Source organism: Neoarius graeffei, chromosome 10, assembly GCF_027579695.1.
Source record: "Neoarius graeffei isolate fNeoGra1 chromosome 10, fNeoGra1.pri, whole genome shotgun sequence".
NCBI classification, from domain to species: Eukaryota; Metazoa; Chordata; class Actinopteri; order Siluriformes; family Ariidae; genus Neoarius; species Neoarius graeffei.
The window spans coordinates 37,982,124-38,054,212 of NC_083578.1; the positions used below are offsets into that span (position 1 = coordinate 37,982,124).

At 43.2% G+C, this 72,089-nt stretch overlaps 1 protein-coding gene across 2 annotated transcripts; it reads left to right on the forward strand.

Annotated features, from left to right (window-relative positions):
- Window positions 1-9,007: 9,007 nt before the first annotated feature.
- cdc45 (CDC45 cell division cycle 45 homolog (S. cerevisiae)) lies at window positions 9,008-57,351 on the forward strand. 2 transcript variants are annotated; one of them, XM_060931766.1, is made up of 18 exons: window positions 9,008-9,159; window positions 9,351-9,410; window positions 9,501-9,593; window positions 18,553-18,690; window positions 21,913-22,068; window positions 22,796-22,854; window positions 22,937-22,985; window positions 23,104-23,165; window positions 23,250-23,300; window positions 23,386-23,505; window positions 24,375-24,506; window positions 42,027-42,125; window positions 42,232-42,393; window positions 44,169-44,307; window positions 45,622-45,705; window positions 50,311-50,429; window positions 56,003-56,083; window positions 56,860-57,351. In XM_060931766.1, exons 1-18 carry the CDS (start codon window positions 9,109-9,111, stop codon window positions 56,897-56,899), a joined length of 1,695 nt encoding a protein of 564 aa, XP_060787749.1. In that variant the 5' UTR covers window positions 9,008-9,108; the 3' UTR covers window positions 56,900-57,351. The 2 variants fall into 2 exon arrangements, with proteins under 2 accessions (XP_060787749.1, XP_060787748.1); XM_060931765.1 differs by having other exon boundaries at window positions 9,009-9,159; window positions 56,003-56,079.
- The last annotated feature ends 14,738 nt before the right edge of the window (window positions 57,352-72,089 follow it).

Consider the following 72,089-nt stretch of genomic DNA (forward strand, 5'->3'; position numbering starts at 1 on the left):
CAAATCTGGAGTAGGTAGCAGCTGGCGAGTAGCCTACATCAACATGCCGATTTGTATAGCGTGGTTGGCAGAATATTTCTGTACCAATAAGAAATGCATCCCTCGTGGGGATAACCATTACAGATCAGGGCATGTAGTCAACTGCCGCTATTCACAGGGAGAGCTGTCAGCACTCGTAAGGGCGAGTATGAAGAACAAAACTTATCAAGCCTACTGCTGACGTAATATGAGCGACTCTGACTAGACAGTTTGGTTGTAGTCCGTTTCTGACAGGTTAGGCGCAATTTCGATCTTTTAAAAGACAGCGAAATTTCACCTGATACTTTCACAGTTAGTCAGACCCTCCAGGACTTCACGATGTTGCGATTTGCAACTTCAACGCAAGTTCAGCCAATCCCCGCAAATTCAGGACGGTGTTGCAATTATATCCAATCACCGCAACTTTCCCGCAAATTTGACCAATTGTTGGCGTTGTCTTGAGGTGACGTCGACAAACTACCTTCCGCCTTACTTCCGTGTATACGTTCAAGAGAAGCAGCATGTGCCGCAGTGTTGCCAGATTGGGCGGTTTCCCGCCTACTTGGGCGGTTTTTGAACATATTTTGGGCTGGAAAACGTCAGCAGTATCTGGCAACATTGCATGATGTGCGAGTCAGTGTTTATATAGGCTTAAATTCTGTTACTGAAAGTGTGTTATGTTTACAGTGAAGGACTGTGTGCACTTTATTTTTTTACTTAATACAAGAAATTAATGGATGCCAACATTTTTGCCAAAATTGTATTTTATTTTCCATTGTTTAGGCAGCTTCAGCATCATACTGTGAGATTCTGTTCAAATTGTTTTTTTTCTTCTATCAAGCCTGAGCCATTTATTTTATTAGTTTATAATTATTGTTTAATTTAGTCTTCAGGAGAGACTGCCTGCACACAGTACTAGTATTAATAGTTTTTTTTTCTTGCATGAAAGCTGAGGCATTTATATTATATTTTAAGGTAACTTCATGTTGTGCTGTGAGTTTCTATGCACTTTAACTTTTGAACCAACAGGTGCATTTGGATAAGTAAAGCCTATTTTTCTGCATTTTTGTAGTCCTGGTAATCTTTTATATTGGTAAAGTTGTTTATAGGACCATTTCTCAGTGTCTTTGTTTTTTAATCAATAGTTTTTCAGTAATAACTTAAAATTGAGTGATATGTTAAATATTAATCACAAAAAGAGAAAATCGCAACAATTTCTCGCAACTTTCACTTTCCTCCCGCAATGTAATCGCAACACAAACCTAAAAAATACCGCAACTTTCATCGCAATTTTTTGGAAACCCCCCACAACATCAGACGTTTTAGCCCGCAACAATCACAAAAAAAAGGCCCACGAAATCCTGGGGGGACTGATTAGTAGATAATCCCAACAATAGTTTTCACTGACGTCACGGCATTCCGGGGAATGCCCTCCAGCTGCCATCTTATATGCCATCAATATAAAAGATTACCAGGACTACAAAAATGCAGAAAAATAGGCTTTACTTATCCAAATGCACCTGTTGGTTCAAAAGTTAAAGTGCATAGAACCTCACAGCACAACATGAAGTTACCTTAAAATATAATATAAATGCCTCAGCTTTCATCTCATCTCATCTCATTATCTCTAGCCGCTTTATCCTTCTACAGGGTCGCAGGCAAGCTGGAGCCTATCCCAGCTGACTACGGGCGAAAGGCGGGGTACACCCTGGACAAGTCGCCAGGTCATCACAGGGCTGACACATAGACACAGACAACCATTCACACTCACATTCACACCTACGGTCAATTTAGAGTCACCAGTTAACCTAACCTGCATGTCTTTGGACTGTGGGGGAAACCGGAGCACCCGGAGGAAACCCACGCGGACACGGGGAGAACATGCAAACTCCGCACAGAAAGGCCCTCGCCGGCCCCGGGGCTCGAACCCAGGACCTTCTTGCTGTGAGGCGACAGCGCTAACCACTACACCACCGTGCCGCCCCCCTCAGCTTTCATGTAAGAAAAAAAAAAACTATTAATACTACAACCCCTGGCAAAAAGTATGGAATCACCAGTCTTGGATGAGCACTCATTCAGACGTTTTATTCTGTAGAACAAACTGAGATCACAAACATGATACAATAATAAAGTCATTCCAAAGTGCAACTTCTTGGCCTTCAGAAACACTAAAATAAACGAAGAAAATACATTGTGATAGTCAGCAAATGTTACTTTTACAGACCAAGCACAGGGAAAAAAATATGGAATCACTCAATTCTGAGGAAAAAAATATGGAATCACTCAATTTTCAGGTAGAAAATAAGGACTCACCCAGTCAATTTCCTTTCCCTAAATTGACACCTGCCTCAGATTAGATCTGCTCGTTAGTCTGCAGTTAGAAACGGCGCAGTTATCTCACCTTGGAGGGTTGCTGGACCAAATGGATTGGCAAGAATCATGGCTCCAACAAGAGAGATGTCTCTTGAAACAAAAGAGAGGATTGTCAAACTTCTTAAAGAAGGTAACTCTTCACGCATGGTTGCCAAAGATGTGGGCTGTTCACAGTCAGCTGTATCTAAGATATGGACCAAGTACAAACAGCATGGGAAGGTTTTTAAAGCCAAGCGTACTGGTAGACCAAGGAAGACATCAAAGCGTCAAGACAAAAAAACTTAAGGCCATATGTCTTGAAAACCGAAAAAGTACAACAAAACAAATGAAGCATAAATGGGAGGAAGCTGGAGTCAATGTACAAGTATGTGACCGAACCGTGAGAAATCGCCTAAAGGAAATGGGATTTTCATATAGGAAAGCTAAAAGAAAACCATCATTGACACCTAAACAGAAAAGAACAAGACTACAATGGGCTAAGGAGAAGCAATCATGGACTGTGGATGACTGGATGAAAGTTATCTTCAGTGATGAATCACGAATCTCCATTGGACAAGGTGATGATGCTGGAACTTTTGTTTGGTGCCGTTCCAGTGAGATTTATGAAGAGGACTGCCTGAAGAAAACATCCAAATTTCCACAATCCTTGATGATATGGGGCTGCATGTCAGGCAAAGGCACTGGGGAGATGGCTGTGGTTACTTCAATAAATGCACAGGTTTGCATTGACATTTTGGACAGTTTTCTTATCCCTTCAATTGAAAAGATGTTTGGGGATGATGAAATAATTTTCCAAGATGACAATGCATCGTGCCATAGAGCAAAAACTGTGAAAGCATTCCTTGGTGAAAGACACATCCAGTCAATGTCATGGCCTGCAAATAGTCCAGATCTCAACCCAATAGAAAACTTGTGGTGGAAATTGAAAAAAAATGGTCCACGACAAGGCTCCGGCCTGCAAAGCTGATCTGGCAACTGCAATCAAAGAGAGTTGGCACCAGATTGATGAAGAATACTGTTTGTCACTCATCAAGTCCATGCCTAAGAGACTGCAAGCCGTTATAAAAGCCAGAGGTGGTGCAACTAAGTACTAGTGATGTGTTTTGAATGTTCTTTTGTTTGTCTGTTTTTCATGATTCCATATTTTTTTCCTCAGAATTGGGTGATTCCAAATTTTTTTTCCCTGTGCTTGGTCTATAAAAGTAACATTTACTGACTTCCACAATGCTCTTTCTTCATTTCTTTTAGTGTTTCTGAAGGCCAAGAAGGTGCACTTTGGAATGACTTTATTATTGTATCATGTTTGTGATCTCAGTTTGTTCTACAGAATAAAACGTGTGAATGAGTGCTCATTCAAGACTGGTGATTCCATACTTTTTGCCAGGGGTTGTAGTACTGTGTGCAGGCAGTCTCTCCTGAAGACTAAATTAAACAATTATAAACTAATAAAATAAATGGCTCAGGCTTCATAGAAGAAAAAAAAAAACAATTTGAACAGAATCTCACAGTATGATGCTGAAGCTGCCTAAACAATGGAAAATAAAATACCATTTTGGCAAAAATGTTGGCATCCATTAATTTCTTGTATTAAGTAAAAAAATAATGTAAAGTGCACATAGTCCTTCACTGTAAACATAACACACTTTCAGTAACAGAATTTAAGCCTATAAACACTGACTCGCACATCATGCAATGTTGCCAGATACTGCTGACGTTTTCCAAAATATGTTCAAAACCCGCCAAAATGCACTTAGGCATTTTGCACAAGTAGGCGGGAAACCGCCCAATCTGGCAACACTGCCACATGCTGCTTCTCTTGAACGTATACACAGAAGTAAGGCGGAAGGTAGTTTGTCAACGTCATAGTCCGCCATATTGGATGTGGCAAATCTTCCCCGTAAACCAATGTAAGTAAATGGACTGAACTTCATAAAGCCCCTTTCTACAATAATATTTAACTCGATGCCTTTTATTCATCCATTAAGACACACACGTATATATTTGGGAAACAAACAGGCATCAAAACAACATAACTTTTAATGTGATGATTATAAATAGTGTGCGAAATACCCTGTACACTGCAAACTAGCGACAGATACGCGATAGATAGCTCAGGTAAGCTAATCAGTCAGCATACCGTAGCAAGCTACCAAAACCTGAGGCCAAAATAACCAACCTACAAGACTGAATATGATAAATGATGGAAATAGTGGAAAAACTGGAAATAGTGAATGAAAATAAAAATTTACTGTTTTATTTATTGAGTCACCACACAGACCTACTCTCGTTGAATAAAGTGAGCTGAATGACTGCCTGTGAAAGGTAATCCCATGTGATCTCGTTTGGATGGTAAACCTGTTGGTACAGTTAAATGTTACATGAAGTTACATGAATGAGGCATCTTTATTCTCGGCTACTGTCTAGACGCTATAGACCCCTTTCACTGACGTCACCCGAAACCGGAAGTAAACAGACCCTGCGCCATTTTGGAAGACCAACAAACTCGTGATTAGGGGGAAATAACGGCAGCGGTATGTGAACCCACGAGAATAAAGTGGAGTGGCAAACAACTTAAACAAACAAATCTGAGCTGTTTTATTTATGATTTATTGGCCCAACAGTAGACTTGAAAGAAACCTGTGTGAGACTTGGCAAAAAACTGTGGATATAATGGATGTCTGTGCATGATCTGCGGACACTTTGAGGTAAGCAAACGCAAGAAATTCAGATTTAAAACATGCTAAATTGGCCCCAAGTTGATAACTGGATGAGGAGCAAGCCTCCCAGACTTCTACAATTTAATAATAATAATAATAATAATAATAATTTAGGATGGTTTGGGGCTTGCTCTCCCTACTATTATATAAATAAAGCATAGTTGTTGTGTAGGCATATATCATAAATACATATGTATAATTTGGATAAATTAACCTAAATTATGGATACCTTAATAGTAACAAAAAGTATTAATTTTTCAACTGAAAAGATATATTATTAAAAGATAAATATCAACAAGATTACCTTGGCCATAACTATGTGTAGGTTATTCTTAACAACAGCTGTAATATCACGACCCAAGCCACTAACAACATAATTGTAAGCCTGTAGCCCTTTGTAGGCCTTCATGTCATCAGCAGTGTAGGCACTGGGTGTAAACAACAAATAGTTTACAATGTCTGGGTAGCAAACAGATGGCAGAATTGGTGTCCGGTCCTCCTTATGTTTCCATTCTCCCTTGCCGCGAGTCTTATCATATGGGTCAAACCCATCAATCACAGCCAGTTTCTCCACATACCGTGCCCTTTCTGCAGCTGGTAATGTACTCACATAACCCGAATTATCATCCATCGTGTCACTTTACTCTCGCTCGTACTTTGTTTTATATTGTGAGTGCATGTACTTGGTCTTCCAATATGGCGCCTAACAAAATCTCGCGGCGCGGTGACGTCATGCGGTAGCCCTCTACATAGATATACATAGAAGACTAGATGCCTCGTCCCCGTTGCCCGTCAACGAAGTCGAACGTCCACACATGGCGGCCATCTTACCTCAGACAGCTGGCTTACCCATTACATTGTGTTGGTAGCGATATGTACTTTTCAGATGACCGTAACTTCCTCAAATTTCAATCGATATTCAAACGGTTTGGTTTGTTATATAAAAAAAAAAAACGGAAGTATGTATTTATGATGAATAATCATTTTATGTTTTAAAAAAAAATACATGCTGAAATTCCTATGCTGTGAGAAGCCTAACACTGCATACTTATGGATAACTGCGGCCTTAGGACAAATAACCATACAATTTATTTCCAATTTTTAATTAAAATATTTTTACGTGATAGGGCCATAGGGGAAGCTAAAGTTAAATAAACAGCTTACTCACTTCTGAAACTTCAGAAATACTTCATCCACCTCAAAAACCTAATGCACTCACAGCATAGCATAATAACAAATGCACTGCCCGAGTAAGTAATAGTATAAAACACTTACTCGGGCACAGGGGCGCAGATAGGATTTTTGAACTGGGGGGGACTGAGTTGTCAGCAAATGATTCCATTTTGTGTATATGTGTGTGTGTGTATATATATATATATATATATATATATATATATATATACGGGGCGGCACGGTGGTGTAGTGGTTAGCGCTGTCGCCTCACAGCAAGAAGGTCCGGGTTCGAGCCCCGTGGCCGGCGAGGGCCTTTCTGTGCGGAGTTTGCATGTTCTCCCCGTGTCCGCGTGGGTTTCCTCCGGGTGCTCCGGTTTCCCCCACAGTCCAAAGACATGCAGGTTAGGTTAACTGGTGACTCTAAATTGACCATAGGTGTGAATGTGAGTGTGAATGGTTGTCTGTGTCTATGTGTCAGCCCTGTGATGACCTGGCGACTTGTCCAGGGTGTACCCTGCCTTTCGCCCGTAGTCAGCTGGGATAGGCTCCAGCTTGCCTGCGACCCTGTAGAACAGGATAAAGCGGCTAGAGATAATGAGATGAGATGATATATATATACACTACTGTTCAAAAGTTTGGGGTCACTGTGAAATGTCCTTATTTTTGAAAGAAAAGCACTGTTCTTTTCAATGAAGATCACTTTAAACTAATCAGAAATCCACTCTATACATTGCTAATGTGGTAAATGACTATTCTAGCTGCAAATGTCTGGTTTTTGGTGCAATATCTCCATAGGTGTATAGAGGCCCATTTCCAGCAACTCTCACTCCAGTGTTCTAATGGTACAATGTGTTTGCTCATTGCCTCAGAAGGCTAATGGATGATTAGAAAACCCTTGTACAATCATGTTAGCACAGCTGAAAACAGTTTAGCTCTTTAGAGAAGCTATAAAACTGACCTTCCTTTGAGCAGATTGAGTTTCTGGAGCATCACATTTGTGGGGTCGATTAAATGCTCAAAATGGCCAGAAAAATGCCTTGACTATATTTTCTATTCGTTTTACAACTTATGGTGGTAAATAAAAGTGTGACTTTTGATGGAAAACACAAAATTGTCTGGGTGACCCCAAACTTTTGAACGGTAGAGTCTATACATGTTATTTCACCTCCCTCACTGCCATCACCAGGAACTACCTGCAGGCCAGGACAATGATAACATTTTAACATAGCCTATGGAAATCCAAAGTTTACACATTATCATCACGCACAGAAATTGCAAAACTAGTTTTAAAACCGCTAAGTTCCAACTGTTAAACATAGCGAGAGGCTGGGCTACGTGTGTGTGTGTAAAGTGTAAACCAGTGCATCCTGACTTTCTAACTATGCCTGTGTGTTGCGTGAGCGGCAGTCAGTCAACAACTCTTCGCAAAGTCTCCTTATGAAACAATATGCTCGCTGAAATTATGGCAGGGAACGCCAGATTAAACATTAAAACTGCCTTCTGAGCACTGTATCTACAGGCTGCCACCGAAAGAAGGAGGCTACCAGAAAGGCTTCTCTACTCCGTACGATTTTACTTTCACTACGACATTACTTTGAACAGACTATCAAAAAATTGCAAGGTGATATGATAAAGTAAGGCACAGTTTACTTACAGTCGTTGGGTTTTTTTTTTTTTTTGAAAAAACGATGCAATCGTTTTCTGCCTCTTGGCACCCTTCATCATGCCGTGTTGGGGTCCTGAACTAGGAGGCGCTGTCCCCGATATGCCTGTCAAACTTGTAACCATAGCAACCAAGCTCGAGCTCGCAACCTGTGCAATCTGCGCAGGTGCAGCTATGTCTGTACTGCTGTGCACCTCAATAAACCGAATGGTAATTATTAGTCTTTTGATTTTTCCGTGAGGTTTGCCTTATGCAAAGAAATAAGACAGCATAGACGTTTTTTCCTCCCTATAAGTGGGGGGGACCGAACGAGGTGAATTTAAATCTGGGTGGGACGAATCCCCCCCGTCCCCCCCTCTATCTGCGCCCGTGCTCGGGCAGTGCATTTGTTATTATGCTATGATGTGAGTTTACATTTATTATGCTATGCTGTGAGTGCATTAAGTTTTTGAGGTGGATGAAGTATTTCTGAAGTTTCAGAAGTGAGTAAGCTGTTTATTTAACTTTAGCTTCCCCTACGGCCCTATCACATGTAAAAATATTTTAACTAAAAATTGGAAATAAATTGTATGGTTATTTGTCCTAAGGCCGCAGTTATCCATAAGTATGCAGTGTTGGGCTTCTCACAGCATAGGAATTTCAGCATGTATTTTTTTTAACATAAAATGATTATTCATCATAAATACATACTTCCGTTTGGTTTTTTTTATATAACAAACCAAACCGTTTGAATATCGATTGAAATTTGAGGAAGTTACGGTCATCTGAAAAGTACATATCGCTACCAACACAATGTAATGGGTAAGCCAGCTGTCTGAGGTAAGATGGCCGCCATGTGCGGACGTTCGACTTCGTTGACGGGCAACGGGGACGAGGCATCTAGTCTTCTATGTAAATCTATGGGTCTGATGCATTAAGAGCCGATTCTTCTTTGAGAGCCGCGCCACAAGAGCCGACTCTCTGAAAAGAGCCGGCTCCGAACTTCCCGTCACTATTTTCTCTTCTATGATACAGAGCGCAGTATCTCGGGCTCTGTCACTTTAATTCTATTGGACGTTGCCGGGAGCTCCGCCCACTCCCTGACAAACGAATTTGGCGCCAGAGTTTCAATACTGTGCTAAACAAGATAGCTTTGAGTTGAGGAGTTCATGTCGGTTATTTAAGATGTTTGTAACAGACATTCGAAAAGAATTTTATGATGTTGTGGTTAATAAGGTGAGTGTATTGATTAGCTAGTCGTTAAAGTTGGCCTCTAGTCAGAGCTAGCTAACAGAAAGCTAAGTTCCTGTTAGCGCGTTCAGGCTGAGGAGCAGGGCTTCCCTCACAGTCTGGACTGGGCTTTACAGAGTTTGTTGTTTGGACTAGAGCTTTATTTTCTATTAACTTTTGTTCGTGTCCTGTTTTAGAGAGTGGCTCTGCTCGTGTCCTCGGATATAGACGCGCTGTGTGCGTGTAAAATCCTGCAGGTGGGTTGTTTTTGCGTTGCAGCGCCTGAATGACCGAGTGGGTTTTGCCGGTGTAATGTTCTGTGTTGTAACTGTGCTGTTTCTGTTCAGGCTCTGTTCCACTGTGATCAGGTTCAGTACACACTGGTTCCTGTGACAGGATGGCAGGACCTCGGTACAGCGTTTCTGGAACATAAGGAACAGGTAATGTTACGGCTACAGCACAATCAGGTGTACGCATTGTGTTGCAAAAATGGTCAAAATTTGATTAAAGTGCATATCCTGGACCAAATCCGGGTTTTTAAATATAATGTACGCTACCGTTCAAAAGTTTGGGGTCACTTTGAAATGTCCTTATTTTTGAAAGAAAAGCACTGTTCTTTTCAATGAAGATCACTTTAAACTAATCAGAAATCCACTCTATGCATTGCTAATGCGGTAAATGACTATTCTAGCTGCAAATGTCTGGTTTTTGGTGCAATATCTCCATAGGTGTATAGAGGCCCATTTCCAGCAACTCTCACTCCAGTGTTCTAATGGTACAATGTGTTTGCTCATTGCCTCAGAAGGCTAATGGATGATTAGAAAACCCTTGTACAATCATGTTAGCACAGCTGAAAACAGTTTAGCTCTTTAGAGAAGCGATAAAACTGACCTTCCTTTGAGCAGATTGAGTTTCTGGAGCATCACATTTGTGGGGTCGATTAAATGCTCAAAATGGCCAGAAAAATGTCTTGACTATATTTTCTATTCATTTTACAACTTATGGTGGTAAATAAGTGACTTTTCATGGAAAACACAAAATTGTCTGGGTAACCCCAAACTTTTGAACGGTAGTGTATATAAAAGAAGAAACCTTTATTCGTCACATGCACAGTGAAATTCATCCTCTGCATTTAACCCATCTGAAGCAGTGAACACACACACACACCCAGAGCAGTGGGCAGCTCAGAGCGCCCAGGGAGCACTCAGGGGTTCGGTACCTTGCTCAAGGGCACCTCAGCCCAAGGCCGCCCCACGTCAACCTAACTGCATGTCTTTGGACTGTGGGGGAAACCCACACAGACACGGGGAGAACATGCAAACTCCACACAGAAAGGCCCTCGCCGGCCGCTGGGTTCGAATCTGGAACCTTCTTGCTGTGAGGCGACCGTGCTAACCACTACACCACCGTGCTGTCCACTTTTTTTAATTTATTTATTATTATTATTATTACTTTATTTTTTACATGAAAGTATGAACCTTTACACACTCATCCAGAAGGGTAATTTTGCACAAGGCCATCTGTCTACAGCAGAAAAAAATAAAATAAAACCCGTCTGGAAAAATCCCAAGGGAGTATGGAGCCTGATTCGTGACGTCACCTGCGGAAGCGCGAGCTTTGCACGGTTTCAGTGCACAGTCTGTGTAGACCAAGTTCAGCAGCGAGCGATTTTTGCATTGAAATATGGAATTGTCACTGGAGCGCAACGTTACTTCACCTTTGGATGAAGAATATAGAATAGAAGACCTTTGTCACTATACACATGTACAATGAGATTAAAGCATCTCCAATAACAGTGCAAACAGCATGTAGAGAGGGGAAGGGGGGGAGGAAAAAAAAGGGGGGGGGGTAAGGTGCACAGTCTGAGGTGTATGTGTTACACATTATGGAGTGAGGTATTGCACATATAAAGTATTGCACAGAGACGGTCACATTATAAATTATTGCACGAGAGTCACATTTTAAGATAAAATATTACGCATTATGAAGTAATGGGCTTCGATATAATGAGATGTCAATAATATAATGAGATGTCAATTTCTTACCCTGGCAACTTGTGAATTGCCGATTTTCTTGGTCTTTTTTTTCTCTGCCGAGGGGCTTCGGCACGGCTGGCTCCTTTGTTGACGCTGACGCAGATGGTGTTGCTTTAGGCATTCTGACAGATGGAGCTGTGTCTTTTTTTTCAGATCAAGTTGCCTCGCGAAGCCCATTTCCTACTGCAAATAGTTCTCAAAGTCGTCGGGCCTTGTGAAGTGAGCACCGCAAATAATGCCGTAGTCTATAGTATGCAGCCGATTTTTCCGGGTGCCTCGCACGAAGCACTCCCATTTCCCTCTCATTGTCTGGTCTTTTGGAAAATGATGGGTACTAATCCCATCATGATTGGTGTTGCTACACCCTCCTATGATGCATCTGTTAACCATTTTAATAATTCCGCGATGACGATGAAGAAAAACCACCAGGTCGTTTTCTCATAAACAAACCAGCGCTGATGTAGGATTCAGAAGGAGGCATTCCACACGTGACGTGACGAAAATCAATGTTTGCCGGGAAATCCAAATGCCAAGTTTTTTCAGAGGCAGACCAATTCGCCTCAAAGTCAAGTTTATTTGTATAGCGCTAAAAGTATCCAACAACAAATGGCAACATACCAATAATTATCAACCATGGCATCCATTCTATGATTTAGTACCAGGCCTACGGACACTACAGATTTTTTTTTTTTTTAATAGGCAAAATTACATGGGTTCAGGATCAGGTGACGAGACCTAGGATTTGTAAACAATTGGATAACTACTGATTGACACACGAGACGTCATATGCTTGCTTATAAATTACATTTTGATGATCTATCTTACACTTGAGTCTTTTAGAAAGAGTAGTTTTTGTCAGAAAATATATCATGCAAAATGACACTCGACACGTGATTTTTCATTTTAAATTTTTTATATAGTACTGTGCGACACATTTACTCAATGAACATGAAATAAATAAATCAGTGATAAAAGAAAAAACATGAATTTTACGAATATTTGCAATTCATTTAAAAATTTTTTACATTTAAAATATCAATAAATAGCAAGTGCAACAGGAGCGGCACGGTGGTGTAGTGGTTAGCGCTGTCGCCTCACAGCAAGAAGGTCCTGGGTTCGAGCCCCGTGGCCGGTGAGGGTCTTTCTTCATGCTAGACAAACTCATATGATGTAGGATACAGATACTCGATACTAACAGTAATTGATACACCTGATTGTGCTGTAGCCGTCAGCATTTTTGAGTTTTTACCCTCCCGTATTCAGAATCGATTATCTTCTCCTCGGCATTGAGTACTGAGCCATGTACAGTCATAGCCAAAAGTTTTGAGACGGACACTAATTTTGGTTTTCACACGCAGTTTCCTGCTTCACGGTTTTTAGATCTTTTTGTCAGATGTTTATGGTATACTGAAGTACAGTTATAAGCATTTCATAAGTTTCAAAGGCTGCTATTGACATCAAGTTTATGCAAAGAGTCAATATTTACAGTGTTGACCCTTACTTTTTCAAGACTCCTGTAATTCACCCTGACATGCTGGATATCAGCTTCTGGGCCAAATCCTGACTGACGGCAACCTATTTTTGTATAATCAGTGCTTGGAGTTTTACAATTTTTGTTTCTTTGTTTGTCCACCCGCTTTTTGAGGCTTGACCACGGGCTCTTGATGGGATTAAAGAGGAACTTTTAAACTTGCTTTATTTCTTAATTAACGTGTTTATTCAATTGTCGGTTTTAGTAACCTTATATCGTGACTCGTATTGGCAATTAAATATTATACTTATCAGCCTATTCGGTTTTCAGCCATGTTGAGTTTAGTTTGTTTGGTCCCCAGCAGGCGTCGCTTAACCGCACGATCTTCGCGAGACTTGTGCGAGACTTCAAACGTGACGTGTCAGTCGGGTGTCAGTGCCGCCATTTTGAAAACTGTTTGTTTTCCAAACGAAATATCGTACAAAAAAACCTAGTTTAAATGACGATTACTGCCTACTTTTTTCAAACTTTCCTGATTGCTATCAAAACAAACAAAACTTCCAGCTTTGTTACATCAGCTTTCGAAAGAGGGCGCGCGTCTTTTGACAACCCTTGTGTCCAAAATCGCTCCATACTCGCTGCATAGGGCACTAATATATTGTGGACGCCATTTTGTAGTGCTGTCTGAAACCTTAGTGAAGATTATTTACACCCTATATAGTGCACTCAAAGTATCCCTTAATGCATCACGAAAAGTAGTGTACAACCGATGGTCACTAACCAAAGCAATATATCCCATCATGCATTGCGGTCGCGCTGAAAGAAATCAAATTAACAGTCTCAAATTTGATTTAATAAAGGGCAGCAGCAAAGAAGAGCGTAATCAGCCTTGATTTAAAAAAAAAAAACTGAAAGATTCAGGCACTTTATATTTATTAATGTGGGAAATGCGCTGAGTATAATATGGATTTATCACAAAAATACATGCGTGTTTATTATTTTGAAAGCCCACCAGCCGGCTGATCTGGGACGTTTTAACTGTGTGACAGTAATGACGTAAATAACAGCGTGACTGAGAAGTGTCCGAAAGGTGTGGGTTTTTTTTTTTTTTACATTTTACCAATGAGCTCACTGTATAGTCCTCTATATAGTAATTCCCTATACAGCAGTATGCAAAGGTTCGGGCACCCCTGGTCAAAATTGCTGTTACCGTGAACAGTTAAGCAAGTTGAAATGATCTCCAAAAGGCATAAAGTTAAAGATGACTCATTCCCTTTTATATTTTAAGCAAAAACAATTTTTATTTTCATCTTTTTATATTTTCAAAATGACAAGAAAGGAAAAGGGCCTGAAGCAAAAGTTTGGGCACCCTGCATGGTTAGTACCTAGTAACACCCCCTTTGGCAAGTATCACAGCTTGTAAACACTTCTTTTTTTTTTTTTTTTTTTTTTTTTTAATATAGCCAGCTAATAATCTTTCAGTTCTTATCTGGGGGATTTTCACACATTTGTCCTTGCAAAAGGCTTCCAGTTCTACAAGTTTCTTGGGCTGTCTTGCTTGCACTGCTCTTTTGAGATCTATCCACAGATTTTCAATGATGTTTAGGTCAGGGGACTGTGAGGGCCATGGCAAAATCTTCAGCTTGTGCCTCTTGAGGTATTCCATTGTAGATTTTGAGGTGTGTTTTGGATCATTGTCTTTATTGTAGGACCCATCCTCTTTTTAACTTCAACTTTTTTACAGATGGTGTGATGTTTGCTTCCAGAATTTGCTGGTATTTATTCAAATCCATGCTTCCCTCGACCAATGAAATGTGCCCTGTGCCACTGGCTGCAACACAACCCCAAAGCATGATCGATCCACACCCATGCTTCAGAGTTGGAGAGGTGTTCTTTTCCTGGAATTTGGCACCCTTTTTTCTCCAAACATACCTTTGCACATTGTGGCCAAAAAGTTCTGTTTTGATTTCATCAGTCCACAAGACTTGTTTCCCAAATGCATCAGGCTTATTTAGATGTTCGTTTGCAAACTTCAGACGCTGAATTTTGTGGCTAGGACGCAGGAAAGGTTTTCTTCTGATGACTCTTCCATGAAGGTCATTTGTTCAGGTGTTGCTGCATAGTAGAACAGTGCACCACCACTCCAGGGTCTGCTAAATCTTTCTGAAGGTCTTTTGCAGTCAAACAGGGTTTTTTTAGCAATCCAACGAGCAGTTCTTTCAGAAAGTTTTCTTCATCTTCCAGACCTCACCTTGATCTCCACTATTTCTATTAACTACCATTTCTTAATAACATTACAATCTGAGGAAACAGCTACCTGAAAACACTTTGCTGTGTTCTTGTAGCCTTCTCCTGCTTTGTGAGCATCAATTATTTTATTATTCAGAATGCAAGCGAGTTGCTTAGAGGAGCCCATGGCTGTTGAGTTTAGGGAGGAGTCAGAGAATTTATAGAGTTTTGAAATCTGCATCATCTGACCTTTCCTAACGAAGAATTTGAATAAGCCACAGCTCAATAAGCTAATTAAGGTCTGGAACCTTGGTAAAAGTTACCTGAGAGCTCAAATGTAATGAGGTGCCAAAACTTTTGCATGGTGTTCCTTTTTTCACTCTCCAATTGTACAAAACAAAAATAATATACAAATCTTGCAGAAAACGCTGAAAATAAATGTCGCCTTTACCTTTATGCCTTTTTGGTGATCAGTTCATCTTCTGCTCACTTAACTATTCACAGTAACAGACATTTTCAGCAAGGGTGCCTAAACTTTTGCATGCCACCATATAGGGAGTAGTGAGCGATTTCGGACACAGGGAACGTTGGCAGATGTTGGTCACTTTGATTTCTGCTGTACGTTTTACTTCCGTCCGATGATGTCTCGCACAGGTCTCAACGCTTCTCGTTTACGGCCATTGCTTTGACATATGCTATGTAATATCAGTCCACAATGCTCGAAAAACCTCATGTCTGATTGTCCCAGATGACTAAAGTCTGTGCAAGGACGAGTAAAACTTGAATGGTTATCGTCCGATCAGACGACAAAAGTTAGTGCTGGCAACCTAACCAACACGGGCACTAAGCGATCAGGGAACCAGTCTAAAGTAGCTCGTTTCGCAGGAAATGCGTTAAAAAGTTTTATTCATCAACACAATATATAAAAGTACAAAAATATTTTGAGGAAATCATTCAGATTTCCTTGTTTTTGGTTATAATTCATCGACGTATGCGTGTGTTCGAGTGTACTGGAAAAACTCTGACCACGTAGTGATGTAATTATGCCAATTGGCTAAGGGTGACGAGGGTCAAGGACATCGTGTGTCAGCAGCACGGTTGAAGCGGGCAGGCGTCAAACTTGGAACTTTTATATCGCGATTGGAGTTAATAATAAACGATATTAACTCCAATCCATGCATGAGCTGGTGCGCGTGCCCAAGACTGGCACTACAAAGCCACCCCGGCCTCCGTAGTTCAGGTCCTTTGACCCAGGAACCCGGAAGTCCTACAGTAAACAACCACAGGGAAGCAACGGGAAAATGCAGCTCTCGCCTACACAATCACAGATACGTAAAATAAAAGACCTGAACTTAACTAGTTAGTGTGTGTGTGTGTGCGTGCGCACGCGCGCGCTCTGTTAAGATTACTGTACCTGTGTGTGGTCAGAAAAGACGATAAGCGTAACCGTTGCACAATAACACTACAAGCGTGTGCACCCAAAAAGTTATTTAGCTGCTAGCTAGCTGCAGCTTGTAGCTTCCAATATTACTATGTGTCAGTATAGTGTACTGTGGTGCGGTGTAGTGTAACGCAGGGGTAGACCTCAATCTGCAGAGCTCTGGGTCTCAATCTGTATGCAGCCGGCTGGATGGTTTTCTACTGCAATCGTGTGGCCACTTCAGGTAGCTCCGTATCAGGGCTCGAAATTCATATATTTTTTTTTTCACCAGCCAGCCGGGCTAGTTACCTTCCAAAGTAACTAGCCAAACGGAAAATCAACTAGCCAAAATTTGTTCATGTATGAATTTTACTTCTGTCAAAAATAACGCAAAGGAGAGTAGTTACCATTGTTCATGACTAATGTGCATTTATTTCCTGACCCGAGTATTTTGATACTGTTGTTAAAGACCTAAAGGAGAACAACACAGAGTACCATAATATAATATCAACAAATAATGTATTGGAAAACTTGGTGTACGAGTATTAAAAGCAAATATACTTACTATCATGACTATAGCACCCAAAATATGTCCAACATGCTTTCTGCATTTAACCATTTATGAGAGAGAAAGCATTAGGAGCTTCATATTGACTAGGAATCAACTTGAAAAAAATTTAATTATTCCATAAAAATCGTATTGCAGTCAAGGCCTACCCTGCTCCCACGTTTGCTTATAAGTCCTTTGTCGTTTCTCCTCTTCAGACTGAGGTCGCTTTGTCCCCGTCTCTGGCGGTTTCTGTACACCTTTCAGAAAATTCCACATTGCAACGCAGCTTTGGCAGATGTAGATGTAAACAACAACAAAAACACGTGTTTAAATGGGCGATAATGTGGCCACGTCTATTGAATTTTTGATAACGTGATGTGGCAGCGGGGGCGTAGCCAAGCGGCGGTCTGTGAATGGAGGGTGGAGTCAGGGAACGTAAGTGGTGGAATCATTGCACCTGATGGGGATTAACCTGTGTTTGTGTATCTTCCCCAGTGACCGCACTCTTTAAAAGGAGAGGAGAGCAGAGAAAGGGGGCTCTCTCTCCCCAACCAGAACACGCGTGTGTGTATGCGCGCGCGGCTGGGAAGTGATGATAAGCTGAAAAGCTAGCAATAAATAGTCCATTGAGAACTCAGTTCTGGCCTGCCGTGCTTCTGTGCTCCATCCACCTGGTCCAATACTACACGTGATTACCGTGCTATTCAACGAGATGCGTTATATGCATGCGCAGTAGTGAAAAAACCGACAGCCTGACTAGTACATGATATGATTCGGAATTCTTCGGTATTTTCCGTCCTGCCGAAAAACATCAATTAACGCAGACATGGCACGCTCTTAATATGTGGCGGCTTTAGTTGACGGTGTGTCTGAATTTTCGCTATATATATATATATATATATATATATATATATATATATATATATAATTTTTTTTTTTTTTTTTCAATTTTCAAGGAATTACCCGCCAAATGAAAAATTAAGTCGCTTCGGGTGACCGGACCACACTGAATTTCGAGCCCTGCGTATGCATTCATTTAATGGTCTTCTGCGTGTTAAATAGTTAGAAAATTATAATAAAGTGAACACTTTGCAATTTATTTGGTGTATGCTGGTCGTCTTTTTTTGTTTGTTTGTTAGGTTTTTTTGGTCAAGGTTAGGGTGGCGGGCCAGAATTATAACGTGGCGGTGCACCACTTTAAAAGCGCCCGTGGATAACACTGACTGTACGTGTTTCCTTGGAGGTGACCATGGTTAACCGAAGACGACAATGATTTCAAGCACCACCTCCCTTTTAAAGCAACCAGTCTGCTCTTCTAATTCAATCCGCATGACGGGGTGATATCAGCTGCCTTGTCCTCCTGAGCTGAGATCATCACTGAAATGACGTTAGCAGGTCATTTTGTGGCACGACTAAAACGCAGTGGGAATGGGGTTTTTGTGATTTCAAGTTAATTTTCATGGCAAGCAAGGGCTTTGCAATTCATGTGATCGCTCTTCATAATTTAGAGCCGGTGCAAATTACCACCATTTAAAAAAAAAAAAGCTTGCAGCTTCAGTTTTTGTGAAAATCAAAATTTGTGTCCATCTCAACTTTTGGATACGACTGTACAGCGAGAGGTTTACTAATGAGACGTATAGCGTAGGGGTAAAGCCATACGCATGTTTCACTCATTCTCGTTTTAAAATTACAGTACCAGTATTTTGTCCTGATTAATTGTGGGGCAAATGTGGACCTGTTAGAGACTCTGCAGCCTGAAGACGACTCCATCTTCTTCATCTGTGATAGCCACAGACCTGTTGACGTGGTGAATGTTTACAACGACTCGCAGGTAAGACTGCATGCTCATGTTAGTACAGGGTTCCTTCCTCTAGTTGATAAATGCAGATGATCTTACTAGCAGTAGAGCGGCTGCTACGATTATCGACAGTCCAGAGTTATCGACACCTTTTCAGATTTACCACTAAAAAACAATGTTACAAAGGTGAGTTTCAGTTACAGCAGTTATTATTGGTTAATTAGTCAACCGGAAGACCTGAGATGGAATTTTTTTTTTTTTGAAATCACGATTAGCAATTTAAGGAAAAGCCGGACGTTATCATCATAGGTGAGCATGGTGGAAAGATCGTGGACATGTTTTTACTGATCAAATTCCCTGATATTTCATGATCTTGTTGAAACCTGCTTTTGTTTCTTATTCTTTCATTTGGCAGTCGCCATTTTGTATCTAAACGCGCGTTTGAGAAGTCATGTGAGGTGTCGATAATAATGATCACTTTCACCAGTGTCCACCATTATCGACACGCTGTGGAATTGAGGGACATTTACAACTGTTATGGATCGATCTTTGTGTAACATTGTTGAAGTAGATAAAGCACTTTATTTATTTATTTTTTTAAAGTGCTGTGACCTTTTTTAATTATAATTTTTTTTCTGATTCATAACAGAATGGAATGTTTATAGAGTATTTGGAATCCTCTTGCAATAAATAGAATTAGACCAGAATTAAATTCCTAGCATATAAAAAAATTACATGCTTGAAATATTCAGGTTTTTCTTTTTTTCCCCCAGTTTGTTGTAAATATCTACCACATATAACAATAGCAGTAGACATTTTATATTTTGGTTCGAGGAATGACATGCGACCTTTGACCTGGATTTTCATGTGGTTACAACGTCAACTGCCTGTTCTTGACATTTACTGCTAAACTACAAAACTAGGAATTAATACAAACAACAACGACTGATTAACGAAATGTGATCTACGAAAATACTTAGTGAAACAAAAAGATTTTCTGACGGGTTAAACATAATCAGTTCATTTGTTTACAAACATTAGAATTACTTCATTTATGTAAGCACCGACATCGATATATTTATCTAAAATATATTTTGCCCTAAATATAAGTCTATGTAAAACACATTTTAAATCAAAACTTTTTGTTCACTTTAAATCCACGTACCAATTATTTAAAGGAACAGTCCACCGTACTTCCATAATGAAATATGCTCTTATCTGAATTGAGACGAGCTGCTCCGTACCTCTCCGAGCTTTGCACGACCTCCCAGTCAGTCAGACGCGCTGTCACTCCTGTTAGCAATGTAGCTAGGCTCAGTATGGCCAATGGTATTTTTTGGGGCTGTAGTTAGATGACAGATTGACTGAGCTCCGTATCAATGCGCTGTCGAAGCGTGCAGAAGGTGTTAGTACGCCTGTCATTATAGTGCAGACTTTCCATAGCATAGAAAATCGCTACGTTTCAATTTGTGTAACTGAACTTGTTTCATGTCACTGGTCATATAAACCTATGTAAACAGGAAAAACGCGGAAGAGTTTGGTCGCATCTAACTACAGCCCCAAAAAATACCATTGGCCGTACTGAGCCTAGCTACATTGCTAACAGGAGTGACAGCGCGTCTGACTGACTGGAAGGTCGCGCAAAGCTCGGAGAGGTACGGAGCAGCTCGTCTCAATTCAGATAAGAGCATATTTCATTATGGAAGTACGGTGGACTGTTCCTTTAATAATAATCATCTGGATGTTGATCATTGTGGACAAAGGTGTCAATAATTAATTGTGGAACGGTGTCACGTGATCTGATGTGCTAAGTAATCAGGGATCAACTCCTTTTTTTTTTTCCCTTTTTCCAGTGGAAGTTTGAGTGAGTATTCATGCACAATTTACGTATCGAAAGTCTTTTCTACTTTTGCAACGGCCAAAAGATCATTTAAGGTGTCCGATAATTGTAGCTGCCACTCCAGTTCTGTTTTCAAGGTATGGAATGTGCTTAATATTAAAGACATGAAAGTGCTAGATTTCTAGATAAAATGATCTTGTCATTAGTCTCTGAGCCTGCACTGCCAGCTATGTTTTCGTGATGCAGTTAAGTGTGAGGTTGGTATTTAGCCTTTTTAATCTGATCTTGACTGTGAATGTTGGTGTATGTAATGCTTTAAAATGAATATCATTAGTAACTGCCAAAATGAATTAATAAAGCAGGGGGGAAATAGTATGTGTATTTATTTTATTATCAAGTACAAAACTATCGATAAATCATGGTGTCTGGATCCTGGAAAAGGCAGCCTTGCTCCAGGGCTAATCTCACACGACGTCACGTGTGGAGCCCCGGTTATCTGGGTCATTTTCCGTTCATCTGACTCCGTGCTTGTTTACTTGCTGAGATTGGATATTGTTGTTGGGATCTTAGAAAAATAACGATGGGGAAGCGCTGCGTTGTTTGGATGTTCAAATCCGTATACAACCGAGCATTCAGGTCACAAATTTCTGAGAATTTACACTAATCTAGAGCAACAGTGGGTGAGGATTGTGCAAACAAAGCGGGCAGTTTTCGTGTCACTTACTGATGATAAACCTGATTCATCAAGTGTTCACCATCAGAACGACCACATGGGGATTATTGGAGCAAAAAAGAAACTCCTTTATTTATTAAATGATGTTTGATCTGACATTTGGACAGTTTGTCGATTTCCCCCATTATTGCCCACTTCATATTTTCTTTCAGTAATTACACTGAATAAGTGTACGTTTTAAAGATTATATTTCTGCATTTATTGAGGTACATGTTTTCCCTTTATGTTGCAGTGGCCAGCTTCGAATAAAAATCCACAAACCAATCTGTTTCCAATTCTCTCTGGCTGGTGGAATGATTGTTGCGTTGTACAAGGAAAAAAGTGGGGTTGAGAGACATTACATACACCTTTTTTAATAATTATTATTATTTTTTTTGCAGTTAGGATGTGCCTTTTCTAAGCATCAAATGATTCCTGGTTTATAAACATTACACTGTTATTCTTGATTGGCTAGAAAATGAAATTGGAGAGAAGGTGAAACTACAGTTGCCGTTCTGAAAATTCTGCAAGAAAAATCTTTAAAAAAAAAAATCATTTTTCAATTTGTGCCAAATGGCACACCAGCATTTTCAGAGTTGCCTTTTTTTTTTTTTTTTTTAAAGCCATAATTTGCTTATGCTGAATGTGTGGATGTTTGTGTGGGTGTGTCAACTCATTTCCCTAATAACGTCTGCCATTTTAGATCAAACTGCTAATTAAACAAGACGATGACCTTGGCGTGCCCTCCTATGATGACATTTTCCGTGATGATGAGGATGAAAACAGTGACGGCGGGGATTCTGGTAACGAGAGTGACGATGGCTCAGAGCCCTCTGGGAAACGACAGCGTTTCGCCGAGGTAGGATTTCTCTTTTCCCTACGAATAGTCAGGCTGTTAAAGTGAGAAATGGTTCACTTTGTGATTGAAGCATGAAATTTGGCACACTAGTTCAAGCTGATATGTAATTCTAGATATGGGGGCATTTCATATTCGGCTTCTCAACCCTGGAATACGCGTGTGCAAAATGGACCCAACATGGAAACAAATTTTTTTGTTTTCAAGGTATTTGTTGTAAGATTGACTGACTGACTGAATGTCTGCCTCACAAATAGAGAATTTCTTGTTCTCAAAGATATCACGTGATTAGTCACATGACAAGTTGCATGACACGGGGATATAGTATAAAGTAAATAAAAAAGGCTGCCAGAAGAGCATCTTTGCAGTTCCAAGTTTTAGCTGTTGATATTGATTCATACGATCACATGATATCAAAATATTGGGGGGCGGAACCTCATCATTATTGATTACAATCCCCGCCACAGGAGCATAACGCTATACGCTGAAGATTAGCCTTCATACATTTACATCGACCCGAACACCCTTTATTGCAACTGAAGTGAATCAAATGCCCCCATATTTAGAATTATTATATACATCAGCTTGAGCTCGTGTGCCAAATTTCATGCTTCTATCACAAAACGAACAATTCCATGGTTTTTTTTTTTTTTTGGCTTAACAGGTGGACTGTAATGCCTGGGGAAAATAACATTTGTTGATTTTGGACTGATGTTTTAACATTTTTCAGGGGGCAGTGGAGAGGAGAATCGAGCGGCAGCGAGCGAGGAGAGAGTGGGAGGCTCGAAGGTCAGTCGTACTGACTTAGTTTCGTCAGTGCATTTAGCACGCTCAAGTCACTATTCTTCTCATGTAAATTCCTGTGTTTCAGGAGGGATATCCTGTTTGATTACGAACAGTACGAGTACCACGGTACTTCAGTAAGTATCGGGTTCTTTGTAACGTGGTTTGGTTATTCGTGTTATCGGACTATTCTAAACAATTTGTTATTGATCGACTTCAGTGGCTCATCCTGCATGACTGTTTTGTTCTGCCCAGGCTGCACTGGTTATGTTTGAGCTGGCCTGGGTTATGACCAAAGACACCAGAGACATGTTGTGGTAGGATTTATTTTTAAACATCTCCAAAGCATGTACGTAAACGCGCATCATTCTAGAGCTATACGTTTTCATTGCGCTTGACAGGTGGAGCATCATTGGTCTGACTGATCAGTGGGTTCATGAAAAAATCACCCAGTAAGTGTATCTCTCCTTTGACCTTTTTGCGATGATTTAACTGGTAATAATACAGGCTGACTCTGTAATCTACTGTCCCTTTCAGTATCAAGTACGTAACGGACATCGCTTCTCTGCAACGACACGTGTCTCGCCATAGCCATCGCAACGAGGATGAACAGAACTCCGTCTCTATCGACTGCATGAGGATCACTTTTGAATACGAGTATCCTGTCAGTGTTGTAGTCGAGTCACTAAACCTCGAGTCCAGTCCAGTCTCGAGGCCCCAGTGTTCAAGTCCGAGTCATTAAAGAAAATTTTGAGTCGAGTCCGAGTCCAACACTCCAACCGCACCGTTTGACGGTGGCTGTTTTATCCCCATTAACGTTAGTTTGTTCCTGAACATGATGTATGAACAGGTGAATGTGCATTCTCTTAGTCAGGGAGTGCCAAATATTCCGTCAGAGATGGATGGAAGTGCAGAAGGTGTGTTTATTGATGCAAGTGAAGACAGGTAAACGATCCAGAACGGCAGGCAAAACCGTGAAACAGGCAATAGGCTGAGCGAGGCACAAACAGGCTCTCGTAGACCAGGCAGAATCAAAGACAAGAAACAGGAAATCAGGAAACCAAACAAGGAAATAAGGCTTGGTAACGTGTCCGCAACGCAACTCAATACTTCGCAAAGAAAGTGTGTTTTCACAGTTCTTCTATAGGTGTGCTGATTGCGCCTTAATCCTGTGCAGGTGTGAGTCATTTACAGTGCATGTGCTGTAAATGACTCACACATCTATCTGATGCACGCGTCAAGGCGTGCAGGTGCGACACTTACACAAAATAGTACAAAAATTAATGTAGATATAAATATCTTATGCCAAATTATTAGGGCATGTTACAAAAAATAAAGAGAGAAATCCAAGTCCTCGTCTCCAATTTGAGTCCGAATGCAGTTAATGCACGTGTCCAAGTCATGAGTCCTTAAAATTAGAGCACGAGTCAGACTCGAGTACTACAAGCCTGCTGTCAACTATTTTCAAAAGCAATACTAAATGCTTGATTTGTTAGCGTGTACAATCCCTTAACCTCATCTTTTAGCTTGAGGTTAGCTTTGTACCAACACTGGTCATTGTACGAGAGCATCTCCAACTCCTGCTACACCACCTGCGGTTTTAAACTCTGGTCCATCAACGGGCAGAAGAAACTACAGGAGTTCCTGGCAGACATGGGGTGAGTCCCTATTTCCATGATCCTCTCTTTGTACATCCCCGATTCCAAAAAAGTTGGGACAAAGTACAAATTGTAAATAAAAATGGAATGCAATGATGTGGAAGTTTCAAAATTCCATATTTTATTCAGAACATAGATGACGTATATCAAATGTTTAACCTTTTTTTTTTTTGTTTTGTTTCCGGTTGAGAGTACGTCGTGTGCATTATGGCTGCTGCTTCTCACCAGAGCTTTTTTTTTTTATTTATTTAATTTTTATTTTCTTTCTTACCCAATTTTCATTTTATTTATTTATTTATTTTTTCTGTGTGTTTTGTGTAGTTTGATGTTTGAGTGTTTTGTCCGCGGGTTGTGGTGTAGCTCCGGACCCAGTTTGGGCGTTGGTTCCCTCTAGGCCTTGGTTCGCTGTGGGTGATGCCTGTGCTCCCAGCTGTGGACTGCAGTGAGCTCGTTGCTCATTTAACATTCGTGGTTGTCCAGCGCTCTGTGCTTTAATGCTTGGCGTGATGTTCCGAGCGATGTTGCTCGGTGGCTGTGCAGGCGGTTTGGGACACACCAGCGCTCTGCGTGGCGGAGCTGCTCTGCGTGGCGGAGCTGCTCTGCGTGGCGGAGCTGCTCTGCTCGCTGTGTGGATCCACGGCGTGGTGTTCGAGCGATGTGGCTGATGGCATCACGGCGGCTGTGCTGGAGATGTGGGACTCGTTTTCATACACCTTTTGGTGGGACTGTGGCTGCTACACCACTGGAATTACATCTTGACCCCTACTTGGTGGACTTTTTACTTTTATTATTTATTTCTTTTTTTATTATTTTTTCTTTGTCTATAATTGTAAAGCGTCCTTGGGTTTTTTGAAAGGCGCTATATAAATTGAACTTATTATAAACTGAGAAAATGTCTCATTTAAAGAGAAAAATTAGGTGATTTTTAAATTTCATGACAACACCACATCTCAAAAAAGTTGGGACAAGGCCATGTTTACCACTGTGAGACATCCCCTTTTCTCTTTACAACAGTCTGTAAACGTCTGGGGACTGAGGAGACAAGTTGCTCAAGTTTAGGGATAGGAATGTTAACCCATTCTTGTCTAATGTAGGATTCTAGTTGCTCAACTGTCTTGGGTCTTTTTTGTCGTATCTTCCGTTTTATGATGCGCCAAATGTTTTCTATGGGTGAAAGATCTGGACTGCAGGCTGGCCAGTTCAGTACCCAGACCCTTCTTCTACGCAGCCATGATGCTGTAATTGATGCAGTATGTGGTTTGGCATTGTCATGTTGGAAAATGCAAGGTCTTCCCTGAAAGAGACGTCGTCTGGATGGGAGCATATGTTGCTCTAGAACCTGGATATACCTTTCATCATTGATGGTGTCTTTCCAGATGTGTAAGCTGCCCATGCCACACGCACTAATGCAACCCCATACCATCAGAGATGCAGGCTTCTGAACTGAGCGCTGATAACAACTTGGGTCGTCCTTCTCCTCTTTAGTCCGAATGACACGGCGTCCCTGATTTCCATAAAGAACTTCAAATTTTGATTCGTCTGACCACAGAACAGTTTTCCACTTTGCCACAGTCCATTTTAAATGAGCCTTGGCCCAGAGAAGACGTCTGCGCTTCTGGATCATGTTTAGATACGGCTTCTTCTTTGAACTATAGAGTTTTAGCTGGCAACGGCGGATGGCACGGTGAATTGTGTTCACAGATAATGTTCTCTGGAAATATTCCTGAGCCCATTTTGTGATTTCCAATACAGAAGCATGCCTGTATGTGATGCAGTGCCGTCTAAGGGCCCGAAGATCACGGGCACCCAATATGGTTTTCCGGCCTTGACCCTTACGCACAGAGATTCTTCCAGAGTCTCTAAATCTTTTGATGATATTATGCACTGTAGATGATATGTTCAAACTCTTTGCAATTTTACACTGTCGAACTCCTTTCTGATATTGCTCCACTATTTGTCGGTGCAGAATTAGGGGGATTGGTGATCCTCTTCCCATCTTTACTTCCGAGAGCCGCTGCCACTCCAAGATGCTCTTTTAATACCCAGTCATGTTAATGACCTATTGCCAATTGACCTAATGAGTTGCAATTTGGTCCTCCAGCTGTTCCTTTTTTGTACCTTTTAACTTTTCCAGCCTCTTATTGCCCCTGTCCCAACTTTTTTGAGATGTGTTGCTGTCATGAAATTTCAAATGAGCCAATATTTGGCATGAAATTTCAAAATGTATCAGTTTTTGAGATTTGTAAATTATTGCATTCCATTTTTATTTACAATTTGTACTTTATCCCAACTCTTTTGGAATCGGGGTTGTAGATCACATCTGATATGGAGTACGACACTAAAGTAGCAGGTGCCTGGAACAGGTAGGTTTTGTGTGTGAGCAGTTTTAACAGCCTGAAAAAAAAATTCAGAAAATTTTCATTTGGTGTTTATTTTTTGACGTAATGTGACACACCTTGGTACTGTAACGCACACTAGTAATTCTGAATCTCAACTCTTTGCAGCACACATTAGCTGAGGCATGTAATAGAATGGTTTTAATACGACTCCAGGTAAAAAAATATGGACTCGCTACTCTTGGTGGATGTTCATTCAGCTTTTTTACTTTTGTAGTAGAAAAAAAAATCAGAGATATGACAAAACTGTGTTTAAAAGTAGACGGCCTTTCAATTTCATAAAATCAGTGAAATTTAGTTCTCTCTGAAATTTGGTCATTGTGATGTATTTATTTCTGTAATATCGAAGGAAGGAAAAAAAAAAACCAGGCCATTCTGTGGCTGGGAAGTGATTTTAATTTGAGGAGCTTCCCGAGCAAATAACGTGCATGAAATCGCTCGCTTCGCACAGTTAAGCAGACAGAGAAAGTCCGTGTGCGCATCGTCACAGTCTTTTAGGTTTTACGGCAGCTGGCATCCAGTGTTTCATTACTGCTGTCTACAGGTTTACCTTTGACCATGCACTGACGGTTCCATCATTCTGTTGCTAAACGAACAGCTGATCACACCAAAGTGCTGGCTGACTGCCGATATTTATTTATTTATTTATTTATTTATTTATTTATTAGTTTGGTCCTGCGTTTCCTTTCCTTCACAACATAACGTCTTTTGTGGCCCTAAATTCATCAATTGTTTGATTTAATAAAATTGGAAGTCTGTGATTTTGAATTCAGTAGCTTTCAGTCCACTAAACAAAAATAATTGGGTGTCGGGAAAATTCTTATGACCTACACTTGAGATCTGAAAGGCAGTCTAGCTTTAACAGCTAAACAGCTTTATAAAACGTACCTCAAACAAGTTAAATTAAAATGTTTTAATTAATGGCCTTTTTTTCCTGATCAAGCAGAGGGGGGAAAATGGAATTAATGAGTGGGGAAAAATTATGGAAACACCCTGTAATTTGCATTTCTAAACCGCATACCTGCACAAGTCTAAATATGCAAATTAGTCTGCAGTTAAGACGGTGCTCGCAGACCTTAATGAGGCCAGCCTTAAAATTATTCTTGTTGAGTGGGCTGAAACTTCCCTAAAACATGGCCGGGTGGATGATTTGGTAGTAAAAAAAATAAAAATATAGCGGCTAGGTGGAAAGAAAATCTACAAAAAAAAAAAATCATTCTCAGACACCATTCTGTGGCTGCAAAATTATTGATGCTTTCAGACTCCATACTAGTAATTACTATCTAAGGACCAATAGTACCTTTGATCTGGCCATTTAACTCAATGATGAATGTCCGACATTCAGTAAAACATATCTTATACCCAGAACAAAATTTTGCAATGACCACTATGCTGCATTTCTTCCAAATTATAGTACGAACGAAAAAATATTACCCGTGATATACCATGATGGGTGGGATTTTTTGCTACATGAGCTTGAATGCAGGTACCCCTAAAACACGCATTTTTTTGGAACTGAGCGCACGTCAACAACCACTATATGATGTGTCTGTAGCAAAACTGACTCGCAATCAAACCCCCAGAATCACATGTTTTCCGTGACTGTCACTCTCTTTGATGCACCATAAATGTTGTGTGTGTGGTTTTTTTTTTTTTTTTTTTCCTCCCTCCTGGGGGGAAAAAAAAGAATTCAATATAGGCCGGTCAAGAAACGCATGTCTTCTAAATGATGGCCATTTTGAGTGAAACAGTCACTGATTGGCTAGTTTTGGTGCTTCCGGTCCTTACTATCCAACAACATTTAGATGCAAAACATGTTCCTATTGGTGGATTTTTGTACCGGCGATTCTCATTGGCTGGCTGAATTTTTAAGCATCATCAAAACAACAAAAATGGCGGAAGCATTGGATCCAACAGCACTGATTTCGGTCACGATTGTGACTGACAGCAATGAGATGAAAAAACATGAAAAATCATGTGGTAAGAGTGAATAGCAAGAAATCATTTGTACATATCCTCAAAGATGTAGCCGTAAAACTGCTGCCAGACACTGAGATTGATTATGCCAAGTGTGATACCGTGTCAGTTGGTGCCGAGTTTGATGGCATGGGCAAGGGGGCCCGACTCGATGTCGATATAACGGAAACACTCGCTGACACAAAATCGTTTACAGATGTGAAATCGTTGAGATACAACATACACTGCCAGTTCCAGTGACGCCAGCGGTGGTGGTGATGACATTATCAACATTCAGCTGGACCATCACGTGCTGACTCTCATGCCAGTTCTATGACAGCAAAAAATGCGTTCGAAACTTTGATGATGACATCAAAACAAAACAAATATCCATAAACAACAGAAGTGCGAAACAAACAAAGACAAACTGCATAACATATTTCTGGAGGATTGGGCACAAGTGATGAAATTTCCAGGTCATATGCAGAATGGTGACATTCAGTACAATGTGTGTTTGCTAACAAATTGTTTGTGGTGCCTCGATGGTAGAACAGCTCTTGTACATGAAAAGTGCAAAAGAACAAGTGTAGTTAAACAAGATGTACTTTCGGTGTTTAAGTATGAGGGATTTCAAGAGTGGAAGAAGTGGAAAGCCAAACCTCGACTGGAAAAGTCTGTTCTGGACAGTCATGCCAGAAATTTGGTGGTACTCTTCAGTCAGCCATGGTCATGATTCTGGGACAAACAACTTCTCGGCAGCATTGAAAATCTGGTTGTTGTGCTTGAACAGGTGGTACAGTATTTACAGGTTCATAATGCAGATCAGCAAGAACGGCAGTCTTCACTAAAACCAGCTCGTCAGGTAAAAATACTTGTTGATTTATACAATACAAAAGAGAAACTGACGCGATCATTTTTTGGATTACATTTAAAATTATTGTTGGTTGCAATGTATGTTTTTATCTTGGCTTTATACAGTAATTCGCAAGTGATTTTGCAAATATTGAGGGCCTGAGATGGAAAAAAAATCCCCGCAAATCCCTGGTGGCTCTGAGAGGCTAAAAAAAAATTTGCTGCCTGCCTGGTGAATTTTATTTGGTGATGTTACCCCCAACAAAGATTTTTTTTTTAAGGCTGGCCTGAGCGGTTTCACCTGGCTGATGGAAAGGAAGTGCGGCCCCAATAAGAGAGCTTCCGTTGAAACAATGGAAAGGATTATGAAAGTGCTTCAAGAAGGTAATTCAAGACGGAGTGTGGTAAAAGATGTTGGTTGTTCCCAGTCAGCTGCATCTAGAATTTGGAGCAAGTACAAACAAAATGGGAAGGTTAGAAAACTCAAAGCAGCGTGCTTTGAAAATAGAAAATGTGCAACAAAACAAACGGGTAGAAACGGGAGTCGGTGTTTGTGACCGAACGGTAAGAAATCAGCGGAAGGAAACAGGATTTGCATACGGAAAAGCTAAGAGGAAACGATCATTAACACCTAAACAGCAGAAAATAAAGTTACAGTGGGTTAAAGAGGAGTCGTTGTGGACTGTGGATGATTGGACAAAAGTGATCCAATGATCATGAATCTGCATTGGCCAAGGAGATGATGCTGGAACTTTTATTTGGTGCCGTTCCAATGAAAAACATAAAGATCTCCTCCTGAAGAAAGCAAACAGGTTTCCAGCTGTTGATGATATGGGGTTGCATGTCAGGTAAAGGACCGGGGCAGATGGCAATCATTACCTCTGCGAGTAAATGCACAGGTGTACAGTGGATATAAAAGGTGTACACACCCTGTTAGAACGATAGGTTTTTCTGATGTAAAAAAATAGAGACCACGGTAAATAATTTTTCAAAACTTTTTTTCCCACCTTTAATGTGACCTATAACCTGCACAATTCAGTTGAAAAATGAACACATCTGTTATGGGGGAAAACATGAAAAATAAACATGCAACCAGCTTATTGTACAAGTGTGCGCACCCTTAAACTAATACTTTTGTTGAAGCATCTTTTGATTTTCATTACAGCAATCAGTCTTTTTGGGTCGGAGTCTATCAGCCTGCCACATCTAGACTTGGTAATATTTGCCCACTCTTCCTTGCAAAAGCGCTCCAAATCTGTCAGATTGCGATCTCCTGTACACAGCCCTCTTCAGGTCACCCCACAGAGTTTCAATTGGATTTAGGTCTGGGCTCTGGCTGGGCCATTTCAAAACTTTTTTTTTTTTTTTTTAATATATTTTTTTTGGGGGGAGGGTTCGGTCATTTTCATGCTGAAAGATGAAATTCATCTTCAGCTTTCTAGCAGACACCTGAAGGCTTTGGGCCAAAATTGATTGACTGGTATTTAGAACTGTTCAGAATTCCCTCCACCTTGACTAAAGCCCCTGTTCCAGCTGAAGAAAAACAACCCCAAAACATGATGATGCCACCACCATGCTTCACCGTGGGGATGGTGTTCTTTTGATGACGCACAGTGTTTGCAACAAACATACCTTTTGGAATTGTGGCCAAAAAGTTCAACCTTGGTTTCATCAGATCATAACACATTTTCCCACATGCTTTTGGGAGGTTTTTTTTTTTTTGGTAAAACTTCCAGGCCCGGCTAAATTTTTCTTTAACCCTACCTCATAGTCCAGACATGTGGAGAATACAGGAGGTTGTCACATGTAGTACACAACCAGTACTTGCCAGAAATTCCTGCAGCTCCTTCAGTGTTGCTGTAGGCCTCTCAGCAGCCTCCCTGACCAGTTTTAGTCTTGTCTTTTCATTAATTTTGGAGGGACATCCAGTTCTCGGTAATGTTACTGTTGTCACATATCTTCTCCACTTCTGGATGACTGTCTTCACTGTGCTCCATGGTATATCTAATGCTGTGGTAGGTTTTTTTTTTTTTTTATTTTTTTATTTTTTGTATACCCTTCTCCCGACTGATACCTTTCAACAATGAGATCCCTTTGATGCTTTGTAGGCTCTCTGTGAACCCTGGCTTTTGCTGGAGAATGCAACTGAGTACATGTCTGAACTTTATTTGGGGTTAATCAGTGTCATTTTAATTGATGTCGGGTATGAACCCAAAAAGACTGAATGCTGAAATTAAATCAAAAGGTGCTTCAACAAAGTATTAGTTTAAGGGTGTGTACACTTGTACAACCAGCTTACTGTACATTTTTTAAACATTAAAAAAAATGTTTTCCCCCATAAGATTTGTTCGTTTTTCAATTGAATTGTACAGGTTATAGGTTACATTAAAGGTGGGAAAAGTTTTGAAATTATTTATTTCGGTCTCATTTTTTTTACATCAGAAAAACTTATCGTTTTAATGGGGTGTGTACTTTTTTTTTAATCCACTGCACATTGAAATTTTGGACACTTTTCTCATTCCATCAGTAGAAAGTAGGTTTGGTGGTGGTGGTGGTCATTTTTATCCCCCGCTGGCCGAAAGGCCCGAAGGGGGACTATGTCGTGGCAGTTTCCGTCCGTCCATCTTAGGAAGGGTGCTCACCTTCTGACCATCAACTCTTCTCTCAATTTTTTGGACAAATTTCTTGAAGCTTGGCAAAAGGCCTTGTTATAGAATGGTAATACGCAGATTGCGATTTAATTTTGTTTGTGAAAATTTTCCTAGAGTTTTGACCCTTGATTTAAATAACTTGTACTTTGACAATTTCATGAGGGTGTACGTTCTTCTGAAATCAACTCTTCTCAGAATTTGTGGAGGAATGTCACCAAACTTGGCAAAAGGCTTTGATGTATGACAGTTATACACAAATTGAGATTTCATTTAATTTGGGCAAATTTTACCAGTTATGCGTTTGGTGATTAACAAACTTTGGCAATTTCATCAAGGTGTGCTTGCTTTTCTGAAGTCAACTTTCCTCACAATTTTTATCCCCTGCTGTCTGAAAGGCCCGAAGGGGGATTATGTTGTGGCGATGTCCGTCCATCTGTCAGTCCGACCCAGGAAAGGTACTCACCTTCTGAAATCAACTCCTCTCACGATTTTTGTAGGAATTTCATGAAACTTGACAGGATTCTTTATCTGTCTGTAATATGCATATTGTAATTTCATTCAGTTCAGTTGCATTTTACCGGAGTTATGGCATAGTTGCCAGCAGGGAATATTGTGCTCTCGGAGCACTCTTGTTCAGGATGATGCTGCATCTTGCCACAGAGCAAAGAGCATTAAAACTTTTCTGCAGGAAAGGCAGATCAACTCGATGACCTGGCCAGCAAACAGTCTGGATCTCAGTCCGATTGGAAATTTGGGGGGGTCCACGACAAGGCTCCATCCTGCAAAGCTGATCTGTCAACCGCGATATGAGAGAGTTGAAACCTGATTGAAGTGTTGTTTTTCATTAGTGAACTCCATGCCTCAAAGAATTCAAGCTGCCATCCAAGTCTGAGGAGGGACAACAAAGTACTAGTTATATACCGTTAGGTCCATATATATTTGGACACGGACACAATTTTTTATTTTTTTTTTAAATCTGTTTACTGAAACATATTCAAGTTACAGTTATATAATGGACATGGGCATAAAGTCCAGACTTTCAGCTTTCATTTGAGGGTATCCACATGAAAACTGGATGAAGGGTTTAGGAGTTTCAGCTCCTTAACATGTGCCACCTTGTTTTTAAAGGAATCAAAAGTAATTGGACAATTGACTCCAAGGCTATTACATGGGCAGGTGTGGGCAGTTCCTTCGTTATGTCATTCTCAATTAAGCAGATAAAAGGCTTGGAGTTGATTTGAGGTGTGGTGCTTGCATTTGGAAGATTTTGCTGTGAAGAAAACATGTGGTCAAAGGAGCTCTCCATGCAGGTGAAACAAGCCATCCTTAAGCTGCGAAAACAGGGAAAAAAAGCCATCTGAGAAATTGCTACAATATTAGGAGTGGCAAAATCTACAGTTTGGTACATCCTGAGAAAGAAAGCAAGCACTGGTGAACTCATCAATGCAAAAAGACCTGGATGCCCACAGAAGACAACAGTGGTGGATGATCGCAGAATAATTTCCATGATGAAGAGAAATCCCTTCACAACAGCCAACCAAGTGAACAACACCCTCCAGGAAGTAGGTGTATCAATATCCAAATCTACCATAAAGAGAAGACTGCATGAAAGTAAATACAGAGGGTTCACTGCATGGTGCAAGTCACTCATAAGCCTCAAGAATAAAAAGGCTAGATTGGACTTTGCTAAAAAAAACATCTAAAAAAGCCAGCACAGTTCTGGAAGAACATTCTTTGGACAGATGAAACCAAGATCAACCTCTACCACAGGGGTGTCAAACCTGATCCATAAAGGGCCTTGTGGCTGCAGGTTTTCATTCCAGCCATGCAGCAGCACACCTGACTTGGCTCATTCAATCAACTGAACTGTCTTCACACAGTCAAATACTTGCAGCCACACCCACCCTTGATTAAAGGGTGGGTGTGTCAGTTGATTGAATAAGCCAAATCAGGGTGCTGCTGCATGGCTGGAATGAAAACCTGCAGCCACACGGCCCTTTATGGATCAGGTTTGACACCCCTGCTCTACCAGAATGATGGAAAGAAAAAAGTATGGTGAAGGCGTAGTACAGCTCATGATCCAAAGTATACCACATCATATGTAAAACACGGCGGAGGCAGTGTGATGGCTTGGGCATGCATGGCTGCCAGTGGCACTGGGTCATTCGTGTTTATTGATGATGTGACACAGGACAGAAGCAGCCGGATGAATTCTGAGGTATTCAGAGACGTACTGTGTGCTCAAATGCAGCCAAACTGATTGGTCGGCATTTCATAATACAGATGGACAATGACCCAAAACATAAAGCCAAAGCAACCCAGGAGTTTATTAAAGCAAAGAAGTGGAATATTCTTGAATGGCCAAGTCAGTCACCTGATCTCAACCCAATTGAGCATGCATTTCACTTGTTAAAGACTAAACTTCAGACAGAAAGGCCCACAAACAAACAACTGAAAACCGCTACAGTAAAGGCCTGGCGGAGCATGAAAAAGGAGGAAACACAGCGTCTGGTCATGTCCATGAGTTCAAGACTTCAGGCAGTCATTGCCAACAAAGGGTTTTCAACCAAGTATTAGAAATGAACATTTTATTTACAATTATTTAATTTGTCCAATTGCTTTTGAGCCCCTGAAATGAAGGGATTGTGTTTAAAAAATGCTTTAGTTCCTCACATTTTTATGCAATCATTTTGTTCAGCCCACTGAATTAAAGCTGAAAGTCTGAACTTCAACTGCATCTGAATTGTTTTGTTCAAAATTCATTGTGGTAATGTACAGAACCAAAATTAGAAAAATGTTGTCTGTCCACATATTTATGGACCTAACTGTATGCACACGCACATGGTGTTGCGAAGATATGAAGTTTATCTTTGATTGGTGAACATATTTCTAATTGAGCAAAGTGAAGGGGTGAAAATATTTTGTTAACAGAAGATAAACTTCAAATCTTTGCACCACTGTGTAATATTCTTTATATTATATGGACACATCCACAGCGGAACTTTCCCCAAAGCGTGGATACGCTGTGTGACGTCAGCGCCATGCTGTCACGTGCAGGCCTTTTTTTTTTTTTTTAAATAAACATAAATTGAACAATGCAGAGTATTTTCTACACCTAAATATCTCCTATTCCCCTCTGAAAATGAGTAACTATAGAAATGGGAAGATATTGTAATATACAGGTCTACAGTATCCAGTACTCAACCAAGAAGTTAAAAAGGGTTTTGCTGCAGGTACTGACTGCCATTCACATCAACACACACAACCACGTTCCAGGTGCTGATTGCTAGATGACGCTGTTGAGTTGACCTCGAGTCCCTATATTATTCAGTATTGCTTTTTTTTTTTTTTTTGGTGGTGCAGTAAAATTGAAATATTTCTCTGAATTGACTGACTGTTTTCATTTAAAATCTAATTTTGCCCCTTGTATATTTGACGAGTTTAAAAAAAAAAAAAACAGCAAATTTTAATAATGTTGAACTGTGCCTTACAGGCGAAGCTCTGCATCAGTAGCATCACGTTAATCCCCCCCGGAAAGCCCTGCATTTATTTATACATTTTAATACATTTCATCAATTCATCAGAAATAACATTTCAAGTACAAGGCTTGATATTTCAAAACATCTAGCAACTACTAATTTAAATGTTGAAACAACCATTTTTAATATGCTTTTGTTGTGATACCTTTTTTACAATATATACGTATATACGACGTCACTCCCTGTTCCAGATGGGAGCCCAGGAATTAAACAAATGCAATAAAACCAAACTGTTTTTAATTGTAGGTATTGTCTTTAAAACTGTATGGATGTGCCAGAAGCCAAACCATGCATGCAGGGCATTCTCAGTCAAAAGGGATTAATGATCCAAAAGTGGAGTCTGGTCCCTTAACACAAGAACTTTATTGCCATGTTTGTGTTCAGCAAACAAGCAAGTTTTTAAACCAAGAAGTGGATATAGAAACCACTCAATGGGATTAGATCCTTACACGCTACCAACAGGATTTTTCCTAGGAGTTGGAAAATTATCCATCCATTGAGTTCCCCGACATCTCAAACTACCCGGTGCTGCAGACATCGTTCAACACGGACGCACAGATGAAAACCTGGAAGAGCATGGAGGCATACAAGTTTTTATATGTGGCTGGGTTAAAGATCTGGGGATCAGGACACTACAAGATAGATGGTGGTAGATGGATCGAAGTGCGGGAAGAGTGTTTATTTGCAGGCGTGATGGTTACGAACTCACAAGCAGAATCATAAAGCAGAGTATTTCAACAAAGTCATAAACATGGCTAGAAACAAACGTGACCCTGATAATGATAATACTTTGCAAAGCCTCTGTGAAAACAGCGTCAGTATCTGCACGTTGATTGCACTCAAATCAGTATTGGGTTGTAGGACTTTGAGCGGGTGGGTGGAGCACAGAAGTACGGCAGGCCAGAACTGAGTTGCAAAAACTCTATTGTGACACTTCTCAGTCGACACAATCTCCCAGCCACACAGACAGGCGCACGCGCGCACACATCAGTCGTCCGGTTGGGGAGAGAGAGCTCTGTTCTCTCTCTCCTTATATAGGGCGTGGTCACTGGGGCAGACACACAAACAGGTTAATTGACATCAGGTGCAGTGATTCTGCCACTTGCCTTCCCTGACTCCGCCCTCCGGTCACAGACCAACGCTTGACCACGCCCCCGCTGCCATATACCCCCACCGCCCGACTCAGGCCGGGCAGCCGCCCAGCCTGCAGCCGACACCCCCCCCCCCCCCCGACAGGAGAGGAAGTCCACCACAACCATCTGCGCCCCTGGCCTGTGGATCACCTTGAAGTTAAAGGGCTGAAGTGCCAGATACCGACGGGTGATCCGCGCGTTGGCATCCTTCATGCGGTGGAGCTAGGCACTCTTTTTTTTTTTTTTTTTCCTCTATTGTGCTGTAGCGCCCCTCACTCACTGACAGCTTTCTGCTGATGTACAGCACGGGGCAATCCTCCACCTCCTGGGACAGAACAGCCCCCAGCTCTCTGTCCGACGCGTCCATCTACAACATAAAGGGGAGAGAAAAGTCAGGGGAGTGTAACAGTGGCTCCCCGCACAGTGCAGCCTTCACCTCAGAGAAAGCCCGCTGGCATTGCTCCGTCCACTGGACCAGATCTGGTGCCCCCTTTTTATTGAGATCAGTCAGCGGGCTGGTGACATCCGAATAATTGGGTATAAACCTATGATAGTAGCCAGCCAGCCCCAGGAACTGTCTCGCCCCCTTTTTGGTCTTGGGCCTCGGGCAGGCCGCAATTGCTGCTGTCTTGTTAATTTGGGGACGCACCTGCCCATTGCCCAAGTGGAAGCCCAGATATCGTACTTCCACCCACCCAGTCGCACACTTCTTCGGGTTGGCTGTGAGACCCGCTCGCCTCAGCGACCCAAGGATGGCCCTCAGGTGTTACAGATGCCGCGGCCAGTCATTACTATAGATTATGATGTCATCTAAGTGTGGCCGCATAGGTGGCGTGGGGGCAGAGGACCCTGTCCATAAGCTGCTGGAACATAACGGGCACCCCAAACAGCCTAAAAGGAAGTGTGACAAATTGGTGTAAACCAAACGGTGTGGAAAAGGCCATTTTTTCTCGGGATAATGGAGTCAAGGGGATCTGCCAGTAACCCTTTGTCAAATCCAGTGTTGAATAAAAGCGAGCCGTGCCTAGTTGATCCAGCAACTTGTCAATATGAGGCATTGGGTACGCATCGAATTTAGACACTGCGTTGACTTTTCTATAGTCGACACAGAACTGGACTGACCCGTCGGCCTTGGGAACCAAGACCACCGAGCTGTTCCAGTCACTGTGGGACTCCTCGATGATGCCCATTTCAAGCATGGCCTTGAGTTCTTCCTGAACCACCTTTCTCTTGTGGTCGGGTAGCCTGTAAGGGCGGCTGCGCACTATCACCCCTGGGGGCGTCTCAATGTGGTGTTCTATGAGGTGGGTGCAGCCGGGCAGGGGCGAGAACATGTCCGAAAATTCGGTCTGCAACTGGGCAACCTCTGTGATTTGGGTCAGGGAGAGGTGGTCTCCACAGGGGACCGGAGAGGTAAGCAATGTCAATGTTCCCTTTTGAACCTCCGGCCCCAGCTCCGCTTTCTCCGGAACCAATGACACCAACGCCACGGGGACCTCCTCGTTCCAGAGTTTGAGCAGATTGAGGTGGTAAATCTGTAGCGCGCCACCCCTGTCCGTTCGCCTCACCTCGTAGTCAACGTCCCCGACTTGCCGTGTGACCTCAAAGGGTCCTTGCCACTTGGCGATCAATTTGGAGCTCAACGTGGGCAACAGTACGAGTACTTTATCTCCCGGTGCAAACTCCCTATGGTGCGTACCCCTGTCGTACAGGCAGATTTGCCGTTCATGGGGCTGCCGCAAATTCTCCTGGGTTAGGTGTGCGAGTGTGTGGAGTTTTGCACGCAGGTCAATTGACATATTGAATTTCATTTTTGCTCGGTGAAGGTCCCTCCTCCCAATTTTCCCGCAGTACATCTAGGATGCTGCGTGGCTTACGCCCATATAATAATTTGAACAGGGAGAACCCCGTGGAGGCTTGTGGGACCTCTCGCACTGCAAATAACAGGGGTTCGAGCCATTTATCCCAATTGCGTGCATCCTCGTGTACAAACTTTTTGATTATATTTTTGAGGGTGCGATTGAACCATTGGACTAAACCGTCCATTTGTGGGTGATTTAAACGCTGGTACGGATCGGCTTAATTCCCGGTAACCCATACAGTTCGCGCAGTGTGCGTGACATAAACAAAGTGCCTTGGTCAGTCAGAATCTCTTTGCGGATTCCGACTCGGGAGATGACGTGGAAGAGTGCTTCCGCAATACTACGTGCTGAGATATTGCGAAGCAGCACTGCTTCCGGGTATCGTGTTGCATAGTCCACCAGAACTAAAATAAAGCGTTACCCTCGTGTTGACCGATCTAATGGCCCGACGAGATCCATCCCAATTCTTTCGAACGGGGTCTCGATTAATGGCAGAGGGCGCAAAGGCGGTTTTGGAATGGCCGCTGGATTTACTAATTGGCATTCCCGGCATGCTGTACACCACCTACGGACATTGCCGCGAATCCCTGGCCAATAGAACCAGGCCATTATTTGGGCTTGTGTCTTATCCTGCCCCAAGTGTCCAGCCATGGGATTAAAGTGAGCCGCCGGGAATACCAATTCCCGGCGGCTCTTTGGGATCAAAAGTTGTGTGAGCGGCCCTTTAGTCTGAGTGTCCTGCGTCACTCGGTATAATCGATCCTTCATAATGGAGAAATAGGGGAAGGACAGGGTGGTGTTTCGCTGGAGCGTTTGACCATCAATTACTCTCACTTGGTCAAACGTATGCCGCAGAGTCTCGTCTCGCGACTGCTCTAACGGGAAATCCGCGAGGGATTCCCCGAGAGAGGGAGGAGGAGCCTGCTGCTCCTCACTCTGACGCAGTGATGACGTAGACGGTTCTGTGATAGCTGCTCCCGCCAGTGCCACACCGGGACACCCCCCCCCCCCCCCCCCCCCCCCCCCCCCCCCCCCCCCCGCTAAACTATGGCAGGACCCACTCTTCGCTAAATGAGTCATTAATTCCCAAAATCCTGGCCAATCAGTCCCCAAAATTATTGAGTGGGTAAGGTGAGGATTAACCACCGCCTTTACACAAAATTTTTCCGCTTAAAATAGAATGTGGACGGACACTAAAGGGTTCACAACTATGTGAACATCCCCGTGCACACACAACACCTTCACCAATTGTGCTCCCCTCAATGCCTCGTCTTGCACCAGGCTTTGGTGGATTGAGGTCTGATTACAGCCGGAGTCCACCAAAGTCTGATACGTATCCCTTTGGACACTCACCGGTATGCAATACGCTCCGGCCCGCTCGAGGGCGGTTCCTGGCGCGTCGGGGGTCCGGACCACCGCGCCCACCTCTATTGTTGAGCACTGATGCTGGAGGTTCCCCGGCTCCCCGCAGCGCCAGCAAACCGGCCCGAGGTCTCTCTCTCTCTCTCTCTCTCTCTCTCTCTCTCTCTCTGCACTGGTGCTCTGGGGCTCACTCACCTGAGGAGGGAGAGAGACAGACACGGAAGCGGGAAACAGGAGGGTACCACGGGTGCGGCGGGCTGGCTGGGGGAACGGGGCGAGGATGAGACACAGAAGGGAAGGGAGAGAGAGGAGATCTGCGATCCTGCCGTGGGAACAGCTGCCAAATGATCCTCCGCCAACTTGATGGCCTGATCCAGCGAGGCCGGGCGATGGCACTGGACCCACTCCGCGGTCCCTTTGGGAAGTCGGGCGATGAACTGCTCTAGTGCCACCAGATCGACGATTCCCTCGGCGTCGTGGTTGTCAGCCCTCAGCCACTGCTGGCAGGAGTCCCGGAGTTGCTGGCCAAACGCAAACGGGCGGCCACCCTCTTCTAGGCGTAGAGCGCGGAAGCGCTGGAGGCGTTCTGGGGTGCGCCCCACACCCTGGAGGATGACCTGGCGCAGGTCCACGTAGACCAGCTGGCTGTCGGCGGGGAGCTGTTGCACGGCCAGCTGCGCCTCGCCCGTTAGCAGGGGGAGGAGGCGCACCATTCCACCGGCCAGCCCCAGGCCTCTGCTGCTTGCTCGAAGAGCGCTAGGAAGGCCTCGGGGTCGTCGTGTGCGCCCATCTTTGTTAGGGTGAGGTGGGGAGGGCCCATGGAGGCGCCGGATCCCGCCGACGCGAGGAGGTGCTGGAACGCCTGACAATCTTCCTGTTGTGCCAGCACCAGGGCCTCGAACCTTTTGCGTTTGCTCCTTTCGACCAGCGCCTGGTGCTGGCTCTGTTGGGCCGTGGCAAGGGCGTGGATCAGGTCCACGAAGGGGGAGGACTGCATGGGGCTGTTCTCTTCTGTGCTTCTTCCCGGGTTTCAGCACCACTGTAGGACTTTGAGCGGGTGGGTGGAGCACAGAAGTACGGCAGGCCAGATCTGAGTTACAAAAGCTCTTTGTGTCGACTGAAAAGTGTCACAATAATTTCCCAGCCGCAGAGACACGCGCGCACATCAGTCGTCTGGTTGGGGAGCGGGCTCTCTCCTTCTGCTCTCTCCTTCTGCTCTCTCCTTCTATAGGGCGCAGTCACTGGGGCAGGCACACAAACAGGTTAATTGACATCAGGTGCAGTGATTCTACCACTTACCTTCCCTGACTCCACCCTCCGGTCGCAGACCGACGCTTGACCATGCCCCCGCTGCCACACGGGTGTTTCCCATAATGACTGGGTCCTGTGAGCGCGCACGGCCGCTTGAGCGTGGAAAGGCACAACAGTCAAATGTTCACCTGCTGTGTGACTGCAACTTTTAGCTCACGTGTATATCGCCACCAAAATGCCTCAATTTCATCGATAACCCATCTCGAGCTGTCGTGTGACCAGAGCTTAATGAGGCAGATGTGATGTCGGATGCAACTCAGCAATTGTACCCTACTAAAAGTAAAAATTAGCTTCAACTTGGGGGGGGGGATTGCAGCCCACTAATAGGGTGTGGCCCAGTGGTTGTGAAACACTGGTTTATAACATGCTTTGACATAACAGGAGTGGTTTGTAGCACTGCATAATAATCCTGGCTCATGTAGTCCATCTTAAACCAGTTTCTCTCCATGTTCTCTTAGCCTCCCACTCAAACAGGTGCGACAGAAGTTTAATTCCATGGACATATCAATTAAGGAGAATCTGCGTGAGGTCATTGAGGAATCCTCCAACAAATTTGGGTAGGACACTGTTTGTTTATATTCAGCGAATGTTTTTCAGACCATTTCAAAATGACTCCCAAACCTTTCCTTGGCTCAAATGGAACACTTTCTCTGTGGGTATAAGAATGAAGGACATCCGTGTACAGACGTTTGGCGTGCACTTTGGCTTTAAGAATCGTTTCTTGGCGAGCGATGTGGTGCACGCTGCAGCGGCCCTGCTGGAGAATGTGGAGAAGGAGGAGACTGCGACAGACAACTTCATCAAAGCTCTCGATTGCCTCTCAAGGTGGGCTCAAACACAACATGCATCCAAAAGTTTATTAGACCAGTTTAAAGCCAAAGAAAGCCCAAAAAATCAACACCTTTATGCTGACAGATAATATCCATACAAGACATGTTTGAGTGTTCACTTGTTCATATTTATACCTGTACACAGAGCTCGATATTAAGGACTGCCCGATTGCCCGGGGCAAGTGAAACATGCATTCGGGCAAGTGGGATATGTCCCCAACTGGGCAAGTTGGAATGAGCATATATTACAAACTCGCACCACAAAAATTAGGCTTTTTGATCTTTTATTTCAGTTTCTAAAAGCGTCCCTCACTACATATTCGCTATTATGTTTTGGCTGTTTTCTTGGTCTCCGTTTCATTTACTGCTTTGCAAGTTATTTTATATCCCCCCACTGTTGTCGTATGGTACGCATACTGTTTATTAGACCCCTTGCACATGACGTCACACATCACATGATAATTACAGCTGGGGTCAGACAGACACCGTCTTTTGTGCAAGCAAGGCTTAATCTGTCATCAACATGGTTAATTTTTGCACTGTTTTTGCTTCTTCAAACAGAGAAATAGATAAAAGGCATTACTGTCTCCTGCTATCAAGAAAAATGTTAACAAATAGAAGCAAATGCTTCAAGAACAGCGAGGAAATGAGTGGTTAAAGAATATGAGGAGAGGAGCTCAGCCTGAAAACTCCAGAGAAATTCATGATTGTATTTAAAATGTATTTTACAAAAACAAAGTCGGAAGTGAGGATGGAAAAGTTTGATTAAGAATTTCATTTTATTTTTTTTCTGCTCACATTCGAGTCAGCTCCTTCATGAAAGTGTTTGATTTTCTTAAAGGTGAAGCCGCTTCCTTATTCGACACAGAAAACCCAGATTGGTTTCAAACAACTCTGGCATAAAAAAAACTCAAGAAGGAGTGACATGCGCGATAAATTCTGAAAGAACAGATTAAGAGCAAAGAGAGCTGGAGCTTTGTTTCTGTTATCAAAGGAACACAGTCCTGTGCAAAATATATATGATTTTTTTATATATATATCCTCCACCTCTAGGTTTAATTAAAAAATAAAATAAAAAAACCCACCCACGCTGCGTCATGACAAAGCAGCTGCACTGATTCAGTTACAGGTTGCCAGGTCTGTATAAAACACCCACAACCTACACACTAAATTTTAAACTCAAACGTTATCCTGTCTGTCATGGATGTTTTTTTGGTTTTTTTTTAAATAAACCTAGAGGTGGATGATATGACGACAAACTGATATAAATATTCTCAAACACGTTACTGTTCAAAAGTCTTGGCACCCTATTGTTTTCTTCATGCAAACTTTGTTATAGATTTCTACTTTATGATTTCTACATTATCGAGTAATGAACCTATAGTCAGAGAGAGTTCTACACAAACACGCTGAACTTTACAACAACTGCATGCATGTGAAATGGAAATAAATTGACTAAGGCAGGAAAAACTATTTTGGATAAAATTGCTATTGTCCGTTACAAGTAAAAAGTAACCACTAACCAAACTTAATAATAAACTTTAATCAATAACCAAACTTCAACTCAACGTGTGATCATTTTATGTTGCAATTCACAACTATTCTATGGTTTTCCTAAAAAAAAAAAGTAGCACTCGCAAAATAGAGGGTAAGTGGAAATTTACCCCCACTTTCCCCCCAGGGCAAATGGGTTTAAAAGTTAATGTTGAGCCCTGGTATACTGTGTACAGATTTTATTTTGTGACAAAAAGCGTGTGTGTGTGTGTGTAGGAGCAACATAGAAAGGCTGCATTTGGGAATTGAGCTTGCGAAGAAAAAGCTGAAGGCTATTCAGCAGACAGTGGCCAGCTGTATCTGCACTAATCTTATTCTCTCACAGGGACCCTTTCTTTACTGCCATTTACTGGAGGTAGGAATAACTACATGTACCCGTTTTCATTTTCATTCTCTGTGTAAATTCTAGATAGAAGATTAAACTTGGATGTGTAATTTAAAAAATATTTTTGGATACTTGTTGTGAAACAGGGATGAGAGTTTTCCGCTTTTCCTGAGTAAAAATCAACCGTTTTATATTATGCCAAATCCGTTGAGAATTTTTTTTTTTCCTTTGAGGGGGGTTGGGGTATGTTCCTTCGTGATACTCAAGTGTAATTCATTCTTACGACCATGTTACATGTTTACATTTTCGCCATCTTTAGTCTCGCTAAGTCTCGTGGTAGAATACGTGTTATCTACAATGTAATTGGCCAAAACATTGGCTATAATGCTCTCGCCATCAATCATAACAGTTCTTACAAAAGTACCCACATCCGTTCTATTTTATCGAAACTTGCACATGTTCATCGTCGCTGCTCTTCAAAAATACGTTTCTCTTTCGTATCTGCTTTTTTACTCAATATGCCAAATACAATTGACAAGCGAGACGAAGCGAAGGTACGTGAAATCGATGCTGGTATAAAAAACAAGTTTAGGTGGGATTGGTTGGATCGTAAAGTTGCGATAACTTCAGTAGATGGCAAGCATGAACCCGTGTCTGTTACCATCAGCGATTTCATTAAGAAATTCGGCGTCGCGTGAAAAGCACTGGGTACTGTGTGTGATGACGTGGTTAACTACCGATTAAGAGGACTGAAAGCATTTGAGAGCCACGCTGTAACCGCAAAACATCGGAAGCAGGCATTTTTATTGAAGAGCAATTATTCATTATCAAGTGCTTTTCAATCGAGGACATAGGGAGAAAAGGTCAGTCACCCTAAGAAATTTTATTTAATATATGAACATTTTGATAATTAATAGAACTTAAGTTTAATGTGAATTTAGTTTGTCATTTTTGTTGATCATGAATTATAACCATACCCTTGAATGTAGAATGTGATTTTATTTTGAATTCAAACAATACTCCTATTGATTTGATGCACATTTTCATGTAAATATATAAAAAAAAGACAATTTTTTTTTTATCTACTACAGCTCAGATTGCAGGAAAAGTGGTTTGTAAGGCCTTATTTTTCAAAATTTTCCTGGGGGGTATCCCTCCCAGACCCCCCACCCCCGTTGGCTTCAGGTGCCTTCAACGCCCTCGCATACCTTTTATCTTGTTTTCTGCTTCTTTTTTTTTTAATGACCACCCACTCTCATCCCTGGTGAAAGTTCTTGGCTGATATTCATAGTGTTTTATGAAGCATGATTTGTTTTAATAAACTTTTTTATTTTGACATTTTAGGGAACTCCAGATGTAAAGCTCTTTTCCAAGCCTTTGGCCCTGACTCTGCTCTGTAAATACCTGCTCAAGGCCTTTGTCTGCTCTGTAAGCACTACACATGACTGATGCATAGTTAAATATGACTTTCTTTTTGGGATCAATTGAGTTTCTCACTCACAATTTAGCACAGGAACATTTTGGAAATAATATTGGCTGACCCCTTTTTTTAGGGGGGGGGGTCTATCAGATGTATTCCATTCAGCCAGCATGATATTGAACTCATTCAGTATCATGCTAGCTGAATGATGGACCATGAAAAAAAAGCCATTATTTTACTTACGCACTCTTCATGTCCGCGTTCTCGAAGGCCAACCCAAGCTTACCTGTGACTTGGTGCTATTAGCGCTGCAGTCCAGTTACCCCAATAATTATAATAATTATTATTGTTATTATTTTCCCTGTGTAATTTACTTGGTTACTTTTAAAATAAACATCGACAACTACACACAACGGAGCGACCTGGCAGCCAAAATTCTCTCAAAATCTTCCATTTTTAACAAAGCAAACCTCGCAGCCATGTTTGTTTACAAACTGTCAGTCACTCATGAGTGCAGAAGTTTTATGTCTCTATCATGTCTCTTTTTTCCAGTTTTTCTATGTCCATTGGTATGTTTTTCACTTGTAAATATGCATGAAGAATATATAATGAAGTTTTGGTATCCTTTCGGGTGTTCAGTGCATCTTCGGTTTTCAGTTTATTTATTTAGTGCTTTTAAATCTAACACTGGATTAGCCTCGTCTTCTCTCTTTTCCAAAGAAATGATTGTGCGCACGCAAAGCAGAAAAGTTTTGCCATTGGATCTTCGCGTGAGCGCTGATGTGTGCCATCGTGTTGTCTTGACAGCGTGCAATATTGCTACAGTATTGCATGCTCATTCTCCATTGGGGAGAGTGATGTAATACGTGGAGGATAAGTGATATGAGAATTTTGCATGCCATCAATAAACCCGCTAGAAGGGAATAGAGCATGTTTTATATTCCATGAAAAAAGTGGCCCGTATGTATAATAGACCTTATTTATCCAGCTGGATATTAATGGTTTGTTTTTTAAATTGTTCATATGAGTGTTTACACACACGTTTTAGTATTCATGAAAATCACGTAATTTTGGAAAACTTTCTTCTCCTACTCGTGCTCCTGAGTGTATGTAAATATACTGTACACATAAGACTAAAGGCCTCTACACACCAGATCAGCAAAAAATTGTGATAAATTTTAGCACACAGTATGCACACTGAGTCCAATTCAATTATTATTTATTTTATTTTAAAATACTTAGCATTCTGTTTCGTGTTTTTTTTTTCATGTTGGTTTCGTGCCTCAGCTGTCAGTAGTGTCCTGAGTGAATGATGGGATCATCTAGTAGTGATGGAAAATAAACCGTAATTCTAAACATGTTCTCAGGGAAGAGAATGTTTTGGGTACACCAAATGTTGGAACGGAGACAACAACAGGAAGCGTTTCATAATCTTGTTCAAGAGGCTGAGAGACGGGATGTTGAGCAACAAGAGCGATTGGTCGATGCGTTTATTCATAGTGCAAAAGAGAAATGCCGCTTTTTGCCGTGTAATACAAGTACAATGCAACCCTGCGATGATGAACTCTGAACTTTTGCATATAATGAACTAAGTTTGTGACCCTCGCCTTTAAAGGAGAACTGGAGTAACTTTTAAATCTGCTTTATTTCTTAATGTGTTTATTCAATTATGTTTTCAGTTTTATTAAACTTATATTGTGACTCGTATTGGCATATATTACACTTGCCAGCCTTTTCGGTTTTTAGCCATGTTGAATGTAGTTCGTATGGTCCATGGCAGGCGTCGCTTATCCGCGCGATCTTCACGAGACTTGTGCGAGACTTCAAACGTGAAGTGTCAGCGCTGCCATTTTGAAAACTGTTTACACAGTGGCCAGATCGCCATATTGTTCCAATTTAGATTAATTTTGAGATTTGCCAGCTTCATCAGTGATGGAGTGTCAGTCCTGCATGCTGTGGCGTGTGTACCTGAAGGCGCGCTGAGTGGACTCCAGCACGCGTGCCGTGAACAAGGCGCACCTGAGCTCAATTAAGGAACTGTGTGTTTGCCTGTTTAAGAACTGTGCTGATGCATTTGCATCGCAAAGTATTACGATATGTATGTACGCATTCCCGAGCCTTTCTACCTGTTGTCTTGATTTCCTGTTTCACGATCCTTGTACCTGTTTCTCATTCTTGTCCTCGCTTAGCCTTTGATGTACTGTTTGCGCCTCGACCGACCCTTTTGTCTGTATTCTCGTTTTTGACCTAGCCTGCCGTTTTGGATTGTTTGCTTGTGTATATATTGTCTCACTGTATATATTCTGCACTTTATTAAACTGTATACTTCTGCACATACATCCAACTACCTCGCGCACGTGACATGGAGATTATTCCATACGACATGGAACCAACATGGAGTAGAGAAGAGTTGGAAAGACGACAGGATAAGGACTAGTCTGTCGCACTGGTATTTACGTCATTACTGTCGCACAATTAAAACGTGCCAGATCAGGCGGCTGGTGGATTTTCAAAATAATAAATACATGCATTTATTTTTGTGATAAATAGATATTATACTGAGCACATTTCCCACATAATCCTCATTAAGGTTTCAGACAGCACTACAAAATGGCGTCCCCGCTATATAGTGCCCTATATAGTGAGTAGGGAGCGATTTCGGACACAGGGAAAACTTCCAGCTTGATTACGTCAGCATTCGAAGGAGGGCGCGCGCGTCTTTTGACAATGTTGGCAGATGTCAGTTTGATTTCTGCTGTACGTTTTACTTCCTACGAAGTCTCGCACAGGTCTCAGCGAATCTCGTTTACGGCCATCGCTTTGACATATGGACTAATAAGAAAAGATAGAAAGCACAACTTATTTCACAAGTGTGTGATGAATATTCCTCTCTGCATTTAACCCATCTGAAGCAGTGAACACATACATGCGCACATGCACGTGAGCAATGAGCACACAAACATACCCAGAGCAGTGGGCAACCATGCTAACAGCGCCCGGGGAGCAGTCGGGAGTTAGGTGCCTTGCTCAAGGGCACCTCAGCCCAAGGCCATCCCATATTAACCTCACCGCATGTCTTTGGACTGTGGGGGAAACCGGAGCACCTGGAGGAAACCCACGCAGACACAGGGAGAACATGCAAACTCCACACAGAAAGGCCCTCACTGGGCTCGAACCCAGAACCTTCTTGCTGTGAGGCGACTGTGCTAACCACTACACCACCGTGCCGCCCATATTACAGAGCATATTTCAAACACTCATAACTTGCTATAGCAGTGACAAAATAGCTGTCAGAAATGCATTCCTACATTTTATATAATGAGAAATAGAATTTTGATGATAAATTTGCCTTCAGTTCCCCTTTAATGACCACAGTCTGAGTCTTTAAAAAAAAAAAAGTGGCATGTCCACATGCGTTGGTGCTGCAGATTCCAAGCACCATTAGGACTCCATTACAGCACTTACTGTATAAGGACTCTCTAAACACAGACTTGAAGTATACACACTGTACCTAGTATCTCATGTTATCAAGCCTTGTATCTGTGTATTGCCTTTCTGGTTTTGACTTTGTGTATTTGGTCTGCCATTCTGTTTGCGTCTCGTGTGACCATCGCTCACTTCACAACCCTGCCTTTGTCCTTATGTTTTTGAACTGTTCACCTGCCTGTTTGTAAATAAACACTTCCTGCAATTACCATCCATCATTCGCCTGCTCACACGACACACTGAGCCAATGCCTCCTCTTCCCACCAGAGACTAACAATAAGTAATCAAGTCCACAGTCAAGTTAACAATCCGTGTTAACGCCATAAAACAAAGCCTTAATGAGCCTCGCTTACATGTCGATCAGTAACAATTATTGAGAACGGTGATCAAAGGATCAGTAAAAGGACGAAATGAATGCTGATGCCACTAAACACCTACTTAACGCATACCGGCACTGTTTTTAAACACCCTCTGCCCAGCCTTGTGGCATAACATAATGACTTCATCTGTGATCTTGCAAAACATGGATGAATTGAATGGTGAGGAGTTGGAAAACATTGCGAGTCAGTGGGTGGATTTTGACAACCATACACGGTAACTCGGTCATCTTCATAACGGGCAAAGAAATCATCGCTTCCATTTGCGATCCTTTTAACTGTCAACGAACCGCGATAGTGACTCAGAAGGCGAAGTTTGTGATGAGGAAAATGTGCCTAAAATTTCATGAGCAGTATGATTAAAAAGTCAGAATAACAAAGTCTCCCAAAGAGTTTGTTATAGCTGGGTTGCAGTGTACTCCATGACAAAAACAAGAGTTAGGAAAAAAAAATTGATGTGCAAATTAATCACATGAGAAAATGCCCCCGGTGTGTAAAGGCCTAAAGAAGTTCAATTACTACCTTGGATGATCGACTTTTAACTCAAGATCTAAACTAATGAGCACTGTAACACAGTATCGCAGGAGTTTTGGTTGCTCAAGTAATCTTAAATATTTCTCACAAGTCTTTATTTAGAAAGGTTCTGTCTCTTTGGCCACGCTTGTCCTAAAAGAAAATGTGGAATTTATTAATTCATATTTAATTTGTAGCGGTTCAATAAAAAGCCCTTGATTCCCATCTGTGTGTTAGACTCGGAATAAGCGCTGTAAGCTGTTGCCACTCATTATGGCTGCTCCGATGGATGTGGAGAAGGGCACCGTCATAGTCTTAGGCATTCCACCAGAGTCTGAGACCTCTAACAAGAAGAAGTAAGTAGAATTGGGGCTCCCAAACTTATGGGGGGGGATTGCCTAATTTTACAGATTCATTGTTTTTGTTTGTTTATTATTTTAGAAATACAACCCCAATTCCAAAAAAGTTGGGACAAAGTACAAATTGTAAATAAAAACGGAATGCAATGATGTGGAAGTTTCAAAATTCCATATTTTATTCAGAATAGAACATAGATGACATATCAAATGTTTAAACTGAGAAAATGTATCATTTAAAGAGAAAAATTAGGTAATTTTAAATTTCATGACACCACCACATCTCAAAAAAGTTGGGACTAGGCCATGTTTACCACTGTGAGACATCCCCTTTTCTCTTTACAACAGTCTGTAAACGTCTGGGGACTGAGGAGACAAGTTGCTCAAGTTTAGGGATAGGAATGTTAACCCATTCTTGTCTAATGTAGGATTCTAGTTGCTCAACTGTCTTAGGTCTTTTTTGTCGTATCTTCCGTTTTATGATGCGCCAAATGTTTTCTATGGGTGAAAGATCTGGACTGCAGGCTGGCCAGTTCAGTACTTGGACCCTTCTTCTACGCAGCCATGATGCTGTAATTGATGCAGTATGTGGTTTGGCGTTGTCATGTTGGAAAATGCAATGTCTTCCCTGAAAGAGACGTCGTCTGGATGGGAGCATATGTTGCTCTAGAACCTGGATATACCTTTCAGCATTGATGGTGTCTTTCCAGATGTGTAAGCTGCCCATGCCACACGCACTAATGCAACCCCATACCATCAGAGATGCAGGCTTCTGAACTGAGCGCTGATAACAACTTGGGTCGTCCTTCTCCTCTTTAGTCCGAATGACACGGCATCCCTGATTTCCATAAAGAACTTCACATTTTGATTCGTCTGACCACAGAACAGTTTTCCACTTTGCCACAGTCCATTTTAAATGAGCCTTGGCCCAGAGAAGACGTCTGCGCTCCTGGATCATGTTTAGATACGGCTTCTTCTTTGAACTATAGAGTTTTAGCTGGCAACGGCGGATGGCACGGTGAATTGTGTTCACAGATAATGTTCTCTGGAAATATTCCTGAGCCCATTTTGTGATTTCCAATACAGAAGCATGCCTGTATGTGATGCAGTGCCGTCTAAGGACCTGAAGATCACGGGCACCCGATATGGTTTTCCGGCCTTGACCCTTACGCACAGAGATTCTTCCAGATTCTCTGAATCTTTTGATGATATGCGCTGTAGATGATATGTTCAAACTCTTTGCAATTTTACACTGTCGAACTCCTTTCTGATATTGCTCCGCTATTTGTTGGCGCAGAATTAGGGGGATTGGTGATCCTCTTCCCATCTTTACTTCCGAGAGCCGCTGCCACTCCGAGATGCTCTTTTTATACCCAGTCATGTTAATGACCTATTGCCAATTGACCTAATGAGTTGCAATTTGGTCCTCCAGCTGTTCCTTTTTTGTACCTTTAACTTTCCCAGCCTCTTATTGCCCCTGTCCCAACTTTTTTGAGATGTGTTGCTGTCATGAAATTTCAAATGAGCCAATATTTGGCATGAAATTTCAAAATGTCTCACTTTCAGCATTTGATATGTTGTCTATGTTCTATTGTGAATACAATATCAGTTTTTGAGATTTGTAAATTATTGCATTCCGTTTTTATTTTCACTTTGTACTTTGTCCCAACTTTTTTGGAATCGGGGTTGTATTACAAAACAAATTTTGTAACTTGAAATGTTACTTGACATCAAATTCAATCAAGCTACATTTAACCGAAGTGTGTGCGCAATTCTTATCAGTCTCAGAATGTAAGAATGTGTAAGAGTTCAACAATATAAACCAAGAAATTTCCCCATCAGTCTACCTCCAGTAAGAAAAGTAGCATTTTGGCTCGATTCACATGCTTATAATACTTTCTAGTCCATGACTGAGCGTCACCATTATTCCTATTATATTTGGTGTTTGAATTTCAAGAACCTCTCATGTAGCCTTCAAACCAACTGAAACCTGTTTTGCGCACCAGTCTTCTGTATTTTCCAGATTTAAAAAAATCCTTTCAACTGTAACGTCCACGTTATGGATTTGAGACAGCTCACGACATGGCAGAAAGTGCAATCGCTTTTAATCCTCCAGTCGTATATAAAATCTGCAGCCGAGTGCATGAATGACACTGCTTGCACCACCACTGATTCTGCTCACGCAAGCAAAGTCATGCATCAAGTATAAACCAGGCTCCTCTATTTTGCATTGTGCTGTATTACACCACCCCAGCATGGATCATTTAACTGTAACACAGGGTTCCCATGAGCATGAGATTTCTGGAATATCATGGAAGTTTTAAAAAGTCTATTCCTGACATGGAAAGTCAGGAGATTTGAGCTTATTTTGGGTCAAGCCATGAAATGGTGTCTTGCAAAAGTATTCATCCCCCTTGGTGTTTGTCCTGTTTTGTCGCATTACAAGCTGGAATTAAAATGGATTTTTGGGTGGTTAGCACCATTTGATTTACACAACATGCCTACCACTTTAAAGGTGCACATTGTTTTATTGTGACACAAACAATAATTAAGACGAAGAAAAAACAGAAATCTGGAGTGTGCCTAGGTATTCACTCCCTTTGGTATGAAACCCCTAAATAAGAGCTGGTCCAACCAATTCACTTCATAAGTCACATAATTAGTTGAGTAACATCTGCCTGTGTACAATCGGTATCACATGATGTCTGTATAAATCAACTTGTTCTGGAAGGACCCTGACTCTGCAACACCACCAAGCAAGCAACATGGAAACCAAGGAGCACTCCAAACATGTCAGAGACAAAGTTGTGGAGAAGTATGGATCAGGGTTGGGTTATAAAAAATATCCCAAACTTTGAATATCCCTGGGAGCACCATTAAATTCTTATAGCAAAATGGAAAGAATATGGCACTACTACAAACCTGACAAGAGAAGGCCGCCCACCAAAACTCACAGACCGGGCAAGGAGGGCATTAATCAGAGATGCAACAAAGACACCAAAGAGAACACTGAAGGAGCTGCAAAGATCCATAGCAGAGATGGGAGTATCTGTCCAGAGGACCACTTTAAGCCATACACTCCACAGAGTGGGGCTTTATGGAAGAGTGGCCAGAAAAATAATTGCTTAAGAAAACACGTTTGGAGTTTTCCCCAACAGCATGTGGCAGACTCACCACACACAGAAGATTCTCTGGTCAGATGAGACTAAAATTGATCTTTTTGGCCATCGTGGGAAATGCCATGTGTGACACAAACCCAACACCCTGAGAACACCATTCCTACAATGAAGCCTGGTGGTGGCAGCATGATGCTGTGGATGGAAAAGATGGATGGCACTAAATAAAGGGCAATTCTGGAAGAAAACCTGTTTGAGTTGGCCAGAGGTTTGAGACTGGGATAAAGGTTCACATTCCAGCAGGACAATGACCCTAAACATACTGCTAAAGCTACACTGGAATGGTTTAAAGGGAAACATTTAAATGTCTTGGAATGGCCTAATCAAAGGCCCAGACCTCAATCTAATTGAGAATCTGTGGCATAACTTGAAGGAGTTCAAGCAGTTTTGCCTTGAGGAATGGGCAAAAATCCCAGTGGCTAGATGTGCTAAGCTAATAGAGACATACCCCAAGAGACTTGCAGCTGTAATTGCAGCAAAAGGTGGCTCTACAAAGTATTGACATTGGGTGAATACCTATGCACACTCCAGATTTGTTTTTTCATCTTCATTATTGTTTGTCTCTCACACACACACACACACACACACACACACACACACACACACAAAATGCATCTTAAAAGTGGTCGGCATATTGTGTAAATCAAATGGCGCAAAAAGTCCTTCCCATGCCATGTGGCGCATAGGGTGGCGCCGATCTCCATTTCCGTAGCCCTCGGCCTCTCGCCTATTACATAGCTAGGGTTACAGTGGAGGGCTAGTCCTCTGGTAACCACGAGAGTTTGACTCCCCACTCGCATCTGTATTGCAGCGTGCCTTGCCAGATGGTAATGGGTACCATTTTTATGATGGTCTTTGGTATGACCCGACCATGAGTAGAACTCGTAATCTCCCGATCGAGAGGCAGACATGCTAACCACTAGGCCACTCGCCGGTTTATTTTAAAAGAAACAGAAATAGCTACAAGAATATAGAGGTCCCCCCCCAAAAAAAAAAAAAATCTTCTGTTCCACACTCCAGCCCAGACGGTGGCAATAATGCACCTTTAAGCTGGTTTGCCAACCTCCAAAAAGCCCTAACAAAAGAATAAAATGGTGGTGCATGTTGCTGAACCAACCGAAGGCAAAATGAAAACTCGACTCAAAAACAAAACCCCAAAAATACAAAAAAATTGTATTGTAAAGATGATTTGATGGTTATTTTTCAAGAATTGTTATAGCATTTTTCACAAATTGCTCTTGTCATTTCACCAGTTTGTTTACATTCTAAGCAAAAATGATTGTCAGACATTTTGTTTAAAGTTATTTATTGAATTTGCAAAAAATAAAAACGCTCTTTCTCAAAATCCAGTGAATGTGGATAGAACAAAACAGTGATTCCACTCAGTCTCATTGTGCATGGCTTATAGCCAACTTGGTGCTACGTGCCTCGTCTGCTATCAGCTCATGTACAACTCAATTTCGTGGAATAACGGTTAGTTGGTTAATTAATTAATTTAAAAAGAAGATATATACATACACACAACTTCATTTTCAAAAACTTGGGATGCTGTGTAAAATAGAAATAACATGAGAATGCGATGCAATGGTGCAAGCACCCTAAAATCCCTTTTAATTCCGGCTTGTAGTGCGACAAAACAGGACAAACACCAAGGGGGATGAATACTTTTGCAAGACAGTGTATCAGAGAAGTTTAAATTTTAGTTACCATTTTGACAAAATGGCATGATTTTCCATGCATTATTTCATGAGGTTTAAGCAGTGAAAACGAATTTTTGTACTCTGAACCTCGGTGAATGAGTAAATAAAGCTTTTAAATCGATGGATTTAAAATCCAGTGGTGCGCTTTTTTTTTTTTTTTTTTTTCTTTCTTTATGGCTGCTTAGCACAAAGGCGACCTCACGCCCACCCCCGATTCAGTGTAGGTTACGGAAATTCAGCTTTTTTTTGTCAGTGAAAGTCCGGGAACTAGACATTTGACTTGGAGTGGGAACCCTTGTATCACAATACACCCCACCATGTTTTATTCCTTTTATATATCATTTGAAGCTAAATGTGACTCTGGAATGAAGCATGCCCTTTCAAAAAAACCACCTGTCTTTCTGAAAAGCTGCCTTAGTAAAATGCTTGCTCACCCTTCATAGTAGACTAGTAAGCAAGTGCAAGAAATATTCCTTTGGTTGATTCACTTAGGCTATACAAATGTGACTGACCTAAATGCTTAAATGTTACAGTAGTTCTAAATTGAAACTCCTAGGATTTTTATTTAAATGTTGCAGAAAATTCATAATGGCCATTTGGTGTCAAATTTTGGGAACCCCTGAAGTAAAAGTGTGTGTTTTGAGAAACATTAATAATTCCACTAATAAACATTTGTGGGCTTTTTTTTTCTCCCCAGTTTCTTTGGCAGGGCCTTTGAAAAAGCTGCTGAAAGTACAAGCTCCAGGACACTGCACGATCATTTTGACACTTCACGTGGGTAACTGATCGAGCCAAAGGAACATCCCATTTCAGTGACCGCCTCAGTGTGTGTGCATTTGCCACCAGGTGGCAGACCTACTTCCCAATTGGGCTATTTTTGGTCAGTGTAAAAAGTGTTGTAGCTGTACTCGGAGTGTGGCCAAAAAAAACAATGAGCCACAGCTGGGCAAATGTATGTCAAATTTCACTTTTTTTTTTTTTAAATTTTGACTTGTGAAAATGCCTTATTTGGGATTACAACACATTTTTATGGAAATATAATCTAAAAATGACTAGTGAATGATAAACCAGTCTGGCAGCACTGCAAAAATATCCTAAATGCTCTGTATAAATCACTGTACACAAGTTGTATGTAGTGCAGTGTGGATTTGAGAAGCCGTCTTGTCATGGGGATGATGTCTAATTTATGTTGGACTGGTCTGACAGTTGTGGTCAAAATGGCATTATCATGCTTTGGTGACCACATTTCCTTTTGCAAAAATAAATGTTTTGCAACAAGTAACATTTCAATGCAAATATCAAGTCATTTTGCTGAACTGCACTAGAGACCCAATTTATACTCATTTCAAACATTACCACATACTTTCCCTCAGAGTTGCTCATGTGTAGACCAGAAGCATCAGACATACTGATACTTTGCTACTGTTTTTCCATTCCGACTGTTCACCTCTGATGAACCCACTCGTGCATATACATTCACATACACATGGACTTCTTTTTGCTGATTTTCTGTACAATGCAACTACAAACTTTTATTTTCTCTTATTTCATTAGTTATAGAGCTGAAGCTGGAAGACAAAGGAAAATTTCTTGATGCCCTCATTACCCTGCTGTCCTAATGCCTGACTGCATGCCTCAAGCCTCCCGGAAACCTCTCGCCACCAACACAACGTTGAGAACTAGGTTTCGCCCGATACGTCATCTCACCTGACTTGGTCTTCTGTGGGAAATAAAGTCTCTCGATGGAATTTCACTTTGCTTGAGAGCAAATATGAGATTTAACATGTTTCCTGGCAGTTTGGTGCCAGATTTGTGCCTGTGCATGTGGAACTGCCCTCCTGAAAACCTTGACCAGTAGTGGGCACACATTTACTACAGGTGTTTGTCATCTGATAAGTCATTTAGATCTTCTGGGATATTTTATGTGTATTATACTGTATATTCATTTGATTTTGTTGTTTGAATGTTTTGGTGTTTGTTTTAATGTTTGATACTTGATATAAAAATCATGTACTCAATAAATGTTTTATTAACTTATCAAAAAAATTGTGTGTAATGTAATATGTACAAACCTGTGTTTTTATTTATCTATTATGGCAATATTTGGGCTTTCAGTAATTTCTTTGAACTGTTCTTTTTCTGTGGCAGAATGATTGCACAGCATACATCTTTAATGAAGGGAAAAAAACTAGAATTTGGTGCACAAATTTTAATTTTCTTTGGGTTTTCTGAAATCAACAGGGTCAAAATTAAACATACAGAGTCAAAAACTTTACATATACTCACTTAGATTAATTCAGAGATGCTGAAACTTCCAAAATGTCTTTTATTTTGCCCAGGTCTCTCAATTTCCTGTTAATCATGATTTGACTACAGCTGGTAGCTTCTCTGTGCCTTCATAAAAAGGGTTTGTTTACAGCACTCATTGGATTGACCAACACTCAGTGAAATGGGAAAGTCCAAGGAGCTCAGTGCAGATCTCAGGAAGAGGATCACAGATATACACAACTCCAGAATGTCTCTTGGAGCCATTTCTAAACAACTGCAAATTCCAAGACCAGTTCAAACAATTGTATGCAAGTTATTGTGAGATGTAGTCACTTTGCCAAGCTACTTTGCTTCAAGAAAATCCAAACTGCCACCCTCAGCTGAAAGGAAATTGGTTTGGATGAACTGGAAGCTGATGGATCACTGTCTACAGTTCAGATCACCATGGACTAAGGCTGCTATCCAAGAAATAATCCCCTGCTCCAATGTTGACACCTTCAAGCTTAACTAAAGTTTGAAGCTGACCACACAGACAAAGAAAAAGCCTTCTGCAGGATAGTTGTATGGTCAGATGAGACAAAGATTGAGTTGTTTGGCCACAGTGACCACCATGTGCAGAGGGACACTGTACCAGCTGGTGGTGGTTGGATCATGATGCTCTGGGGCTGTTTTGCTGTCAGTGGAACTGGTTCATTGCACAAAGTGGATGGAATAATGAAGGACGATGACCTCAGAATTCTTCAGCATAAATCATCAGAAACTTGAACATGACTTGGGAGTTACAACAGGACAATGAACCCAAACATGCACCAGAGCTGGTTGTGGAGGATAAAGCAGGCTAACAAAGCTTAAAACAAGTCCTGACTTCAACCCTATTGAAAATATATGGACCATGCTTACAAGTCCATGCCACAAAAAAAAAATTAATTGAACTCCACCAATTCTACCATGAAGAGTTGTGAAATATCCAACCAGAATTCTTCCAAAAGCTTGTTCATGATAAACAAAAATGTTTGGTCAAGGTGAATCTTGCGAAGAGACATTTTACCCAAATATTAGGTGTGCTGTATGTATATTTTGACCCTGTATGTATAATTTTGACTGTGTTGATTTCAGAAAACCCAAAGAAAATTAAAACTTGTGCACCAAATTCTAGTGGTTTTTTTTTATTATTAAAGATGTATGCTGTACAAGCTGCCACAGAAAAAGAACAGTTCAAAGAAATTACTGAAAGCCCAAATATTGCCATGACATTCATGTCACTGTATGTAAACTTCTGACCACAACTGTGTGTGTATATATATGAATGGATGAGAGCATAATACACTGTGGTGTGAAGATATGAAGTTCATTTTCAAGTGGTGAATGTATATATATCACGAGTGAAATATTTTTCAACATGAGAAGATAAACTTCATATCTTTGTGCCACCGTGTAATGTTCTTTATATTAGACGGACACATCCACAAAAAAATATGCAAGTTAATCCAAAAAATTTTTTATTTTGAACTAGTTCACCATTTTGACAACGTGCATCAAGTCAGTGGGAAAACATCGGGAGTGATATCATCGGAGTAAAGAAAGCAGGGAAACCATCACTCGGATCCACAATATAGTTTGGATGAAAAATACAGGTTTTTCAAAATGAGATGATGAAATTTATATCTTCAAGCCAACATGTGATTTTCTTTTGATGATATAGACACATTCCCAAACAAAAAGTACCCAAATTTATCAAAACAATTCATCAAAAACATGTCACGGTTGTACTTCTCGATGTCACTGATGTGGTTAGTATGAAAAATACAAGTATATTTCCCAGTAAAACACTTGTAATATATAATTATACGTTGTGTAAAATGTTGGCTGTTTTTTAAGCCGCAGAGATGGAAATATCAGACTGTGAGAACCGAGCCTCACGGTTTGTTATCACAAATGTGAGAGTTATACTTGCTGAGATTCAAAACATGCCATTCAACACAAGAACAGCCAAAAAGTGAAATAAGCATAATTTAGACTGTTATTCAGAAGTGAAGAGCTCATGCTCAACAACAAATTCCCAATAACTGTACTGAAAATGATTTTTGCATTTTTCTTTTTAAGTTTTATTCTGATATTTTGAATAATTTCACATTAGGGTAAGCAGTAAAAAGGAAACTTGGTATCTTTATCATGTAGAAATATTGCTAATATGTAATATTGTAAAATGGTCTAAAAATAACCTCTTGTGCAAGCTGAGACAAGCCTCCTCTCTCGGTGAGCAAGAAAGTATGATCAAACCTAAACAGCTGAGAGTTGGAATCAGTAAAAACATCTGCTATGAATATAGATCCTTCTGAATACATTGACAGCTATGTTTGGACATGGTACAAAGTTTTGTTTTCCATTAGAGGTGAATGTAAACTTGGGCAAAACTTAACATTAAATTACAGTGGTGCTTGAAAGTTTGTGAACCCTTTAGAATTGTCTATATTTCTGCATAAATATGACTGTAGAAATAGTTGAAGGTGGGTGGAGCACAGAAGCACGGCAGGCCAGACCTGAGTTCTTACAAAAAACTTTTATTTGCGCTTTTCAGCGGCTTATTTTGCTCGCCCACACACACGCGCACACAAGTGTCCAGGTTGGGGAGAGCTCCCTTTCTCTGCTCTCTCTCTCCTTTTATAGGGCGCGGTCACTGGGGGAGACACACAAACACAGGTTAATTCACGTCAGGTGCAGTGATTCTGCCACTTACCTTCCCTGACTCCGCCCTCCATTCACAGACCGACGCTTGACCACGCCCCTGCTGCCACATACCCCCACTGCCTGACAGGTCGGGGAGCCGTCCGGCCTGCAGCTGCCCCCCCCGATGGGACAGGAAATCCGCCACGACCATCTGCGCCCCCAGCCTGTGGACCACCTCGAACTTAAATGGCTGGCGTGCCAGATACCAATGGGTGATCCGCGCGTTGGCATCCTTCATGCGGTGGAGCCACTGCAGGGGCGCGTGGTCTGAACAGAGGGTGAAAGGGTGCCCCAGTAGGTAGTAGCAGAGGGTGAGGACCGCCCACTTGATGGCAAAACATTCCTTTTCTATTGTGCTGTACCTGCCCTCGCGCACCGACAGCTTCCGGCTGATGTACAGCACTGGACAGTCGTCCACCTCCTGGGACAGAACAGCCCCCAGCCCTCTGTCCGATGCGTCCGTCTGCAAAACAAAGGGGAGAGAAAACTCAGGGGAGTGTAATGCCGCTTTTCCACTACCAACGCGGCTGAGGTGGGCTGAGCCGTGCCGTGCTGAGTTGGGCTGAGTCGAGCTGAGCGGGGCTGTTGGAGTTGCATTTCGACTACAACCGCGCTGAACCGTGCTGGCTGGAAGTGGGTGGACACATTGGGTGGAGATAGCGAAAGTGGGTGGACGTCAAGTGATGTCGTTAGGCGGCGCAAACAGTGACATCAGTGATCTTTTAAGCAGTAGTCTCACGCCCCGGATAGTAAACAATAAACATGGAGGACATGGAGTCGTTAGTGTTGCTGGTCTTGGTGCTGTGGCTTGTTGTCACCGACAACGCCAACAGATACTGGCAAGAGCGTATAGATGAGGCGAGGCGCATAAGGCTTCAGAAATTCTCGTAATTCGTAATTCTTCTTCTTCCGGGTTTACGGTGTTTACAGATCCCAGCGTGCTCGCGGGGAGTGTGTGGGCATGTGAGGACACTCCTCCTCACCAATAAGTGCACAGGGGAGTGTCTGCTCACGCCCCTAGCCCCACTCAGCTCGGTTTGGCTCGCTTCAGCTCTACTCCAAAACTGTGCGAGTTTTGGGTGCTAAGCAGGGCTGAAGCAAGCTGAGTCGTGCTGCTCTAAGGTAGTCGAAACGCGAGCCGTGTCTGGCTGAAGTGAGCTGAAGCGAGCTGAAGTGAGCTGAAAAAGGGTAGTGGAAAAGGGCCATAATAGTGGCCCCCCACACAGTGCAGCCTTTACCTCAGAGAAAGCCCGCTGGCATTGCTCCATCCACTGGACCGGATCTGGTGCTCCCTTTTTAGTGAGATCAGTCAGTGGGCTGGTGACGTCCGAATAATTAGGTATAAACCTACGATAGTAGCCAGCCAGCCCCAGGAACTGTCTCACCCCCTTTTTGGTCTTGGGCCTCAGGCAGGCCACAATCGCTGCTGTCTTATTGATTCGCGGACGCACCTGCCCATTGCCCAAGTGGAAGCCCAGATACCATACTTCCACCCGCCCAATCGCACACTTCTTTGGGTTGGCTGTGAGACCCGCTCACCTCAGCGATCTAAGGACGGCCCTTAGGTGTTCTAAGTGCCGCGGCCAGTCATTACTATAAATAATGATGTCATCCAAGTATGCGGCCGTGTAGGTGGCGTGGGGGCGGAGGACCCTATCCCCAAGCCGCTGGAATGTAGCGGGTGCCCCAAACAGCCCAAAAGGAAGTGTGACGAACTGGTGTAAGCCAAACGGTGTGGAAAAGGCCGTTTTCTCTCGGGATAGCAGAGTCAAGGGGATCTGCCAATATTCCTTTGTCAAATCCAGTGTCGAATAAAAACAAGCCATGCCTAGTTGATCAAGCAACTCGTCAATACGAGGCATTGGGTACGCATTGAATTTAGACACTGCGTTGACATTTCTATAGTCCACACAGAACTGGACCGACCCGTCGGCTTTGGGAACCAAGACCACCGGGCCGCTCCAGTCACTGTGGGACTCCTCGACGATGCCCATTTCAAGCATGGCCACAAGTTCTTCCCAAACCACCTTTTTTTTCTGTGTTCGGGGAGTCTGTAAGGGCGGCTGTGCACTACTACCCCCAGGGGCATCTCAGTGTGGTGCTTTATGAGGTGGGTGCGGCCGGGCAGGGGCGAGAACACGTCAGAAAATTCTGTCTGCAACTGGGCGACCTCCGTGAGTTGGGTCGGGGAGAGGTGGTCTCCACAGAGGACCGGAGCAGTGGGCGATGTCAATTTTCCTTTTTGAACCTCCGGCCCCAGCTCCGCCTTCTGTGGAACCACCTACACCAACGCCACAGGGACCTCCTCGTTCCAAAGTTTTAACAGATTGAGGTGGTAAATCTGTAACGCCCCACCCCTGTCCGTTTGCCTCACCTCATAATCGACATCCCCGACTCACCATGTGACCTCAAAGGGTCCTTGCCACCTGGCAATCAATTTGGAGGTCGATGTGGGCAACAACACGAGTACTTTATCTCCCGGTGTGAATTCCCTAAGGCGCTTGCCCCTGTCGTACAGATGGACTTGACGTTCTTGGGCCTGCCGCAAATTCTCCTGGGTTAGGTGTGTGAGTGTGTGGAGTTTGGCATGCAGGTCGATAACATATTGAATTTAATTTTTACTTGCTGAAGGTCCCTCTGGCAGCGGGGGCGTGGTCAAGCGTCAGTCTGTGACCGGAGGGCGGAGTCAGGGAAGGTAAGTGGCAGAATCACTGCACCTGATATCAATTAACCTGTGTTTGTGTGTCTTCCCCAGTGACCGCGCCCTATATAAAGAGAGAGAGAGCAGAGGAGGGGGGCTGTCTCCCCAACCAGACGACTGATGTGTGTGTGTGGAGTTTTGTGCGCAGGTCGATAATGTATTGAATTTCATTTTTGTTTGGTGAAGGTCCCTCCTCCCAATTTTCCCGCAGTACATCTAGGATGCCACGTGGCTTACGCCCATATAATAATTTGAACGGGGAGAACCCCGTGGAGGCTTGTGGGACCTCTCGCACTGCGAATAACAGGGGTTCAAGCCATTTATCCCAATTGTGTGCATCCTCATGTACAAACCTTTTAATTATATTCTTGAGGGTGCAATTGAACCGTTCGACTAAACCATCCGTTTGTGGGTGATACTACATGCTGAGATATTGCGAAGAGACACTGCTTCCGGGTATCGCGTTGCATAGTCCACCAGAACTAAAATAAAGCGATACCCTCGTGCTGACCGATCTAATGGCCCGACGAGATCCATCCCAATTCTTTCAAACGGGGTCTCGATTAATGGTAGAGGGTGCAAAGGTGCTTTTGGAATGGCCGCTGGATTTACTAACTGGCATTTCTGGCATGCCGTACACCACCTACGGACATCGCCGCGAATCCCTGGCCAATAGAACCGGGCCATTATTCGGGCTAGTGTCTTATCCTGCCCCAAGTGTCCAGCCATGGGATTAAAGTGAGCCGCCTAGAATACCAATTCCCGGCGGCTCTTTGGAATCAAAAGTTGTGTGATCGGCTCCTTAGTCTGAGTGTCCTGCGTCACTCGGTATAACCTATCCTTCATAATGGAAAAATAGGGGAAGGACAGGGTGGCGTTTGGCTGGAGCGTTCGACCATCGATTACTCTCACTTGGTCAAATGCATGCCGCAGAGTCTCGTCTCACGACTGCTCTAACGGGAAATCCACGAGGGATTCCCCGAGAGAGGGAGGAGGAGCCTGCTGCTCCTCACTCTGACGCGGAGATGACGTAGACGGCTCTGTGACAGCTGCTCCCGCCAATGCCACACCGGGGCCTCCCCCTGCTGACTACAGCAGGACCCACTCTTCACTAAATGAGTCATTAACTCCCGAAATCCCGGCCAATCAGTCCCCAAAATTAATGAGTGGGTAAGGCGAGGATTAACTGCCACCTTTACACTAAATTTTTCCCCTTGAAATAGAATGTGGACCGACACTAAAGGGTAGTTGTGAACATCCCCGTGCACACACAACACCTTCACCAATTGTGCTCTCCCCAATGCCTCGTCTTGCACCAGGCTTTGGTGGATTGAGGTCTGATTACAGCCGGAGTCCACCAAAGCCTGATGCGTATCCCCTTGGACACTCACCGGTATGCGATACGCTCCAGCCCGATCGAGGGCACTTCCTGGCGCGTCGGGGGTCCGGACCACTGCACCCACCTCCATTGCCGAGCACTGATGCTGGAGGTGCCCCGGCTCCCCGCAGCGCCAGCAAACCGGCCTGGGCTCTCTCTCTGCACCGGCGGTCTGGGGCTCACTCACCTGGGGGGGGAGAGACAGACACGGAAGCCGGAAACGGGAGGGCACCGTGGGTGCGGCGGGCCGGCTGGGGTGGACGAGGACGAGACACAGAAGGGGAAGAGGAGATCTCCTGCCATTGGAACAGCTGCCAGATGATCCTCCGCCAACTCGATGGCCTGATCCAGCGATGCTGGGCGGTGGCACTGGACCCACTACGTGGTTCCTTCAGGAAGTCGGGCGATGAACTGCTCCAGTACCACCAGATCGACAATTCCCTTGGTGTCGTGGTTGTCAGCCCTCAGCCACCGCCGGCAGGCGTCCCGGAGTCACTGGCCAAACGCGAACGGCCAGCCGACCTCCTCTAGGCGTAGAGCGCGGAAGCGCTCGCGTTGTTGGTCTGGGGTGCGCCCCACACGCTGGAGGACGGCCCGGCGCAAGTCTGTGTAGACCAGCCGGCTGTCGGTGGGGAGCTGTAGCACAGCCAGCTGCGCCTCGCCCGTTAGCAGGGGAGGAGGCGCGCCGCGCGCTGTTCCACCAGCCAGCCTCAATCCTCTGCTGCTTGCTCGAAGAGCACTAGGAAAGCCTTGGGGTCGTTGTGCAGGCCCATCTTTGTTAGGGTGAGGTGGGGAGGGCCCGTGGAGGTGGTGGATCCTGCCGACACGAGGAGGTGCCGGAATGCCTGACGATCTTCCTGTTGCGCCAGCACCAGGGCCTCGAACCTTTGCGCTTGCTCCTTTCAGAGGGCGACCAGTGCCTGGTGCTGGCTCTGTTGGGCCGTGGCGAGGGCGTGGATCAGGTCCACGAAGGGGGAGGACTCCATGGGGTTGTTCTCCTCTGTGCTCCTTTCACGGGTTTCGGCACCGCTGTAGGACTTTGAGCGGGTGGGTGGAGCACAGAAGTACAACAGGCCAGAACTGAGTTCCAAAAAAACCCTTCATTTGCAGCTTTTCAGCTTTACAATCTCCCTGTCTCACAGACACACACGCGCACACATCGGTCGTCTGGTTGGGGAGAGAGCTCCCTTCCTCTGCTCTCTCTCTCTCCTTATATAGGGCGCGGTCACTGGGGAAGACACACGTTAATTGACATCAGGTGCAGTGATTCTGCCACTTACCTTCCCTGACTCCGCCCTCTGGTCACAGGCCGACGCTTGACCGTGCCCCCGCTGCCACAGTCCCTCCTCCCAATTTTCACACAGCACATCTAGAATGCCACGCGGTTTACGCCTGTATTATAATTCGAACGGGGAGAACCCCGTGGAGGCTTGTGGGACCTCTCGCACTGTGAATAACAGGGGCTCGAGCCATTTATCCCAATTGCGTGCGTCCTCGCTTACAAATTTCCAAATTATGTTCTTGAGGGTGCGATTGAACCGTTCAACTAAGCCATCCATTTGTGGGTGATAAACGCTGGTGCGGATAGGCTAAATTCCCAGTAACCCATACAGTTCGCGCAGTGTGCGTGACATAAACTTAGTGCAAGAGTGCTTCTGCAATACTACGTGCTGAGATATTGCAAAGAGGCACTGCTTCCGGATATCGCGTTCCATAGTCCACCAGAACTAAAATAAAGCGATATCCTCATGTTGACCGATCTAATGGCCCAACGAGATCCATCCCAATTCTTTTGAACAGGGTCTCGATTCATGGCAGAGGGTGCAAAGGCACTTTTGGAATGGCCGCGGGATTTACTAACTGGCATTCGCAGCATGCTGTACATCACCTACTGACATTGCCGCAAATCCTTGGCCAGTAGAACCGGGCCATTATTCGGGCTAGTGTCTTATCCTGCCCCAAGTGTCCGGCCATGCCGCCTGGAATATAAATTCCCAGTGGCTCTTTGGGATTAAAAGCTGTGTTATCGGTTCCTTAGTCTGAGTGTCCTGCGTCACTCGGTATAGCCTATCCTTAATAATGGAGAAATAGGGGAAGGATGGGGTGGCGTTTGGCTGGAGCGTTTGACCATCGATTACTCTCACTTGCTCAAACGCATGCCGCAGAGTTTCGTCTCGCACTGCTCCAACGGGAAATCTGCGAGGGATTCCCTGGGAGAGGGAGGAGGAGCCTGCTGTCCCTCGTTCTGATGCAGTGATGACGTAGACGGCTCTATGACAGCTGCTCCCGCCAATGCCACACTGGGACCTCCCCCCGCTAAATTATGGCAGGCCCCACTCTTCACTAAATGTGCCATTCATTCCCTAAATCCCGGCCAATCAGTCCCCAAAATTAATGAGTGGGTAAGGCGAGGATTAACTGCCGCTTTTACTCTAAATTTCTCCCCTCAAAATAGAATTCAGACCGACACTAAAGGGTAGTTGTGAGCATCCCCGTGCGCACACAACACCTTCACCAATTGTGCTCTCCCCAATGCCTTGTCTTGCACCAGGCTTTGGTGGATTGAGGTCTGATTACAGCCGGAGTCCACCAAAGCCTGATACGTATCCCTTGGATACTCACCGGTATGCAATACGCTCTGGCCAGATCGAGGGCGGTCCCTGGCGTGTCGGGGATCTGGACCAACGCGCCCCCCTCCATTGCCAAGCACTGATGCTGGAGGTGCCCTGGCTCCCCACAGCGCTAGCATACCGGCCCATGCTCTACCTCTGCACTGGTATGTCGGAGCTCACTCACCTGAGTGGGTGAAGACACAGACAAGGAAGTAGGAAACGGTAGGGCACCGCGGGTGCGGTGGACCGTCTGGGGTGGAGCCGGCCCCCGCCTTCGCGGTGGGGGAATGGGGCAAGGACGAGGAACAGAAGGGGAGAGAAAGAGAGAAAAGAGGGGAGAAGAGGAGACACGGTGTCCTGCCATCGGAACAATCGCCAAATGATCCTCCACCAGCTCGATGGCCTGATCCAGCAATGCCGGGTGATGGCACTGGACCCACTCTGCTGTTCCTTCCGGAAGTCGGGCGATGAATTGTTCCAGCAGCACCAGGTCGATGATTCCCTCGGCATCGCGGTTGTCGGCCCTCAGCCACCGCCGGCAGGCGTCCCAGAGTTGCTGGCCAAATGCGAATGGCCGGCCGACCTCCTCCAGGTGCAGCGCGCGGAAGCGCTGCCGTTGCTGCTCCGGGGTGCGCCCCACACGTTGGAGGACAGCCCTGCGGAGGTCAGCGTAGACCAGCCGGCTGTCGGCAGGGAGCTGTAGCGCGGCCAGCTGTGCCTCGCCCGTTAGCAGGGGGAGGAGGCATGCCGTGCACTGTTCCACCGGCCAACCCCACGCCTCTGCTGCCTGCTCAAAAAGAGCAAGGAAGACTTCGGGGTCGTCCTGTGGACCCATCTTCATTAGTGTTAGGGGGGGAGGGTCCGCGGCGGTGGTGATGGTGGACCCCACCAACGCGAGTAGGTGCCGGAACGCCTGGTGATCTCCTGCTGCGTCAGCACCAGGGCTTCGAACCATTGTTCCTGCTCCTTCCGGAGGGCAACCAGCGCCTGGTGCTGGCTCTGTTGGGCCGTGGCGAGGGCATGGACCAGGTCCTTGAAGGGGGAGGACTCCATGAGGCTGTTCTCTTCTGTACGCCGTCCTGGGTTTCGGCACCACCGTAGAAATAGTTGAAGGTGGGTGGAGCACAGAAGCACGGCAGGCCAGAACTGAGTTCTTACAAAAAAATTTTTTTTTGCGCTTTTCAGCAGCTTAATTCGCTCGCCCACACACACACGCGCACACAAGTGTCCAGGTTGGGGAGAGCTCCCTTTCTCTGTTCTCTCTCTCCTTTGATAGGGCGCGGTCACTGGGGGAGACACACAAACACAGGTTAATTCACGTCAGGTGCAGTGATTCTGCCACTTACCTTCTGTGACTCCGCCCTCCATTCACAGACCAATGCTTGACCACAATGATCTAAAACGACATCAGATTTTCACACAAGTCCTGAAAGTAGATAAAGAGAACCTAGTTAAACAAATGAGACAAAAATATTATACCGTACTTGATCATTTGTTTATTGAGGAAAAATTATTCAATATTACATATGTGTGAATGGCAAAAGTATGTGAACCTTTGCTTTCAGTATCTGATGTGACCCCCTTGTGCAGCAATAACTGCAATTAAACGTTTCCAGTAACTGTTGATCAGTAACTGTTGATCAGTCCTGCACACTGGCTTGGAGGAATTTTAGCTGATTTCTCCGTACAGAACAGCTTCAACTCTGGGATGTTGGTGGGTTTCCTCACATGAACTGCTCGCTTCAGGTCCTTCCACAACATTTCGATTGGATTAAGGTCAGGACTTTGACTTGGCCATTCCAAAACATTAACTTTATTCTTCTTTAACCATTTTTTGGTAGAACGACTTGTCTGCTTAGGGTCATTGTCTTGCTGCATGACCCACCTTCTCTTGAGATTCAGGTCATGGACAGATGTCCTGACATTTTCCTTTAGAATTCACTGGTATAATTCAGAATTCGTTGTTCCATCAATGATGGCAAGCCGTCCTGGCCCAGATACAGCAAAACAGGCCCAAACCATGATACGACCACCACCACATTTCACAGATGGTATAAGGTTCTTATGCTGGAATGCAGTGTTTTCCTTTCTCCAAACATAATGCTTCTCATCTAAACCAAAAAGTTCTATTTTGGTCTCATCCGTCCACAAAACATTTTTCCAATAGCCTTCTGGCTTGTCCACGTGATCTTTAGCAAACTGCAGATGAGCAACAATGTTCTTTTTGGAGAGCAGTGGCTTTCTCCTTGCAACCCTGCCATACACACCATTGTTGTTCAGTGTTCTCCTGATGGTGGACTCATGAACATTAACATTAGCCAATGTAAGAGAGACCTTCAGTTGCTTAGAAGTTACCCTGGGGTCTTTTGTGACCTTGTCGACTATTACACGCCTTGCTCTTGGAGTGATCTTTCTTGGTCGACCACTCCTGGGGAGGGTCACAATGGTCTTGAATTTCCTCCATCTGTACACAATCTGTCTGACTGTGGATTGGTGGAGTCCAAACTCTTTACAGATGGTTTTGTAACCTTTTCCAGCCTGATGAGCATCAACAATGCTTTTTCTGAGGTCCTCAGAAATCTCCTTTGTTCGTGCCATGATACACTTCCACAAACATGTGTTGTGAAGATCAGACTTTGATAGATCCCTGTTCTTGAAATAAAACAGGGTGCCCACTCACACCTGATTGTCATCCCATTGATTGAAAACACCTGACTCTAATTTCACCTTCAAATTAACTGCTAATCCTAGAGGTTCACATACTTTTGCCACTCATAGATATGTAATATTGGATCATTTTCCTCAATAAATAAATGACCAAGTATAATATTTTGTCTCATTTGTTTAATTGGGTTCTCTTTGTCTACTTTTAGGACTTGTGTGAAAATCTGATGATGTTTTAGGTCATATTTATGCAGAAATATAGAAAATTCTAAAGGGTTCAGAAACTTTTAAGCACCACTGTACCTTGATATACCAACACTGATGAAAGCACCCATACCCACCCTTCTAATAACTGGGTGGATGTGTGTATTATGGGTTATTATCTTTGACTAAGCCAAATAACTATTTTCCTTATTCTACAGGTGGGCAGAGTTTGTGGGCCTTTTCTCAACACCTGTATTTATATCTAGTGTGTTTTTTTTCCACAGGTCATTTTTCATTTCCAAAATTCTCAGAAAATGACCAATTTGCAGTATACTAGATTCTCCCAGTGCCAGTCCTATAAAAACCTATGAGGATCAAAATTTGTCTGCAGTCCTTTTCTCTCCATCATTCAGACATGGGCACCCTGTGTCAGTGCTCAGAAATAAGGTTTCATCAGTGACACTGTCCACACAAGCATACAGTACCTAAATGCAGTATAGCTTAGTTTTTTGGTTGGTTGGGTTTTGTGGTTTTGTTTTGTTTTTGTTTTTTTCCTTTGGATAGTAGTGTTGTAATTGTGAAAAACTGTTGCTGGATAACGAGTTTTTGATATATAAGGCACTGACCATCTCATGCCAACAGCAGCCATGCAAGACACCATGAGAGCTTGGACCTACCAAGCTCACAGATAGACATGCCGCAGCTGTGGTAAGCTGAATTACTTTGCTCAGGTATGTCACTCTGCTCCAGCCAGGCCAGATGGCAAATGCATCCAGTTTGCGGCCACAATTATGCACAATGTGAACTCCGGGCTCATAGCATTCAAAATGTTCATAGTCAATCTCAATATGTCTGCAATTTTGATGTGTGCCACACCTTGGCAACAGAAATGTCCTGCACTGTTTGAGGGACTGGACTGCCTTTCTGCCATTGAGGATTGCCTTTCCTATCCTCCCCTGAATCGCATCCCACTGGCTGTCTATGATGGAGTCATGGCAGAGCTGTGGCAGCTGCTCGACATTGGCATCACTGAGCCAGTGGACAACTCGCCCTGGGTCTCAAACCTGGTGGTGGTTAAGAAAGTCAGGTGCTCTGTGTATAGTTTCCATCAGTACTCTGTGGTTCACACCAGGCAGTGACAATGTTGTGGTGGATCTTCTCTCTCACTGCAACTCCACCCCTGCTCTGCACAGAGCTGAAGACCAAAGAACGTAGGACATTATCCAAATGCATACCCCACAGTATCACTGCAAGAGCTGAGGCAAGCCTCCAAACAGGTCCCAGCTCTCTCTCAGCTCCGTACTTTAATCCAGGAAGTGTAGTCTAGTAAGGTCCCAGAACAGCTGTCTATGATCTCCAAGGTCAAACAGGAACTTTCTTACCATGGCATGTGGGTTTATACAGTGGTCCCTGGTGCCCTGTGTGCATGTACAGTATTTTGGCTTTGGTGCACAAGGCTCACCTGGGCATTGTGAAGCTCAAGTAGCATTGCCAAAACTGAGTCTAGTAGACAGGTACATTGAAGCCATGGTTAAGGACCAATCCACCTGTCTGGTGAGTGGCAAGACAGGCCACCAGGCTCCCCCACCCAGACAAACTGACCTGGCTGTCTCAGCCCTGGGAGTGTCTGCAGCTGGATATCTGCAGTGAGATCCATGTGGTCCCCCACCACAACACTTTTTGGTGGTCACCTACTACCTACACTCAAAATGGCTTACCACTATTGGCTCAGTGACATCCTTGACTTGCTGAACTCTCTTTTCTCATGCTGGAGTCTCCCAAAGATCATCAACTCTGACAAAAGCCCTCCACTGATATCTGCAGAATTCTCCACCTACCATGCAATCAAGGGCATCTGCCATATGCACACTGCTCTTGATCACCTCTAGGCCAATAGTGGCACTGAATATGTTCATCAGTAATTGAAAAATGGCATCAGGGTGCACCTGTCCCAAGGGTGCTCCTTCAAACAAGCAGTATACCTCAGTCTGCTACACTATAGGGCTATGTAGCACTCAACCACAGGTGTCTCCACAGCCTCCCTCATGCTAGGCTGGGAACTCCATCCACCTCTCAACAGGCTCTGCTCTTTCTCAACCTGGGTGCCTTCCCGGACAGTAAAAGCCTCAGTAAACCACCGCTACTAGAGGTGGATGAAAAAGCACTTTGAGCAAACAAAAGAGGTCAGAATCCCAAACATCACTTCCTTTGACAAGGTCAGGATCTGCAG

Coding starts and splice junctions, on each gene's coding strand:
- cdc45 (XM_060931765.1), top strand. CDS start 9,109: ATGTTTGTAACAGACATTCGAAAAGAATTTTATGATGTTGTGGTTAAT. Junction 24,507..42,026: donor GAGTTCCTGGCAGACATGGG/GTGAGTCCCTAT, acceptor ATGTTCTCTTAG/CCTCCCACTCAAACAGGTGC. Junction 42,394..44,168: donor GCTCTCGATTGCCTCTCAAG/GTGGGCTCAAAC, acceptor GTGTGTGTGTAG/GAGCAACATAGAAAGGCTGC.